Source organism: Lissotriton vulgaris, chromosome 4_1, assembly GCF_964263255.1.
Source record: "Lissotriton vulgaris chromosome 4_1, aLisVul1.2, whole genome shotgun sequence".
NCBI lineage: Eukaryota > Metazoa > Chordata > Amphibia > Caudata > Salamandridae > Lissotriton > Lissotriton vulgaris.
The window spans coordinates 544,913,008-544,985,096 of record NC_141691.1 but is presented as its reverse complement, the minus strand read 5'-3'; positions in this window follow the sequence as shown (position 1 = coordinate 544,985,096).

Sequence of the window (72,089 nt, the reverse complement as noted above, 5' to 3'; positions counted from 1 at the left end):
TGAGTGTCTGAGTGGGGCTATTAGTGGGTGCCTGTGTCTCTGATTGGGTCTGTGAGTGGGTGCATTCATTCTCAAGTAAGTATCTGGGTGGATCTGTCAGTGGGTGCAAGAGTCTCTGAGTGGGTCTGTGAGTGGGTGCATGAGTGTCTGAGTGTGCCACTGAGTGGGTGCTTGAGACTTTGAGTGGGTCTGTGAGTGTATAAGTGTCTGAGTGCATCTCAGGGTGGGTATGTGAATATCTGAGTAGGTCTGTGAGTAGGGGCATGAGTCTCTAAATGGATATATGAGTGGGTACGTGTGTTTGAATGGGTCTGTGAGGAGGTGTGATGCATTTTTTAAATTCATTCAGTGAGATTTGTGACTTTGTCATGACTTTACATGGGGCCATGCTGACCATCACAATTAATTTATGAATATCGCACTTGGGGAAATTAAAAACGTTTTCTATATATTTCCCACATAGGAGGTCTCTAAAGCACCCGATATTGCAGCCATGCACTCAGGTTACCTCTACCCAACCCCTTATACCAATATTTCAAGTTTAGATTCAGCCCCGGGAACCTTGTATATTTAATTAAAATTGCAGCCACTACTTTGTACACAGGTTGCAGCCAGCCAATCATGGAACTCATATTGACGCGTGCATTCATCACAACATAATCCTGAATTATGTGGTACCGTATATACAAATCTGGATTATTTTAATATCTCCAAAACTACTGAACAGATTTACAACAAATAACAACAAGGGAGCTTTTTGGACCAAGAGCTACAGTTCTACCAAATTTGATTTAATTCCTTCCAGTGGTTCAGGCTCTTGTCATGTCTAACATTTCTCTGGTAATTAACATGGTAAACACACTATTTTAGACTTTCTAATGGCTCTTGCTTGACAGATAACCCATAAACTTTCCATGCCCAACTAGAATCAGCAACACACTTTTGTTTGGAAAATGTAATGAAGATTCATCAAATGACGCCAAAGTGATAGGCAAGCCAAAAAATGCTTTTCCTACGGAAACAAAGTCTTAACTATAACTACCTACTGGTGACTGCTGTAATATATATAAATAATGTATTAATAATATACATAATATATGTATTTCCTACTGTCGATTGCCGATAGATAATATAGTTCAGGCCTAGTTTCCATAAGAAAAGTGTTTTTGACTTTCCATGCCCTACTAGAATCAGCAACACACTTTTATTTGGAAAATGTAATGAAGATTCATCAAATGACGCCAAAGTGATAGGCAAGCCAAAAAATGCTTTTCCTACGGAAACAAAGTCTTAACTATAACTACCTACTGGTGACTGCTGTAATATATATAAATAATGTATAAATAATACACATAATATATGTATTTCCTACTGTCGATCGCCGATAGATAATATAGTTCAGGCCTAGTTTCCATAAGAAAAGTGTTTTTGACTTGCCAATAACTTTTGCGCGGTTTGACGAATCTTCAGGAAATTTTCTCCAAAAGGTGTGCCTTTGTTTCTAGATGTCCATGGTAAGAGCTGTCAATCTGGGCCGACAAAAGGGGGGGGGGGTCAAAAAGTGCATTTTTTCTAATGGTAATTCTCATCAAGATTTTAGACACAATTACATTTCGAACCACTCTAGCTCTTGGTTCAGAAAGCACCCTTTCTGTTACATGGTGTAAATCTGTTTGAACGTTTTGGAGATGTTGAAGAATATCCAAAGTTGTATATCTACAGCTGCAAATACTTTAGTGGTATAAGGGGTCCAGATACAGGTACCCTGACCAAATGTCTTCAATATAAGTGTGCTTCAGAGACCACTTATGCGTAAAATATATTAAAACATAGATTATTTTCTCCACAAACAATATTTGTGAATTTGTCACAATGTTTAGTGCAGCCCCCCTGTGTAATGTTGCAAAACATTAATGAGTATCACCACACAAATTAAAAATTATATCACACCCACTCACAGACCCACTCAGATATTCATGTACCCACTCAGAGACCCACCCAGAGACCCATACACCCACTCACAGACCCACTCTGATACTCTTGCACCCACTCACAGACCCACTCAGAGACTTGTGTACCCACTCAAAGACCCACTCAGATACTCACATACCCACTCAGACCCATTGAGACATAAAAACCCACTCACGGACCCAATCAGAGACCCATGCACCCACTCACAGACCTGACACTCACACACCTATCCCTTAGACTTTCATGTACCCAATCAGAGATCTAGTGAGACATTCAGGTACCCACTCATATGCCCAATCATAAAGTTATACACCACTCGCAGACCCACTCATAAATGTATGCACCCACTCACAGACCCACTCAGAGAGTCATGGACCCACTCATAGACCAACTTATAGATGCAAGCACTGATCCACAGTGCTTCTCAGCCACTCATGCACCTACTCACAGACCCACTCGGACATTCATGTATCCACTCACAGACCTACTCAGACATTCATGCACCCACTCACAGACCTACTCAGACAGCCATATACCCACTCACAGACTGACTCAGAAACCCACGCACCCACTGACATACCAACTCAGAGACTCATGTACCCACTCACAGAACCTCTCAAACACACATGCACCCACTCACATCTCCACTCAGACACTCACATGCCCACTGACAGACCCACTCTGAGACTCATGTACCCACTCACTGATCCATTCATACTCATGCTCCCACTCACAGACCCACTAAGACTGGCATGCACCCATTCAGAGGCTTAATTAGACACGTATTCACCCACTCACAGACCCACTCAGACACTCACAGATACGTTCAGAGACACATGCATCCACTCACAGGCTCATTCAGACTCTAGTGCACCAAGTCAGATATACAGAATCGCGTATATTGCTGTGAATTTCAAATATCTGTTTTTTTTGCTTCTTTGCAAAGAAAAAAGGAATTTAAATGAACCAGTGTTTGGGAAATAGGGTGGGTCTGAGAAAATCCTTTGTGTTTATTGTGTGTAGATGATAACTACATATAAAACAGGATGCAGTGTTTCAAGTTGTTGAGGAACAGCATTTAGCCTGTCTTTGTGAAGTGAATTCAGTCCCTTCTATGTATACCCTCTATATCAAAGTGCACATTGTAGTTGAAGCTAGAGCCCATGTTATAGTCTAAAAAGGAATTTTTAGAAACAATTTTATTAACATGTTTCTTAACTTTATCTATCTGTGGACAGAACTCGATTGACTACCTCCATTTCTGTCTTTAGCATATGTTGGAGAATGCCAAGGCAATCTGAGGGAAAAGTGCCAATAATTGAGCCAAGGTATCCTGCATTTGGATTACCAGTCCTACCCCAGAAAGTGTGTGTGGGTCATTTTCACTGCCGAGCCTATTCACGAGGTCAGGGTGTTGACAATCTATGAGAATCTCAACCAAAGACAGCAAATGCCAATATAACACTCTGTGGCCGATCCAAGTAATGTCCACTTTAGGCAAATCCAAGTCCCTATCAATGCCATTATTTGTAGCACACATGCTAGCCCAAAACACAAAGCTATGGCCCACAATTTAGACTAACTATTTTGAAGGCAAGGGGAGTAGAACACAGGAGAAAGCTCGAGCAGAATGAGAACGTTTTCTAAATAAAAAGCAGTTAAAATGGAGGTCAGGTCCTGGTTTAAGAAAAACACATATTTTATTAGATGGTGCAAATTTATAGGTAGCTAAATTTAGGTAGTGACTTTAAGGAAACGTGAACAGGTCTGTGATTGGCTCTGTTAAAACTTAAGTAAAATGTAATGCAATCTTGAATATGCTTTTAATTGCAAACAGTCTACCACACCTGCTGCAGTTGAGTTTGACGGTAATGTGCTGCTTCTAGAATGTCTTATAAACTTGTGACCTGCTGGCTCAGGAGGGTGTGCTAAAGGGAGTTGCTATGGAAACTCTGCTAAGAGAGTGGGGGTAAAGGGCATTAAACAGACTGTAGACTGTGTTTTAAAATGACGGTGGGTAACACTCATTATTTATTATCAAAAGATTTATTTTCTAGTCACATGTACGGAAGAAACACCAGAGGAGTTGCAAAGTATGAAGAGTAGACAGTTAAATATTTTTTGTGATTCCCGTACATATTGGCAAATTTGTGTCAAAGTTGCACAGGGCTGCACTAGGGGTTGTGACAAATTTAGAAATATACCCAAAACCTCTACCAGATTGGGCTTCTTTAAGAAAGTGCAAAAAAACATTAATAAATAGTGACCATTGAGCAGTAAAAAATCAAAGTAAAATATGAAAGGGATGTTTTGATTTGCTACCTTTAACAGAATCGCTGAATGAAAAGTTGAAAAGGTTGCATTTAATGGTTGCTTTGTGTGAGAGTAGCATACCATCCTTAAGCTTAGATTTTACATTTTCTCTGTGACTTAAGCCTGACAACATAAAAAAATATCTAATCAACCAACTCAATTTACTGGTATGTGAATTGCAATGTGGTTTCAAAAAATATGATACTAAAGGTATGCGTATACAAGAGGTTGGTAAAAGTGTATGTCGTCTTTGTGGACCTTCGTGCCGCCTTCGATTTAGTCCCGCGAGCTAAACTGTGGGAGGTGCTGGCTTAGTTGGGTGTCCCAGGAGATATTCTCCATATCTTAATCAGATTGCACACTGACAACTATGCCCGAGTTAGATATGGAAAGGGGGGCAGGCTGACGGACAGGTTCCCCGTTCGCAGAGGGGTAAGGCAGGGTTGCGTATTGGCGCCGACCCTGCTTTGCCTATTCGTGAACGGGGTGATAGAGTACTTGAACAGGATCCCTAACATTGATGCGCCACAATTGAACAGCAGCAGGGTGCCAGCAATCATGTTCGCGGACGACACCCTGCTGCTGTTAAAAACGCCAATGGGGCTTCAGAGGGTCCTGAACGGGTTTTTGGGGTTCTGTAACGAAAGAGGCCTGGAAATAAACCCCTCAAAGACAAAATTCATGATTCTCAACCCCAAACCCAAAAACTGCCCAAATCCCCGCCTAGGAACTACAACCCTGGAAAGGGTTCATGTAATAGAATACCTTGGCATAATCCTTAACCAGAACCTGACATGGCTGCCACATAAAACAAAAGCAACCACAAAATTAGTCCAGAGGACAGGCGCCATTACAAGAATCGCTAAAAAATCTCCTCTTCGCCCATTGGTACCTGCCATCCACATCTACAAAGCTCAAGCCCAGGGGGGGGTATCACTTATGGGGGTGAGCTGTGGGGACACATTCCGTTATATACTATACAGGTTGCAGAAAATAACTTCATAAGACAATTAGCTGCACTTCCCCCGAGCACTCCGCTTCTCCCCCTAAGAATGGATTTGGCATTACGACCAATCACCGAGGAATTGGGCCTTAAATCCCTGACCTATTGGAGGCGTCTGTGGAGTAGTCAGGATCTGATAAACTACAGAAATGAACTGCAGGAACTTCTTAGATCAACCTACGCCACCAAAATCCCCTGGATAAAGTACATCAGGGACATGTGTACGACCCTCGGAGTCCCAGAGCTATGGTCTGAGCCGGAAATTGTGTCTGCAAGGCTTTCTAGAAAAGCACTATCTAATCTATTCTATAGCGTTATGCTCCAGAAATCTTTGAATTCCACCCGGGAAGGATCCCTAACTGACACATTCATTAAGGTAAAAGACTCATATAGCCATGAACACGTACTAGATGGCATGACACCTGCGTTCGTACGGACGATCTACATGCAATGGAGGTATGGATCTCTCCCCTTGAGGTCCCTTACTAAATCCTAGGTCGGATATCTGGATTCAGGGGTGTGTCCAGCCTGCAACTACAAACTGGAAAGTGATCTTCACGTGGTCCCGTTCTGTAGAGCCTATAGCAGAATTAGGAGTTATTGGTTGGTCCCTGATTTAAAGAACTTGGGCATCCGAGCATATGCTCCGGCCTACAGAGTCCTTAAGACAGACCTATCGGCACCAACAGTGTTCGTAATGGCAAAATTTCTGACGGCAATGTGGCGATTACGCACAAAAATAATTAAGGACACCATAGTTGCGTGAATACTTTTTTCTAATTGTCTTGCATATTAGTCCTGATATCGTTTCGTCCTCTTCTTAAGTAAAGTGTTATTTTAGTAAGCAGACTGCAACCATGAGTTTGGGGAATTGTTTTTAAAATGTACAGCACATTCTATAATGTTTTTAACTGCTTAATGATGAAAACTAATTTGTACATCTTTTATGATCTTTTATGATCGAAATAAAGATTATTTGAATTTGAATTTGAATTTGTATGTGATATATACAAGAAGTATTATGAGTGCTTGTGGGGTCTGTGAGTTGATGTTTGAGTGTTTTTGTTGGTTGAATAATGTATGTGTGTGTCTCTGTTAGTGTGTGAGTGAGTTTGTGTGTGTCTGTCTGAGTCTCAGTGTAAGTGCGTGTGTAATCCTCTCATCAAACACTGTCCTGGAATTGTATAGTGTGCGTATGTTGCTTTACTGCATGGTTGAGTTGGCATTAGAAACTCCTTGCTGAGTTCAAAACTTCTGTTTTAATATGTACTATTTACCCCTTAGGTAGGGAGTAGGTCACTCATAGGACAGAGTGCTATGTGCTTACAAGATATGGCATTTATTTTAATGTCTCAGTGAGTCACGTGCAATTTAATTCAATTCAAATCCTTTATTCGATATTACACATAAGATCATAAAAGTACTTACAATCACAATTTATGAAAAGAGATACATAAAATTAGCATAAATCCTAATAATTAAAAAGGTGCTAGTAACTAATTGATCATAAAATCCATTTAATCTCTATATATAAGCTGGATACAATAAAATGTGTAAAAGACAGTCCTGATTTGTCTTATGGGCTAACCTGCTTCCTCACATACATACTTTAAGACCACTAGCCAGAGTTTAATGTGCAGTCTTCCACCCATTCTGCAAGTTATATGCATATTTAGATACGCTAATTTACTCTGCCAGCCTGTGAGAAAGAGACAGAGGCACATAGAAAGTCAGAGACATGCTCACACAGCACTTACATATACAGCAGTAACAGAGGGACTTCATAAGAGCCAACACTAAGTAATAAAGGCAGTAAGTAATATATACAGCCACTTACATAGACATAAAGACATTGTGTCAAAGCTACTTTCACATCTAGTGACACACCCAGGGGGCTATGTACAAGGAAGTGGCACAGTGAAGCGTTAGTTGTCATGGCTTAACGTCTCACTCCACCACTTCAGAAACACAAGGCTGCACCGTGTTTACATGGATTCCCCCTACGATGTCTCTACACTTGGCAGTGTGGTGTCAACACAGGCACCCTTGCACCATTGTGCAAGGGTGTCTGCATGCAGGGGAAAGATTGTTTATGTACAGGAAGGTCCTCCTTCCTGTACATAAACAATCTTTAAATGCTATTTTTTTCACCTGTATGTGGGCTGCTTAATGCAGCAAACATGGACGTCACTAAATGGTATTTTATTAAGATTGCTTATGTGCAGGAAGGGGGACCTTCCTGTACATAAACAATCCAAGGTTTTTTGCTTTTCCATGTGTGCTGCACAAGGTAGCACACATGGAAAAAGCAACAACGAGGAAGAATAATGCATTTCTCCTCGTTTTGCCATCTTGAGACTGGGTTTTCCCTGGTTCTTGGTTTTCTCCTAGTTACGCTGCCCTTGTAAATAGGGGTCAGCTTCAAAATCAATGAGTATTGCGATGGAATGCCCACTGCAACACGCACTGCTCATTGCTTTCACGCTAAGCACTGCATGAAAGGGGGCCTTATTTACAAGGTAGTGTTAAGCCATGTAAAGTTGCTTAATGCTGCCTTGTAAATAAGGCGAAGCCCCTATCACCACAGGAACATCATTAAAAGTGATGTTCCCGTGGTGATAGGGGCTTGTACATATCCCCCCCGCCCCAGGAAGGGATTGATACACTTTTTTAGATATGCACTGAAATAGTGATACTCCTAATCACACATGAAGACAGGTAGTGCTAAACGTATGTGTTGGGCCTGCTACTGCAGAGCTTGTGTATGCAGTGTTACTGCTAAATAGAGTGGGCATTTTAAAATTCCTTGCCAAGCTTTAACTTTCCCTTCTATTACATATGTGTCACTCCTAAGGTAGGTTGGTAGGGTGTACATAGGCATTAAGGTAGGGTGCTATGTGCTTAAAAGGTAAGACATATACTTTGAAGTTAGTTGCATTCTCACTTCCAGATACAAATGTCCGGCTAAACATCCAGTGTCCGACTCATATGGCATCTCACATATTTATTTACAAAAGAATACATGCACTCACCCACCCAGTGAGACGGACAGAGGCACGCACACATTCAATCATTTGTCTATACAGCATTATGTATGCAGCAGTTACAGAGCCAGTTGAACACAGTTATATATCTCAGTGCAAACTAATACAGCCAGTAAGCAATCCATACAGCTAGTTGCATATACCTATAGAGACCCACAAAGGTGGTAATACAGCTAGTAATATAGTGACATAGTCACTTACACATCCAGTGACATACCTAGAGAGGGAGCAATATATAATCATTTAGGTATATATTGAAGTAGTTATACTTCTCATTACCCATGCAGACAAGTAGCCCTAAAAACAGGTGCTGGGCCTGCAATAGCAGAGCTTGTGTGTGCAGCTTTACTGCTGGATCGAGTTGGTATTTAAAACCCCTTTCAAGCTTTAAGCTTCCTTTATACTACATATAATGTACACCTATGGCAGGGTGTATGTAGGCCATAGGGCAGAGTGCTATGAACTTTAGAAGGTAAGACTTGCACTTAAAAGTCTCAGTCAGCCACATTTGCATTCTGAGAACAGTGTCTCAGCCATACTCCAATCTACATACATATTACAAAACTAGTCACTCACCTAGCCAGTCAGAGAGAGAGACAGAGGCACTTACACATTCAGTCAAAAGCCCAAACAACATTTACATATGCAGCCATAACAGAGTCAGTTGCACACACAGTGACATACCCCAATGCTCACTAATATCAATCAATCAATGCATTTATAGAGCGCGCTACTCACCCGTAAGAGTCTCAAGGCGCTGAAGGGAGGGGGGGGGGGGGTGCCGCTACTGCTCAAATAGCCAGGTCTTGAGGTGTTTCCTGAAGGTGAGGTGGTCCTGGGTCAGACGTAGGTGGGCGGGGAGTGAGTTCCATGTCTTGGCGGCCAGGTAGGAGAACAATCTTCCTCCGGTGGTCGAGGCTGGTGGAGCGGAGCTGGGGGTCGGAGTGTAGAAGGTGAGGCGGTTGTTGAGGTATTCGGGGCCCATGTCGTGGAGCGTGGTTGAGGAGCCTGAACGTGATCCTTTTGCTGACGGGGAGCCAGTGCATGTTTCTCAGGTGGGCAGATCTGTTGCTGTGGCGAGGGATGTCGAGGATGAGTCGTGCGGAGGCGTTCTGCATGCGCTGAAGTCGTTTTTGAAGTACAGTCAGTAGGCAATCCATGTAGCCAGGCAATTCATGTAGCCAGGTACATACACTTTTAAAGAGCCTTAGACATACTTAGACAGCTAGTTATGTAGCGATATAGTCAACTTACACGGCAGCTTATTGCACCATTTCAAGCTAAAGGGGCTCATGCTCTCTTACTTAATCCAGCCAAGTTGAAAATTATATCCAAAGAGAGTACTAGATTTTTCACGTCTGATATTTTAGCGAAATCTTTTTTGCAGTCTCTGTCAAGAGGTAAAATCGATAGTCTGGTCTTTGAGATACTAGTGTAATGGGGATTCCAGAGGGCTATTACAGTATGGATTATTTTTTTGTTTTTAATGAAGAGTTATCCTCTCTCTTTCTTGTTTGTTTTCTACCGCAGTAGTCACTGTATTAAGAGTCTATATGGATGGTGGAGATCTGAATGGGTGTTGACGTCTTAAGTCCTTCTCTGGCTTATAATGTTTTATACCCCATGAGCATTATTATCTTATATATACATAGGGATACAAGAATAAGTAAGGTACTTAGAAATGTTTTGAGCTTGCTACGTTTTTTCTCTATGCTCAATTGGAGGTGTTGCGGGTTGTCTGATGCACATGGGGTATCATATATGTGTTGGAGACACTTATGGGTTGTGGGCACTTGTCATCGCTAGGACTAATAGTCCTAAAGCCTCATTGTAGTGGCAGGGTGGGGGGTCGCAGGGGGGATCTTGGGGGGAAGGGTGGCGGTGGGGTGAAGGGGAATGGTGGGGTTTAAAAAAAGGGAAATAATCCACAGCAGCAAAGAAAGATGCAGAGTTCTGAAAATATGTATGTATGGATCTGGGCAAGCAATAGTACTTAGGAGGACCATATGGCTAAGATAGGCCTTCGAATATGTATATTGATTGTTTGTGGGCTAAATAATCATAACAAAAGGCAGAGGGTGGCTAGAGAGCTATGTTTGATCCAGCCTGATGTCTGCAGTAGACACACATTCCTTGGGGGAAACAGGAGATTTTGTCAGAACTGGATTATAAAGTATTAGCAGCCTCCTGGCAATCAAATATGATCAGGGGGTGGCGATATTAGTGAGACCCTCTATACAAACAATGGGATGTACATTGGTTGATACTGAGGGATGGTGAGCTGTTTTGGAATGCAGGGTGGTGGAAGTAATATTTACCCTCAGTATAGTATACGGTTTTAATTTTCATGAGGCCCTGATACTGGAATACCTAAATAGTGAGCTTGCTACATGGCCGACTCCGCTATTGCTCTGTGGTGATTTTAATATAAACATGACTTATGGGGATATCCAATTTTGTGGCCAAAATTATATTGGCAGAAAGCCCAGGGTCTGTAAGGCCCTATGCCAACTGTTATTTGACCACAGGTTGACGGATGCTTGGAGTAATCTACCCAGGCAAGACCCAGAATATACGTTTTATTCATATCCACATAATATGCTTGTACGCCTCAATTAGTTTTAATTTTTTATATCCCGTTATTATTTACAGGGGTAAAAATCCAAGGGTTACATCAGATGACGTGCTAGTAGTATTCGAAATTCCGGCACTTGGTGGAAGTACATCCCCGAGAGCTTTCACTTTTGATAGAAAGCATTTGCTGGATGACGCCTTTATTGAGAATATGAAGGTTTGGATAAAGGAGTTTTTCCAGATGAATTGGCACTCTGCGCAATGGTGGTTTATTTGGGACACATTCAAAGCTGGTTTTAGAGGAGAAATTCCGAGTTATGGGTTTTATAAACAAAAACTAGCTAAGTTGCCAATGCAGGAACTGTATGATGAACTTAAGACTGCTGAAGAGGAATGGGCAAGTGGGCTAGCTGCAGGTCATAATACTGCAGCACTACAAACTAATTTAGGTAGATGTAAGGCTGAAATAAATCTTGAGTAGAGCAAAGAAATTGCTATAAAAATATCAAACTTATAAAAAAGAGTGATATGAATATGTAGAGGCTACTGGACGTTGTTTAGCCCAGAAGCTACATATAAAGGAGGCGGAAGAAAGAATAACTGGGATGAAATACGTGGCAGGGGTTACGGTGTATGACCCTCAGGAAATTCTCGAAGGTTTTTTTTGGCTTCTATACAGAATTGTATGCAGGGTAAGATAATGGGCGATATGCAATGGATTTGGGGCTCAAATCCTCACTGTGGAAAAAACTGGAACAGGAGGATGCTGAGATGGTGGATGAGCCTATCAAGTTAGATGAATTAGAAAAAGCCATTATTAACCTTGCAGTAGGAAAACCTGCAGTACCAGATAAACTCCCGTTGGAAATCTATAAGATTTTCAAGATGTTGAATCTGATATGCTTATAGTTTTTCAAACAGCACAAAAAAGGGGGGTTCCGCGATCCTGGGCTGAGGCTACTATCTGCATTTTTAAGAAAAAGGGGAAGCCGTCTGTGGTACCTGGGTCCTACCGTCCAATCTCTCTTGTCAACTGTGATGGTAAAATGTATGCAAAAATTTGGGGTACACGGTTGGCAAAAGTTATAGCACCCTTAGTATCTTTAAAACAACACTGCTTTATACCAGCCAGAGGGATGGTAGACAATGTGAGCAGAGTAGTGACCCTCTTTGATATAGCACAGGCAGAATCTAGAGTATTAGTGTTGGTCCTACTCGATGCTGAATAAGCATTTGACCGTGTGTCATGGCATTTTTTATGGGGGTCCTACACCAAATGGTGTTTGGGCAGGGATATATTCAAGCTTTGCAGGCCTTATATAATTCCCCCACAGCTTAAACTTGTTCAATGGGGCGCTCTTCTAAAGCAATTCATATTTCTAGAGGCACACTACAAGGCTGTCGATGTTCACCCCTTCTGTTTGCTCTTTATATTAATCCTTTTATTATTATGTTAGAACAGAGAAAAGATATTATACCCTTTAGTGTACGACAAGAAAAATTTTGTGTATTGGCGTACGCTGATGATATTGCGATTGTAACCGCAAATCTAGACCTTGCAGTACTTGAAATAAAATATCTGGCGCAGAAGTTTGGGATAGTATCAGGGTATAAACTCAATTTGTCTAAAACACAAATTCTATGTACAAGTCAAATACTGGGCAACGATCCTAGAGTTGTTAGCAAAGCCATATATCTGGGCATTAAGATTCAAGCCTTGGTTAAAGAAATCTAAGGGGTCAATTGGGGTGATATTATTGGGGGAGGTAAGCACTCACTCGAGAGGTGGGAAAATCTGCGCCTCTTATTAGTTGGTAGAGCTAATGTACTTAAGATTAATGTTTTGCCTAGGGTATGTATTTCTTCAGGGCAGTACCCTTGGAGGTATCAAGTAAACAAATTCAACATTTACAATCATTGTGTGCCAGATATATGTGGGCTCCAGGGAAACCATGAAAATCTGCCTGATTTATGACCCTTCCTCTAGAAAGAGGAGGCTGGTCGGTACCTGGTTTCTCTTTTTATTATTATTACGCTTGTATTTTGACTATCGCACGTATCTTGCTGACTGGGGAAAAAATTAGTAGTGCAGCTGAAGCCCCCTCAATTTATCAGATGATTCTGGGTCCTGAGGTGAAGCACTTTCTGTTTAAGAGGTTGGATGGCAGCTATTTCAAAAGAACCTGCTTTAAAGTGCTGAATGCTGTGTTTAATCTGGAACACAGTTGGGAGAAGTTTTCAGACTCTCGTACTCTCTGTTAATACACCTACTGATGCCATTGGAGTGCTCCCATCAATCTTCTGGGATCATATGGTTACCATTTGGAGACTGAAGGGCTTTATTCGACTTGGTGATATGATCAGGCTGATGGGAATTTTTTGTCGTTTCCAGAGTTGGTGAATAAATATCATTTATGTACAACTCAATTTTCTAAGTTTCTGCATTTAAGGGACTTTTTAGGTAAATATCCAATTAATACTATGACATATAAAATTGTAGAAGCTATTAGACGGCAGGAAAAGATTGGCTCACTATACAAAATATTATTAGAGGTAAGAGTAGATGACTTAGAGAAGTATAATTCTAAATGAGGAAACTTGCTGGGAAATTCCTCAATTTCATTAGAAAATTTGATTGATCTGTCAGGGAGGATACTAATGGCAGCTAATTTAAAACCCAACATCATGAAAATCTATTTAATCTGTATCATACTCCTGCCAAGATGATGAAGTTGGGGGGGGGGGCATAATGATGGAAAATGCTTTCGTTGTGAAACGGATAATGTAGATATTCTTCTTGTTTTTTATGTATGTACTGCTTTGAATTCCCTGAAAAGGTCTATAGAAAGATTTTTATCAGAGATCATGGGAGTCCCCCTTAAAATCTACAAATCTATTATGTTGTTAGGAATCAGGGAGGAACTGAGCCAAGGGAAACTAATGTATACATTTTGGTATTACATTTGTATGGCCTCAACAGTGGCATGGATATCAATAGCTTCCTTCTGGCTATGGCAAGAGGCTCCATATTTTGAAATGTGGCGGGCCATGTTATTAAATATTTTTAATATGGAATATAGTCTCTATTCTGTTAAAGGACCAGGAAAAAGAAAGTTGGTCTTACAGGTATGGGGGCGATGGATTATATGGCAGGATAATGTTTTTGGGTTATCTGAAATCTGTTATTTTGAATTATGTAGATTGAGAGCAATATAAGTGTAGGATTATGAATGGAATGTTTTTTTGTTATTGCTTGGAATAATCAATGATGGATTTTTATACGTACCTTGCTGCTTTGGATTTCAATAGAAGAAAGGAGATGTCTACTATTTGGTTTATAGTATGAAATTATGCACTGCAGAAACTAAAGGATGATTGTGGAATTTTGAAAAATGTAATATCAAATTATATTTATGTTTTTAAACAGATGACTGACACCATCAATTGGAATAAAGTAATCTCCTACTTACTTATTTCTATGTAGTTCTACAAACTAACATTGTCAAGGTATACACCAAGGTACAGTGTCATAGAGCCACTGAGACATCAAGACTCGTATTGATAGAGCCACTCATATGCCCAGTCACTCACATATTCAGGCACTCACACACCAACTAACTCTCTGATAGCCAATAACGCACCAAGTCACTTATCAATAAATGTACTACCACAGGCACTCACTTACCTATACAGATACACACCCATTCATTCACTCATACAGGTAGTAACTCATGCGCTCACTCACCCATACAGTCACTAACACACCAAGTTACTCTCCTATATAAGTACTTATTCACCCTATTAATCACCCATACAGCTAGAAACACATCCACTCACTTAGCCAAACAGTCAATCATACACCCACTAAGTTACCTATGTAGATACTAACCCAGCCAGTCACTCAGCCATTCATCTAGTGACACATGCACACTCAGTCTCTCATTCAGGCACTGGCACACTCATTCACACACCAAATACAGGTACTCACAATCCACTCATGTACCCATAAAGCTGCTAATATATGTACTACTCAGACACACATTCGCTTACCAATACACTCACTGACACACCCACACATGCACTCACTCACCCATATACATATTCAGATACCCACTCACCCACCCAAACAGGAACTTACACAACAACTCATAGCTCTATCCACCCATTGACACACCCACTCACTAACCCATATAGTTACTGATGCACCCACTCACTCATACAGTCACTGACACACATACTCACTCACAGACCCATACAGATAACTCACACACGCCCTCTCCAACTTATACAACCACTCACATACACACTGTGAAAGGTTACAGGTTACAGTTAGTAAAACAAAGTTAATAAGCCTTAGAAATTCACAGAAAAAAAACAAAGGTTACAGGTTCCAGTTAGGAAATAAAGTTAATAAAGCCTTAGAAATTCACTGCAAAAACAAAGGTTACAGGTATGTTTTAGTCATGCTCACATTCCATTCATACAAAACCATAGAAATTCAGCAGTTATAGTTACCAGAGCTAATTATACCTTATGTCTCCACTATGCACTGCTTATGACTTCACATATTTCATCAGTCATGACATGGTCAGTGACATTACTAATAACATCTCAAATGACATCACTGATGACATTGTCTACATAATCACTCATATATCTACTCACTCCCTAATACAGTCTCTCTTACACCCACCTACATACCTACACCAGCACTTGCATACCTATTCACAGACCCATACAATACTCACACATCCAGACACTCATACATAGAGCTACTCACACATCTACTCACTCACTCATACAGCCGCTCACACAACCATTCACTCACCCATGCAGCTAAGCATACAACCAGTCACTCACCCAAACAGCCACTCACACGGCCACACACTCACCCCTACAGCCACTCAAACACCTCATTATTTACCAATACAGCAACTCACATACCCACGCATTCACCCATACAGCTATGCATAACCTACTTTTTCACCTCTACAGCCAATCACACACTCACTCACTCATCTATACAGCCTGTAAACACAGCCACTCAATAATGCATGCAACCACTCACACACTCACTCACATAGCCACATAACCACTTACATACCCACTCACACATCTATTCTAATACTGACAGATACACTCACTCACCTATACAGCCACTCACTCTTCAATGCAGCCATTTGTTATGTTGTGTTAATTAAATTTATAAAAGCGCACAATTACCCTAGGGTGTCCTGGAGCTGAGCTCTGCTTAAGCGATAGTCAGAGGGGGTTCAATGAGTAAAGAGCCAGGTTTTCAGACCTTTTTTAAAGGACAGAAGGTCCCAGGTATTTCTCAGAAAGAACAGAAGCTCATTCCAAGCTTTGGACGCGCAGGTAATAAACCTCCTGGCCCCCAGCTGGATTTCCTAACAATGGGGATATGGACATTTTTTAATCCTTTAGACCGCAGGGTCCTGGTCGGGGCATACAATTTGATTTTTTGCCTCAAATGGTCAGGTCCAATACCATTGAGAGCCTTAAATGCTAAATGCTACACATAAGGCCTTAAAACAAACCCTTTGCTTCACCGGGATCGAATGTGCCTGAGTTAACTCTCTTTTTACCGAAACAAATTTCAGTATGCCTGTCATATTAAGATGTTAATTTTAAGCATTCAGATAAATGCCATTACAGTAGTCTAGGTGTGACAAGGACTGTGACTACTGTCCTAAAGTACGTTTGAGAAAGAAAGGGTTTAATTTTCCTCAAAATTCGCAAAATCAAAAAGCAGGAGGAAACTACTGAGCTTATGTGATCATTGAAAATCAATCTATTGCCCACAATGACCCCAACGTTCATTACTTTCAGAGTTGGAGTAGGCTGATTTCCCAACACTGAGGGCTACCAATCCGGGGTCCAAATACAATCACTTCAGTCTTGCTTGAATTCAGCTACAAACAATGTAAAGCCAGCCAACCTACTATGGCTTGCATACAGTCATGGAAGCGAGCTCCAGCCTCCTTTTCATGACTTTTTTTGATGGATAAAACGATCTGTGTATCATCAGCATATGAGGTTAACTGGAAACCCAAAGATCTAATCAGTGTAGCTAACAGTATCAGATACATGTTGAAAAGGGTGGGGCTCAGCGAGGACCCTTGAGGGACCCCACACAGGAGGCTAAACGGCCTAGAATTATGGTTATCCAGGTCAACAGTTTGGTTTATATCAGCTAGGAAGGATTGAAGGAGTTTCCAAGCAACCCCACAAACCCCAACCCCAGACAACCGATCCATCAATACCCTATGATGGACCGTGTCGAAAGCTGCTGACAAATCCAGCATCATCAAAACAGCCTTCCCACCACAATCAAGAGCCTCCCTTATCAATTCACATGATTTAATTAGAGCAAGTTCCATACTGTGATTCGCTCTAAAGCCATATTGAGTCTTGTCAAAAACATTGTTGTTATTACAATGGGAGCTAAGTTGAATATTCATGGCTATCTCTATAATTTTTGCAGCCATTCACATACCTTCTCATTTGACCAAACACTCGTTCAGATACCCACTCACTCATGTATACAATCACCCAGACACCTGCTAACCCATGCATTCAGATATTCACTTAGCCACTTACTCACCAATACAGCAACTGAGACAGCTACTCACTCACTAGTACAGCCGCTCATACAGCAACTCAATCATCCACACATCTACTCAAATTCCTACTTATACACCTGTACAGTCATTTGCATATCCACATGAATCCGCACAGACACCCACTCACACACAGATACACACAGTCACTAACATACTATGTTAGAAGTAGTATCACTTATTACTAGTACACGTAGTATACTCATCTGACTGTTTGTAATAGCTTAGTATATACGTTTAACGCCTTAACCGCGGCGGTTTGTCTGCCGCGGTGCGGGCGTTCTATTGAGTGGGCCGGGCTCTGTCTACTGTTGGCCGATGGCAGCACCCTCGAGGTAGTGCTCCTGTCGGCCATTTGCCGACGGGAGAACAGAACGGGTTAATACTCATAAAGTATACACTTATACTCACTGAATGATGTTATAAGTGATGTAATTTGAGATATCATCAGTGATGTCATCAGTGATGTCACTGACCATGTTATGAGTGAAAATATATGTGAGGTCATAAGCAGTGCATTGTGGGGGCGTATGATATATTAGCTCCGGTAACTACAACTGCTAGATTTCTATGGTTTTGTATGAGTGAAATGTGAGCCTAACTATTAGTTCCTGTAACCTTTGTTTTTTTCAGTGAATATAGATAATATTTAAAAAATGTTTGGAAATGACAAGTAACCCAAAAAGACAGGCACTCCATGGTAGCGAATTTTCAAAGCTCTTTATTTGCAACTGAGAAAATGCAACTTGTTTCAGCTCCAACAAGCCTTTCTCAAGGTGACAAGCCCCAACACCATTCCAAATAAATAGGCATACACACACACGCTGAAAGATCCTCCATTAAGCTTCAGATTAGTGTATCACACATATTAAAATTTTCATATAGTACTAGATTTCTGTTTATATGCCACCTATCAATCTCAAATCAATTTGGATGACATGATTTTTAAAGAGCTCAAAATAAATGTGTTTGAAAAAGAAACATGAGCATGTAAAAAAAGAAATATTCACAAATAAAATGGACCGATTAATGTGTCTGAATAAATTCTCTAAAATTCAGGACTCAATGTCAGTACGTAGTAGCATTTTTTCATAAATACAACATTATTAGCAATCGGAGCACAAAAATATATATTTTAAACACTAATCAAGATATGCTTTAATTCATCTGATAACATAACTGTAAATATGCCCTAGTGGGTAATTCAACTAAATTTCTCCGCACAAAACAGGCTGAGTAATCAATGTGCAAATACAAAAGTACATATGTGTACATACATTTCAAGAATGTGCATGTATGCATAATAAGGATAATGCCCAAGTGGACAAATGTTCATAATCAAAATGTCTTCATATTCACATTACCTGCCAAACATCATGCGATAACAAATTAAAATAAATGTGTATTTAAATAATCTATTGCTAAGATAGCCAAGTATGCAACCCATAGGACAAATGGCCCATAATATAGAATCATAAACAATGGAAAAAATGAAGAGAGGACACAAAAAGAGCAATTATAGAAAAATGTGACAGCGGAGTCTCTGCAGATAATCAGAATACATGCAGTTGGAGCAAGGCAATACTGCCATATGATGATTAGACAGCAAATAGAGTAAGCAGTAGATAGTAATCAACTGTCAAGTTCCTTCTCAAAGCTCATTAAACACTATTTTATTGTACATAATAGGCAGTCTGACATGCATCTCTAGTGCGATTTACAAAAGGGGGTGGTGATGAACAGAGTGTCTGAGTTAAACAGACCACTCTTACCCAGTCCAAAGATCAGGGCTTGATCCATCACCGTTATTTATCTCACTGCCCCATCCCAGCTCAGAACCTGGCTATATGCAAATCAGTCTGTCCCTGGCCCAGTGCATCATGGGAACAGGGCAGACTAAACTACCAAGCCAATTCTTCACCAGAAAGGAGACAAGCTACCGGGGACCGGTTTCTGGCATTTCAGCCTTCTTCGGCCCGGCTTGCTTGAATCCTGATGGAGCAGTGAGAAAGGGACTCATGTCTGAGTATACCCTGCCACACCTATAGTAGCCAAAAACGATTTACACCCCTTGTTGTAAATATTTTTGTCCACCCTAAGCGTGGAAGGGTATTCTCAGATGTGAGACCCTTGCTCATTGCACCATCAGGATTCAAGCAAACCGGGCCGAAGACGGCTGTAATGCCAGAAACCGGTCCCCGGGAGCTTGTTTCCTTCCCAGTGTAAGAATTGGCTTTTGTAGTTTGGTTTGCCCTGTTCCCATCATGCACTGGGACAGGAACAGACTAATTTGCATACAGCCAGGTTCTGAAACTGGGATGGTGCAGTGAGCTAAAAAACGGTGTTGGATCTAGCCCTGATCTCTTGACTGGGTGAGAGCTTTCTGCTTAATTCAGAGACTCTGTCCCTCACCACCCCTTGTTGTAAATATTTTTGTCCACCCTAAGCGTGGAAGGGTATTCTCAGATGTGAGACCCTTGCTCATTGCACCATCAGGATTCAAGCAAACCGGGCCGAAGACGGCTGTAATGCCAGAAACCGGTCCCCGGGAGCTTGTTTCCTTCCCAGTGTAAGAATTGGCTATTGTAGTTTGGTTTGCCCTGTTCCCATCATGCACTGGGACAGGAACAGACTAATTTGCATACAGCCAGGTTCTGAAACTGGGATGGTGCAGTGAGCTAAAAAACGGTGTTGGATCTAGCCCTGATCTCTTGACTGGGTGAGAGCTTTCTGCTTAATTCAGAGACTCTGTCCCTCGCCACCCCTTGTTGTAAATATTTTTGTCCACCCTAAGCGTGGAAGGGTATTCTCAGATGTGAGACCCTTGCTCATTGCACCATCAGGATTCAAGCAAACCGGGCCGAAGACGGCTGTAATGCCAGAAATCGGTCCCCGGGAGCTTGTTTCCTTCCCAGTGTAAGAATTGGCTTTTGTAGTTTGGTTTGCCCTGTTCCCATCATGCACTGGGACAGGAACAGACTAATTTGCATACAGCCAGGTTCTGAAACTGGGATGGTGCAGTGAGCTAAAAAACGGTGTTGGATCTAGCCCTGATCTCTTGACTGGGTGAGAGCTTTCTGCTTAATTCAGAGACTCTGTCCCTCACCACCCCTTGTTGTAAATATTTTTGTCCACCCTAAGCGTGGAAGGGTATTCTCAGATGTGAGACCCTTGCTCATTGCACCATCAGGATTCAAGCAAACCGGGCCGAAGACGGCTGTAATGCCAGAAACCGGTCCCCGGGAGCTTGTTTCCTTCCCAGTGTAAGAATTGGCTTTTGTAGTTTGGTTTGCCCTGTTCCCATCATGCACTGGGACAGGAACAGACTAATTTGCATACAGCCAGGTTCTGAAACTGGGATGGTGCAGTGAGCTAAAAAACGGTGTTGGATCTAGCCCTGATCTCTTGACTGGGTGAGAGCTTTCTGCTTAATTCAGAGACTCTGTCCCTCACCACCCCTTGTTGTAAATATTTTTGTCCACCCTAAGCGTGGAAGGGTATTCTCAGATGTGAGACCCTTGCTCATTGCACCATCAGGATTCAAGCAAACCGGGCCGAAGACGGCTGTAATGCCAGAAACCGGTCCCCGGGAGCTTGTTTCCTTCCCAGTGTAAGAATTGGCTTTTGTAGTTTGGTTTGCCCTGTTCCCATCATGCACTGGGACAGGAACAGACTAATTTGCATACAGCCAGGTTCTGAAACTGGGATGGTGCAGTGAGCTAAAAAACGGTGTTGGATCTAGCCCTGATCTCTTGACTGGGTGAGAGCTTTCTGCTTAATTCAGAGACTCTGTCCCTCACCACCCCTTGTTGTAAATATTTTTGTCCACCCTAAGCGTGGAAGGGTATTCTCAGATGTGAGACCCTTGCTCATTGCACCATCAGGATTCAAGCAAACCGGGCCGAAGACGGCTGTAATGCCAGAAACCGGTCCCCGGGAGCTTGTTTCCTTCCCAGTGTAAGAATTGGCTTTTGTAGTTTGGTTTGCCCTGTTCCCATCATGCACTGGGACAGGAACAGACTCATTTGCATACAGCCAGGTTCTGAAACTGGGATGGTGCAGTGAGCTAAAAAACGGTGTTGGATCTAGCCCTGATCTCTTGACTGGGTGAGAGCTTTCTGCTTAATTCAGAGACTCTGTCCCTCACCACCCCTTGTTGTAAATATTTTTGTCCACCCTAAGCGTGCAAGGGTATTCTCAGATGTGAGACCCTTGCTCATTGCACCATCAGGATTCAAGCAAACCGGGCCGAAGACGGCTGTAATGCCAGAAACCGTTCCCCGGGAGCTTGTTTCCTTCCCAGTGTAAGAATTGGCTTTTGTAGTTTGGTTTGCCCTGTTCCCATCATGCACTGGGACAGGAACAGACTAATTTGCATACAGCCAGGTTCTGAAACTGGGATGGTGCAGTGAGCTAAAAAACGGTGTTGGATCTAGCCCTGATCTCTTGACTGGGTGAGAGCTTTCTGCTTAATTCAGAGACTCTGTCCCTCACCACCCCTTGTTGTAAATATTTTTGTCCACCCTAAGCGTGGAAGGGTATTCTCAGATGTGAGACCCTTGCTCATTGCACCATCAGGATTCAAGCAAACCGGGCCGAAGACGGCTGTAATGCCAGAAACCGGTCCCCGGGAGCTTGTTTCCTTCCCAGTGTAAGAATTGGCTTTTGTAGTTTGGTTTGCCCTGTTCCCATCATGCACTGGGACAGGAACAGACTAATTTGCATACAGCCAGGTTCTGAAACTGGGATGGTGCAGTGAGCTAAAAAACGGTGTTGGATCTAGCCCTGATCTCTTGACTGGGTGAGAGCTTTCTGCTTAATTCAGAGACTCTGTCCCTCACCACCCCTTGTTGTAAATATTTTTGTCCACCCTAAGCGTGGAAGGGTATTCTCAGATGTGAGACCCTTGCTCATTGCACCATCAGGATTCAAGCAAACCGGGCCGAAGACGGCTGTAATGCCAGAAACCGGTCCCCAGGAGCTTGTTTTCTTCCCATTGTAAGAATTGGCTTTTGTAGTTTGGTTTGCCCTGTTCCCATCATGCACTGGGACAGGAACAGACTATTTTGCATACAGCCAGGTTCTGAAACTGGGATGGTGCAGTGAGCTAAAAAACGGTGTTGGATCTAGCCCTGATCTCTTGACTGGGTGAGAGCTTTCTGCTTAATTCAGAGACTCTGTCCCTCATCACCCCTTGTTGTAAATATTTTTGTCCACCCTAAGCGTGGAAGGGTATTCTCAGATGTGAGACCCTTGCTCATTGCACCATCAGGATTCAAGCAAACCGGGCCGAAGACGGCTGTAATGCCAGAAACCGGTCCCCGGGAGCTTGTTTCCTTCCCAGTGTAAGAATTGGCTTTTGTAGTTTGGTTTGCCCTGTTCCCATCATGCACTGGGACAGGAACAGACTAATTTGCATACAGCCAGGTTCTGAAACTGGGATGGTGCAGTGAGCTAAAAAACGGTGTTGGATCTAGCCCTGATCTCTTGACTGGGTGAGAGCTTTCTGCTTAATTCAGAGACTCTGTCCCTCACCACCCCTTGTTGTAAATATTTTTGTCCACCCTAAGCGTGGAAGGGTATTCTCAGATGTGAGACCCTTGCTCATTGCACCATCAGGATTCAAGCAAACCGGGCCGAAGACGGCTGTAATGCCAGAAACCGTTCCCCGGGAGCTTGTTTCCTTCCCAGTGTAAGAATTGGCTTTTGTAGTTTGGTTTGCCCTGTTCCCATCATGCACTGGGACAGGAACAGACTAATTTGCATACAGCCAGGTTCTGAAACTGGGATGGTGCAGTGAGCTAAAAAACGGTGTTGGATCTAGCCCTGATCTCTTGACTGGGTGAGAGCTTTCTGCTTAATTCAGAGACTCTGTCCCTCACCACCCCTTGTTGTAAATATTTTTGTCCACCCTAAGCGTGGAAGGGTATTCTCAGATGTGAGACCCTTGCTCATTGCACCATCAGGATTCAAGCAAACCGGGCCGAAGACGGCTGTAATGCCAGAAACCGGTCCCCGGGAGCTTGTTTCCTTCCCAGTGTAAGAATTGGCTTTTGTAGTTTGGTTTGCCCTGTTCCCATCATGCACTGGGACAGGAACAGACTAATTTGCATACAGCCAGGTTCTGAAACTGGGATGGTGCAGTGAGCTAAAAAACGGTGTTGGATCTAGCCCTGATCTCTTGACTGGGTGAGAGCTTTCTGCTTAATTCAGAGACTCTGTCCCTCACCACCCCTTGTTGTAAATATTTTTGTCCACCCTAAGCGTGGAAGGGTATTCTCAGATGTGAGACCCTTGCTCATTGCACCATCAGGATTCAAGCAAACCGGGCTGAAGACGGCTGTAATGCCAGAAACCGGTCCCCGGGAGCTTGTTTCCTTCCCAGTGTAAGAATTGGCTTTTGTAGTTTGGTTTGCCCTGTTCCCATCATGCACTGGGACAGGAACAGACTAATTTGCATACAGCCAGGTTCTGAAACTGGGATGGTGCAGTGAGCTAAAAAACGGTGTTGGATCTAGCCCTGATCTCTTGACTGGGTGAGAGCTTTCTGCTTAATTCAGAGACTCTGTCCCTCACCACCCCTTGTTGTAAATATTTTTGTCCACCCTAAGCGTGGAAGGGTATTCTCAGATGTGAGACCCTTGCTCATTGCACCATCAGGATTCAAGCAAACCGGGCCGAAGACGGCTGTAATGCCAGAAACCGGTCCCCGGGAGCTTGTTTCCTTCCCAGTGTAAGAATTGGCTTTTGTAGTTTGGTTTGCCCTGTTCCCATCATGCACTGGGACAGGAACAGACTAATTTGCATACAGCCAGGTTCTGAAACTGGGATGGTGCAGTGAGCTAAAAAACGGTGTTGGATCTAGCCCTGATCTCTTGACTGGGTGAGAGCTTTCTGCTTAATTCAGAGACTCTGTCCCTCACCACCCCTTGTTGTAAATATTTTTGTCCACCCTAAGCGTGGAAGGGTATTCTCAGATGTGAGACCCTTGCTCATTGCACCATCAGGATTCAAGCAAACCGGGCCGAAGACGGCTGTAATGCCAGAAACCGGTCCCCGGGAGCTTGTTTCCTTCCCAGTGTAAGAATTGGCTTTTGTAGTTTGGTTTGCCCTGTTCCCATCATGCACTGGGACAGGAACAGACTCATTTGCATACAGCCAGGTTCTGAAACTGGGATGGTGCAGTGAGCTAAAAAACGGTGTTGGATCTAGACCTGATCTCTTGACTGGGTGAGAGCTTTCTGCTTAATTCAGAGACTCTGTCCCTCACCACCCCTTGTTGTAAATATTTTTGTCCACCCTAAGCGTGGAAGGGTATTCTCAGATGTGAGACCCTTGCTCATTGCACCATCAGGATTCAAGCAAACCGGGCCGAAGACGGCTGTAATGCCAGAAACCGGTCCCCGGGAGCTTGTTTCCTTCCCAGTGTAAGAATTGGCTTTTGTAGTTTGGTTTGTCCTGTTCCCATCATGCACTGGGACAGGAACAGACTAATTTGCATACAGCCAGGTTCTGAAACTGGGATGGTGCAGTGAGCTAAAAAACGGTGTTGGATCTAGCCCTGATCTCTTGACTGGGTGAGAGCTTTCTGCTTAATTCAGAGACTCTGTCCCTCACCACCCCTTGTTGTAAATATTTTTGTCCACCCTAAGCGTGGAAGGGTATTCTCAGATGTGAGACCCTTGCTCATTGCACCATCAGGATTCAAGCAAACCGGGCCGAAGACGGCTGTAATGCCAGAAACCGGTCCCCGGGAGCTTGTTTCCTTCCCAGTGTAAGAATTGGCTTTTGTAGTTTGGTTTGCCCTGTTCCCATCATGCACTGGGACAGGAACAGACTAATTTGCATACAGCCAGGTTCTGAAACTGGGATGGTGCAGTGAGCTAAAAAACGGTGTTGGATCTAGCCCTGATCTATTGACTGGGTGAGAGCTTTCTGCTTAATTCAGAGACTCTGTCCCTCACCACCCCTTGTTGTAAATATTTTTGTCCACCCTAAGCGTGGAAGGGTATTCTCAGATGTGAGACCCTTGCTCATTGCACCATCAGGATTCAAGCAAACCGGGCCGCAGACGGCTGTAATGCCAGAAACCGGTCCCCAGGAGCTTGTTTCCTTCCCAGTGTAAGAATTGGCTTTTGTAGTTTGGTTTGCCCTGTTCCCATCATGCACTGGGACAGGAACAGACTAATTTGCATACAGCCAGGTTCTGAAACTGGGATGGTGCAGTGAGCTAAAAAACGGTGTTGGATCTAGCCCTGATCTCTTGACTGGGTGAGAGCTTTCTGCTTAATTCAGAGACTCTGTCCCTCACCACCCCTTGTTGTAAATATTTTTGTCCACCCTAAGCGTGGAAGGGTATTCTCAGATGTGAGACCCTTGCTCATTGCACCATCAGGATTCAAGCAAACCGGGCCGAAGACGGCTGTGATGCCAGAAACCGGTCCCCAGGAGCTTGTTTCCTTCCCAGTGTAAGAATTGGCTTTTGTAGTTTGGTTTGCCCTGTTCCCATCATGCACTGGGACAGGAACAGACTATTTTGCATACAGCCAGGTTCTGAAACTGGGATGGTTCAGTGAGCTAAAAAACGGTGTTGGATCTAGCCCTGATCTCTTGACTGGGTGAGAGCTTTCTGCTTAATTCAGAGACTCTGTCCCTCACCACCCCTTGTTGTAAATATTTTTGTCCACCCTAAGCGTGGAAGGGTATTCTCAGATGTGAGACCCTTGCTCATTGCACCATCAGGATTCAAGCAAACCGGGCCGAAGACGGGCTGTAATGCCAGAAACCGGTCCCCGGGAGCTTGTTTCCTTCCCAGTGTAAGAATTGGCTTTTGTAGTTTGGTTTGCCCTGTTCCCATCATGCACTGGGACAGGAACAGACTAATTTGCATACAGCCAGGTTCTGAAACTGGGATGGTGCAGTGAGCTAAAAAACGGTGTTGGATCTAGCCCTGATCTCTTGACTGGGTGAGAGCTTTCTGCTTAATTCAGAGACTCTGTCCCTCACCACCCCTTGTTGTAAATATTTTTGTCCACCCTAAGCGTGGAAGGGTATTCTCAGATGTGAGACCCTTGCTCATTGCACCATCAGGATTCAAGCAAACCGGGCCGAAGACGGCTGTAATGCCAGAAACCGGTCCCCGGGAGCTTGTTTCCTTCCCAGTGTAAGAATTGGCTTTTGTAGTTTGGTTTGCCCTGTTCCCATCATGCACTGGGACAGGAACAGACTAATTTGCATACAGCCAGGTTCTGAAACTGGAATGGTGCAGTGAGCTAAAAAACGGTGTTGGATCTAGCCCTGATCTCTTGACTGGGTGAGAGCTTTCTGCTTAATTCAGAGACTCTGTCCCTCACCACCCCTTGTTGTAAATATTTTTGTCCACCCTAAGCGTGGAAGGGTATTCTCAGATGTGAGACTCTTGCTCATTGCACCATCAGGATTCAAGCAAACCGGGCCGAAGACGGCTGTAATGCCAGAAACCGGTCCCCGGGAGCTTGTTTCCTTCCCAGTGTAAGACTTGGCTTTTGTAGTTTGGTTTGCCCTGTTCCCATCATGCACTGGGACAGGAACAGACTAATTTGCATACAGCCAGGTTCTGAAACTGGGATGGTGCAGTGAGCTAAAAAACGGTGTTGGATCTAGCCCTGATCTCTTGACTGGGTGAGAGCTTTCTGCTTAATTCAGAGACTCTGTCCCTCACCACCCCTTGTTGTAAATATTTTTGTCCACCCTAAGCGTGGAAGGGTATTCTCAGATGTGAGACCCTTGCTCATTGCACCATCAGGATTCAAGCAAACCGGGCCGAAGACGGCTGTAATGCCAGAAACCGGTCCCCGGGAGCTTGTTTCCTTCCCAGTGTAAGAATTGGCTTTTGTAGTTTGGTTTGCCCTGTTCCCATCATGCACTGGGACAGGAACAGACTAATTTGCATACAGCCAGGTTCTGAAACTGGGATGGTGCAGTGAGCTAAAAAATGGTGTTGGATCTAGCCCTGATCTCTTGACTGGGTGAGAGCTTTCTGCTTAATTCAGAGACTCTGTCCCTCACCACCCCTTGTTGTAAATATTTTTGTCCACCCTAAGCGTGGAAGGGTATTCTCAGATGTGAGACCCTTGCTCATTGCACCATCAGGATTCAAGCAAACCGGGCCGAAGACGGCTGTAATGCCAGAAACCGGTCCCCGGGAGCTTGTTTCCTTCCCAGTGTAAGAATTGGCTTTTGTAGTTTGGTTTGCCCTGTTCCCATCATGCACTGGGACAGGAACAGACTAATTTGCATACAGCCAGGTTCTGAAACTGGGATGGTGCAGTGAGCTAAAAAACGGTGTTGGATCTAGCCCTGATCTCTTGACTGGGTGAGAGCTTTCTGCTTAATTCAGAGACTCTGTCCCTCACCACCCCTTGTTGTAAATATTTTTGTCCACCCTAAGCGTGGAAGGGTATTCTCAGATGTGAGACCCTTGCTCATTGCACCATCAGGATTCAAGCAAACCGGGCCGAAGACGGCTGTAATGCCAGAAACCGGTCCCCGGGAGCTTGTTTCCTTCCCAGTGTAAGAATTGGCTTTTGTAGTTTGGTTTGCCCTGTTCCCATCATGCACTGGGACAGGAACAGACTAATTTGCATACAGCCAGGTTCTGAAACTGGGATGGTGCAGTGAGCTAAAAAACGGTGTTGGATCTAGCCCTGATCTCTTGACTGGGTGAGAGCTTTCTGCTTAATTCAGAGACTCTGTCCCTCACCACCCCTTGTTGTAAATATTTTTGTCCACCCTAAGCGTGGAAGGGTATTCTCAGATGTGAGACCCTTGCTCATTGCACCATCAGGATTCAAGCAAACCGGGCCGAAGACGGCTGTAATGCCAGAAACCGGTCCCCGGGAGCTTGTTTCCTTCCCAGTGTAAGAATTGGCTTTTGTAGTTTGGTTTGCCCTGTTCCCATCATGCACTGGGACAGGAACAGACTAATTTGCATACAGCCAGGTTCTGAAACTGGGATGGTGCAGTGAGCTAAAAAACGGTGTTGGATCTAGCCCTGATCTCTTGACTGGGTGAGAGCTTTCTGCTTAATTCAGAGACTCTGTCCCTCACCACCCCTTGTTGTAAATATTTTTGTCCACCCTAAGCGTGGAAGGGTATAAGGGTATTCTCAGATGTGAGACCCTTGCTCATTGCACCATCAGGATTCAAGCAAACCGGGCCGAAGACGGCTGTAATGCCAGAAACCGGTCCCCAGGAGCTTCTTTCCTTCCCAGTGTAAGAATTGGCTTTTGTAGTTTGGTTTGCCCTGTTCCCATCATGCACTGGGACAGGAACAGACTATTTTGCATACAGCCAGGTTCTGAAACTGGGATGGTGCAGTGAGCTAAAAAACGGTGTTGGATCTAGCCCTGATCTCTTGACTGGGTGAGAGCTTTCTGCTTAATTCAGAGACTCTGTCCCCCACCACCCCTTGTTGTAAATATTTTTGTCCACCCTAAGCGTGGAAGGGTATTCTCAGATGTGAGACCCTTGCTCATTGCACCATCAGGATTCAAGCAAACCGGGCCGAAGACGGCTGTAATGCCAGAAACCGGTCCCCGGGAGCTTGTTTCCTTCCCAGTGTAAGAATTGGCTTTTGTAGTTTGGTTTGCCCTGTTCCCATCATGCACTGGGACAGGAACAGACTAATTTGCATACAGCCAGGTTCTGAAACTGGGATGGTGCAGTGAGCTAAAAAACGGTGTTGGATCTAGCCCTGATCTCTTGACTGGGTGAGAGCTTTCTGCTTAATTCAGAGACTCTGTCCCTCACCACCCCTTGTTGTAAATATTTTTGTCCACCCTAAGCGTGGAAGGGTATTCTCAGATGTGAGACCCTTGCTCATTGCACCATCAGGATTCAAGCAAACCGGGCCGAAGACGGCTGTAATGCCAGAAACCGGTCCCCGGGAGCTTGTTTCCTTCCCAGTGTAAGAATTGGCTTTTGTAGTTTGGTTTGCCCTGTTCCCATCATGCACTGGGACAGGAACAGACTAATTTGCATACAGCCAGGTTCTGAAACTGGGATGGTGCAGTGAGCTAAAAAACGGTGTTGGATCTAGCCCTGATCTCTTGACTGGGTGAGAGCTTTCTGCTTAATTCAGAGACTCTGTCCCTCACCACCCCTTGTTGTAAATATTTTTGTCCACCCTAAGCGTGGAAGGGTATTCTCAGATGTGAGACCCTTGCTCATTGCACCATCAGGATTCAAGCAAACCGGGCCGAAGACGGCTGTAATGCCAGAAACCGGTCCCCAGGAGCTTGTTTCCTTCCCAGTGTAAGAATTGGCTTTTGTAGTTTGGTTTGCCCTGTTCCCATCATGCACTGGGACAGGAACAGACTATTTTGCATACAGCCAGGTTCTGAAACTGGGATGGTGCAGTGAGCTAAAAAACGGTGTTGGATCTAGCCCTGATCTCTTGACTGGGTGAGAGCTTTCTGCTTAATTCAGAGACTCTGTCCCTCACCACCCCTTGTTGTAAATATTTTTGTCCACCCTAAGCGTGGAAGGGTATTCTCAGATGTGAGACCCTTGCTCATTGCACCATCAGGATTCAAGCAAACCGGGCCGAAGACGGGCTGTAATGCCAGAAACCGGTCCCCGGGAGCTTGTTTCCTTCCCAGTGTAAGAATTGGCTTTTGTAGTTTGGTTTGCCCTGTTCCCATCATGCACTGGGACAGGAACAGACTAATTTGCATACAGCCAGGTTCTGAAACTGGGATGGTGCAGTGAGCTAAAAAACGGTGTTGGATCTAGCCCTGATCTCTTGACTGGGTGAGAGCTTTCTGCTTAATTCAGAGACTCTGTCCCTCACCACCCCTTGTTGTAAATATTTTTGTCCACCCTAAGCGTGGAAGGGTATTCTCAGATGTGAGACCCTTGCTCATTGCACCATCAGGATTCAAGCAAACCGGGCCGAAGACGGCTGTAATGCCAGAAACCGGTCGCCGGGAGCTTGTTTCCTTCCCAGTGTAAGAATTGGCTTTTGTAGTTTGGTTTGCCCTGTTCCCATCATGCACTGGGACAGGAACAGACTAATTTGCATACAGCCAGGTTCTGAAACTGGGATGGTGCAGTGAGCTAAAAAACGGTGTTGGATCTAGCCCTGATCTCTTGACTGGGTGAGAGCTTTCTGCTTAATTCAGAGACTCTGTCCCTCACCACCCCTTGTTGTAAATATTTTTGTCCACCCTAAGCGTGGAAGGGTATTCTCAGATGTGAGACCCTTGCTCATTGCACCATCAGGATTCAAGCAAACCGGGCCGAAGACGGCTGTAATGCCAGAAACCGGTCCCCGGGAGCTTGTTTCCTTCCCAGTGTAAGAATTGGCTTTTGTAGTTTGGTTTGCCCTGTTCCCATCATGCACTGGGACAGGAACAGACTAATTTGCATACAGCCAGGTTCTGAAACTGGGATGGTGCAGTGAGCTAAAAAACGGTGTTGGATCTAGCCCTGATCTCTTGACTGGGTGAGAGCTTTCTGCTTAATTCAGAGACTCTGTCCCTCACCACCCCTTGTTGTAAATATTTTTGTCCACCCTAAGCGTGGAAGGGTATTCTCAGATGTGAGACCCTTGCTCATTGCACCATCAGGATTCAAGCAAACCGGGCCGAAGACGGCTGTAATGCCAGAAACCGGTCCCCAGGAGCTTGTTTCCTTCCCAGTGTAAGAATTGGCTTTTGTAGTTTGGTTTGCCCTGTTCCCATCATGCACTGGGACAGGAACAGACTATTTTGCATACAGCCAGGTTCTGAAACTGGGATGGTGCAGTGAGCTAAAAAACGGTGTTGGATCTAGCCCTGATCTCTTGACTGGGTGAGAGCTTTCTGCTTAATTCAGAGACTCTGTCCCTCACCACCCCTTGTTGTAAATATTTTTGTCCACCCTAAGCGTGAAGGGTATTCTCAGATGTGAGACCCTTGCTCATTGCACCATCAGGATTCAAGCAAACCGGGCCGAAGACGGCTGTAATGCCAGAAACCGGTCCCCGGGAGCTTGTTTCCTTCCCAGTGTAAGAATTGGCTTTTGTAGTTTGGTTTGCCCTGTTCCCATCATGCACTGGGACAGGAACAGACTAATTTGCATACAGCCAGGTTCTGAAACTGGGATGGTGCAGTGAGCTAAAAAACGGTGTTGGATCTAGCCCTGATCTCTTGACTGGGTGAGAGCTTTCTGCTTAATTCAGAGACTCTGTCCCTCACCACCCCTTGTTGTAAATATTTTTGTCCACCCTAAGCGTGGAAGGGTATTCTCAGATGTGAGACCCTTGCTCATTGCACCATCAGGATTCAAGCAAACCGGGCCGAAGACGGCTGTAATGCCAGAAACCGGTCCCCGGGAGCTTGTTTCCTTCCCAGTGTAAGAATTGGCTTTTGTAGTTTGGTTTGCCCTGTTCCCATCATGCACTGGGACAGGAACAGACTAATTTGCATACAGCCAGGTTCTGAAACTGGGATGGTGCAGTGAGCTAAAAAACGGTGTTGGATCTAGCCCTGATCTCTTGACTGGGTGAGAGCTTTCTGCTTAATTCAGAGACTCTGTCCCTCACCACCCCTTGTTGTAAATATTTTTGTCCACCCTAAGCGTGGAAGGGTATTCTCAGATGTGAGACCCTTGCTCATTGCACCATCAGGATTCAAGCAAACCGGGCCGAAGACGGCTGTAATGCCAGAAACCGGTCCCCGGGAGCTTGTTTCCTTCCCAGTGTAAGAATTGGCTTTTGTAGTTTGGTTTGCCCTGTTCCCATCATGCACTGGGACAGGAACAGACTAATTTGCATACAGCCAGGTTCTGAAACTGGGATGGTGCAGTGAGCTAAAAAACGGTGTTGGATCTAGCCCTGATCTCTTGACTGGGTGAGAGCTTTCTGCTTAATTCAGAGACTCTGTCCCTCACCACCCCTTGTTGTAAATATTTTTGTCCACCCTAAGCGTGGAAGGGTATTCTCAGATGTGAGACCCTTGCTCATTGCACCATCAGGATTCAAGCAAACCGGGCTGAAGACGGCTGTAATGCCAGAAACCGGTCCCCGGGAGCTTGTTTCCTTCCCAGTGTAAGAATTGGCTTTTGTAGTTTGGTTTGCCCTGTTCCCATCATGCACTGGGACAGGAACAGACTAATTTGCATACAGCCAGGTTCTGAAACTGGGATGGTGCAGTGAGCTAAAAAACAGTGTTGGATCTAGCCCTGATCTCTTGACTGGGTGAGAGCTTTCTGCTTAATTCAGAGACTCTGTCCCTCACCACCCCTTGTTGTAAATATTTTTGTCCACCCTAAGCGTGGAAGGGTATTCTCAGATGTGAGACCCTTGCTCATTGCACCATCAGGATTCAAGCAAACCGGGCCGAAGACGGCTGTAATGCCAGAAACCGGTCCCCGGGAGCTTGTTTCCTTCCCAGTGTAAGAATTGGCTTTTGTAGTTTGGTTTGCCCTGTTCCCATCATGCACTGGGACAGGAACAGACTAATTTGCATACAGCCAGGTTCTGAAACTGGGATGGTGCAGTGAGCTAAAAAATGGTGTTGGATCTAGCCCTGATCTCTTGACTGGGTGAGAGCTTTCTGCTTAATTCAGAGACTCTGTCCCTCACCACCCCTTGTTGTAAATATTTTTGTCCACCCTAAGCGTGGAAGGGTATTCTCAGATGTGAGACCCTTGCTCATTGCACCATCAGGATTCAAGCAAACCGGGCCGAAGACGGCTGTAATGCCAGAAACCGGTCCCCGGGAGCTTGTTTCCTTCCCAGTGTAAGAATTGGCTTTTGTAGTTTGGTTTGCCCTGTTCCCATCATGCACTGGGACAGGAACAGACTAATTTGCATACAGACAGGTTCTGAAACTGGGATGGTGCAGTGAGCTAAAAAACGGTGTTGGATCTAGCCCTGATCTCTTGACTGGGTGAGAGCTTTCTGCTTAATTCAGAGACTCTGTCCCTCACCACCCCTTGTTGTAAATATTTTTGTCCACCCTAAGCGTGGAAGGGTATTCTCAGATGTGAGACCCTTGCTCATTGCACCATCAGGATTCAAGCAAACCGGGCCGAAGACGGCTGTAATGCCAGAAACCGGTCCCCGGGAGCTTGTTTCCTTCCCAGTGTAAGAATTGGCTTTTGTAGTTTGGTTTGCCCTGTTCCCATCATGCACTGGGACAGGAACAGACTAATTTGCATACAGCCAGGTTCTGAAACTGGGATGGTGCAGTGAGCTAAAAAACGGTGTTGGATCTAGCCCTGATCTCTTGACTGGGTGAGAGCTTTCTGCTTAATTCAGAGACTCTGTCCCTCACCACCCCTTGTTGTAAATATTTTTGTCCACCCTAAGCGTGGAAGGGTATTCTCAGATGTGGGACCCTTGCTCATTGCACCATCAGGATTCAAGCAAACCGGGCCGAAGACGGCTGTAATGCCAGAAACCGGTCCCCGGGAGCTTGTTTCCTTCCCAGTGTAAGAATTGGCTTTTGCAGTTTGGTTTGCCCTGTTCCCATCATGCACTGCGACAGGAACAGACTAATTTGCATACAGCCAGGTTCTGAAACTGGGATGGTGCAGTGAGCTAAAAAACGGTGTTGGATCTAGCCCTGATCTCTTGACTGGGTGAGAGCTTTCTGCTTAATTCAGAGACTCTGTCCCTCACCACCCCTTGCTGTAAATATTTTTGTCCACCCTAAGCGTGGAAGGGTATTCTCAGATGTGAGACCCTTGCTCATTGCACCATCAGGATTCAAGCAAACCGGGCCGAAGACGGCTGTAATGCCAGAAACCGGTCCCCGGGAGCTTGTTTCCTTCCCAGTGTAAGAATTGGCTTTTGTAGTTTGGTTTGCCCTGTTCCCATCATGCACTGGGACAGGAACAGACTAATTTGCATACAGCCAGGTTCTGAAACTGGGATGGTGCAGTGAGCTAAAAAACGGTGTTGGATCTAGCCCTGATCTCTTGACTGGGTGAGAGCTTTCTGCTTAATTCAGAGACTCTGTCCCTCACCACCCCTTGTTGTAAATATTTTTGTCCACCCTAAGCGTGGAAGGGTATTCTCAGATGTGAGACCCTTGCTCATTGCACCATCAGGATTCAAGCAAACCGGGCCGAAGACGGCTGTAATGCCAGAAACCGGTCCCCGGGAGCTTGTTTCCTTCCCAGTGTAAGAATTGGCTTTTGTAGTTTGGTTTGCCCTGTTCCCATCATGCACTGGGACAGGAACAGACTAATTTGCATACAGCCAGGTTCTGAAACTGGGATGGTGCAGTGAGCTAAAAAACGGTGTTGGATCTAGCCCTGATCTCTTGACTGGGTGAGAGCTTTCTGCTTAATTCAGAGACTCTGTCCCTCACCACCCCTTGTTGTAAATATTTTTGTCCACCCTAAGCGTGGAAGGGTATTCTCAGATGTGAGACCCTTGCTCATTGCACCATCAGGATTCAAGCAAACCGGGCCGAAGACGGCTGTAATGCCAGAAACCGGTCCCCGGGAGCTTGTTTCCTTCCCAGTGTAAGAATTGGCTTTTGTAGTTTGGTTTGCCCTGTTCCCATCATGCACTGGGACAGGAACAGACTAATTTGCATACAGCCAGGTTCTGAAACTGGGATGGTGCAGTGAGCTAAAAAACGGTGTTGGATCTAGCCCTGATCTCTTGACTGGGTGAGAGCTTTCTGCTTAATTCAGAGACTCTGTCCCTCACCACCCCTTGTTGTAAATATTTTTGTCCACCCTAAGCGTGGAAGGGTATTCTCAGATGTGGGACCCCTGCTCATTGCACCATCAGGATTCAAGCAAACCGGGCCGAAGACGGCTGTAATGCCAGAAACCGGTCCCCGGGAGCTTGTTTCCTTCCCAGTGTAAGAATTGGCTTTTGCAGTTTGGTTTGCCCTGTTCCCATCATGCACTGCGACAGGAACAGACTAATTTGCATACAGCCAGGTTCTGAAACTGGGATGGTGCAGTGAGCTAAAAAACGGTGTTGGATCTAGCCCTGATCTCTTGACTGGGTGAGAGCTTTCTGCTTAATTCAGAGACTCTGTCCCTCACCACCCCTTGCTGTAAATATTTTTGTCCACCCTAAGCGTGGAAGGGTATTCTCAGATGTGAGACCCTTGCTTATTGCACCATCAGGATTCAAGCAAACCGGGCCGAAGACGGCTGTAATGCCAGAAACCGGTCCCCGGGAGCTTGTTTCCTTCCCAGTGTAAGAATTGGCTTTTGTAGTTTGGTTTGCCCTGTTCCCATCATGCACTGGGACAGGAACAGACTAATTTGCATACAGCCAGGTTCTGAAACTGGGATGGTGCAGTGAGCTAAAAAACGGTGTTGGATCTAGCCCTGATCTCTTGACTGGGTGAGAGCTTTCTGCTTAATTCAGAGACTCTGTCCCTCACCACCCCTTGTTGTAAATATTTTTGTCCACCCTAAGCGTGGAAGGGTATTCTCAGATGTGAGACCCTTGCTCATTGCACCATCAGGATTCAAGCAAACCGGGCCGAAGACGGCTGTAATGCCAGAAACCGGTCCCCGGGAGCTTGTTTCCTTCCCAGTGTAAGAATTGGCTTTTGTAGTTTGGTTTGCCCTGTTCCCATCATGCACTGGGACAGGAACAGACTAATTTGCATACAGCCAGGTTCTGAAACTGGGATGGTGCAGTGAGCTAAAAAACGGTGTTGGATCTAGCCCTGATCTCTTGACTGGGTGAGAGCTTTCTGCTTAATTCAGAGACTCTGTCCCTCACCACCCCTTGTTGTAAATATTTTTGTCCACCCTAAGCGTGGAAGGGTATTCTCAGATGTGAGACCCTTGCTCATTGCACCATCAGGATTCAAGCAAACCGGGCCGAAGACGGCTGTAATGCCAGAAACCGGTCCCCGGGAGCTTGTTTCCTTCCCAGTGTAAGAATTGGCTTTTGTAGTTTGGTTTGCCCTGTTCCCATCATGCACTGGGACAGGAACAGACTAATTTGCATACAGCCAGGTTCTGAAACTGGGTTGGTGCAGTGAGCTAAAAAACGGTGTTGGATCTAGCCCTGATCTCTTGACTGGGTGAGAGCTTTCTGCTTAATTCAGAGACTCTGTCCCTCACCACCCCTTGTTGTAAATATTTTTGTCCACCCTAAGCGTGGAAGGGTATTCTCAGATGTGAGACCCTTGCTCATTGCACCATCAGGATTCAAGCAAACCGGGCCGAAAACGGCTGTAATGCCAGAAACCGGTCCCCGGGAGCTTGTTTCCTTCCCAGTGTAAGAATTGGCTTTTGTAGTTTGGTTTGCCCTGTTCCCATCATGCACTGGGACAGGAACAGACTAATTTGCATACAGCCAGGTTCTGAAACTGGGATGGTGCAGTGAGCTAAAAAACGGTGTTGGATCTAGCCCTGATCTCTTGACTGGGTGAGAGCTTTCTGCTTAATTCAGAGACTCTGTCCCTCACCACCCCTTGTTGTAAATATTTTTGTCCACCCTAAGCGTGGAAGGGTATTCTCAGATGTGAGACCCTTGCTCATTGCACCATCAGGATTCAAGCAAACCGGGCCAAAGACGGCTGTAATGCCAGAAACCGGTCCCCGGGAGCTTGTTTCCTTCCCAGTGTAAGAATTGGCTTTTGTAGTTTGGTTTGCCCTGTTCCCATCATGCACTGGGACAGGAACAGACTAATCTGCATACAGCCAGGTTCTGAAACTGGGATGGTGCAGTGAGCTAAAAAACGGTGTTGGATCTAGCCCTGATCTCTTGACTGGGTGAGAGCTTTCTGCTTAATTCAGAGACTCTGTCCCTCACCACCCCTTGTTGTAAATATTTTTGTCCACCCTAAGCGTGGAAGGGTATTCTCAGATGTGAGACCCTTGCTCATTGCACCATCAGGATTCAAGCAAACCGGGCCGAAGACGGCTGTAATGCCAGAAACCGGTCCCCGGGAGCTTGTTTCCTTCCCAGTGTAAGAATTGGCTTTTGTAGTTTGGTTTGCCCTGTTCCCATCATGCACTGGGACAGGAACAGACTAATTTGCAAACAGCCAGGTTCTGAAACTGGGATGGTGCAGTGAGCTAAAAAACGGTGTTGGATCTAGCCCTGATCTCTTGACTGGGTGAGAGCTTTCTGCTTAATTCAGAGACTCTGTCCCTCACCACCCCTTGTTGTAAATATGCATCTCTAGTGCGTCATCCTTTCAGGCCTGAAGAATGTTTTGCCTGTAAGTCAAGGATGTATCTAGAAACCAGTTGTCAAAGCTATCTCATCCTATTGCCCCACATATATGTTTCTAATTTTAATTTATTCTGTCAATGGCAAAGAACATATCTGAGACACATCACATTGATAGACCAGGTCAAATTGCCTTCCTACGGGGTAAAATATATCCGCATTCCTGATAGCTTACCAATGCTCAAGAATGGGTTTTCAATGGAAAGGTAGAGCTTCGCACATGCATGAGACTGCAGCAGCACCTCAATACGTAGACAGAGAAATCTAATGAGCATGTAAAAAACTTATGTGTCTCTTTTGACAGTTAAATAAAATATAGTCATAAGTGTTGGAGACATGTTTGCATGACAACATTAAAATAAGTCTATTGATTTTGACAACCAAGTTTCCCATTTGAAATTTTTAGCATGATAATTATGTGTCAAAATACCAGCCAATGATTTCCCTCTCATATATGGAAGAGGTGTGGCGCCACGGCCAGGGCGACTGACTCTGGAATCTGGGGGTCACTGTTCGACCACAGGTGGCAGATTAGCCCAGCAGCATGTGACTCTGGGCAATAGCTTTCTTTATCCTCCCGATGGTCCCCAACCCCTAGGGACCCTTACGGGTGATTGTGCACTTTACAAATGTGGATTTATATATGTAATGGAGGGTCTAACTGTTAACTCTGGGCCTATGATCACATAATTTTTAAGGACCTTTCCAGTGTTTACTCATGGCATTCCATATCTCTGGAGAAGATCTATTAAGGGAGTAAACAAACATTAGCACTCTTCTTTCTGAAATTTGTCAAAATTGTGAAAGTGGAGTCGGTCCCTGCTTTGAGGTTCTGCTTTTTTCTCAGAAGTACTCAAGGTCTATATAGCATCAGATCTCCTATGTGTGTGAGATTTTAGCTTGAGGAATTCAGTTTCAGTGTTTATACTCTTTTAATCCTCAACCTTTCCCAATAGTGGATATTATTGACTGGATTTCTCGGATGTTGACTTCTGAAATGTAATACCCTATTTCCTGCTTTTTCTTTGCTATGTATGGTACAATAACGTATTCTTCTTCTATACCCACATGTTGACATCCAAATAGACAATCTCCACCTGACTCATCTTAGTTGTAAATCTTAGACCTTTAAATATTTTTCTCTCAATATTCTGACCTTGATATTCATATACCATAATATTCTGAAGGGTCATTATTGAGTAGTACAATTGTTATGGGATATTGAGGCTGTTTCTTACTTACTAGATTAATCCTTGTTTGAGAACAGCTGCAGATGATTACTGTTTAAGATGTATAGTGTACAGGCAAAATAATGTTGGAATCAAAACTTGTGTTGCAATGAGGCACATAAGGAAGACAGCTGGTTCCTTTCCAAGGCTTTATGTTCATCTTGTAGGGATGCCCTCTATAATGGTTTGGAGTACATATTTTTTATCATTTACTTCTTTCAAAATGTATTGATGCACTAACAATTGCTTAATTATTATTGCAGGATTTAATCCTTAGACTTGGAATGGCAACTTCAGTTGATCTAGGAAAGGGGACACAAGTTAAAAATTAAATCATAAGAGTTTCATCTGCAGCGCTAAGAATTGATCAGAATTTCCATTGAGGTGATCATCTAGAAGCTTCAGGATACTTCAAGATGCATAACAATACCTTGAAAAACAAGTTAGCGAAAGTGTATACTTCAGCTTTTTTTTAAAGAACTAGATTCACTTCATCTAGTAATATTAAACATGAGATGTACTTCTGCCAGAAAAATGGTATTGAGTGCCCATGAGTTGCTCATGGGTAGGCCATTGAGACTTGTAGGTTTCCATCTGGAGCTTTCTTTATTTTCACTGATGATTCGATCTTGGATTACTGTAAGTGAATAATATAGTATGTTTTCTTTCACCAGGTGAAAGTTGCTACACCTCCTGGGTCTACAGAATTGTGTCATGTTCTACATCCAGGAGATTTGGTCCTGATCAAGAAGCATGTAAGAAAATCTTGCTTGCAAAAGAGATAAAAAGGGTCCCTGTCAACTGATCTTTGTTGCAGTGAGTGCTGCTGATGAAGGCATGGGGAGGGAAGCTGCTGAATCTTAAAATCAAAATCAAATTTAACATGTAGATCCAGAGTGGGTTGAAGAAAAATTATCAAATCAAGAAGAAGGACATTGAGAAAATGGAAGCTAGAATCAAGCTTATCTGCCTGAAGTTTATCTACCTAACGTTAATCTATCTAAAAGTGAAAGAGAGAAAAATAAAGCATTTCAAGAAGAATCTGAACAGAGTGTTGCAAAATAAACAGAACGAGTGAATGGAGATATCGACAAAGAGTCTAAAGTGAATACTGTAAAATCATCAGGGAGGTGCACCAACAAGCAATTAAATGAAAAAATCAGCAAGAAATAGACTTTCAAACAAGACGTATACAGATAGTGATTGGGTGCATCTGACAAAGTTTGAACTGGATGAAATAGGCATTGACTTGAAAGGTTTATAATTTTGTTAGGAGATTCCCAAGAACCACTGAGAAATAGCAAATTGATTGAAAAATTATCAATGCTAAAAAAAAATGTGTTGATAAACAAGTGACCAGTTGTCCTGAATGTTCGAGAATTATGTTTTCGTTTAGAAATTACTTTTTGATAGGAGTGAATTTTTAGAATTTAGTTTTTGATAGGATTGAACTTTTAGAGACTGGTTACTAATTACTTGCATTAATGATTACTTTTTACACTTTACTATTTTGCTTTTGAAATTTAATTTTGAATGGTCTGTATAAAACATTTAGAAACAAGAGAATCCATGTGGCTTTCACAAAACTTTTAATAATTCCTATTTTGGATACACTTTTTGGTATATCTGTTTCCTCCTGATATGTTTCTCCCAAACACAACTAATTGCTTAAATTTTTTTATTACTACTTGACATCATGAATTAGAATGTAGAAACTGATATAACCAAGATTTTAGGGAAAACTCTTAAATAATTTGTTAAACATTAGTATGATATGATGAATTTCCCTGATTTTTATGTTTGTATGTGTTTACCAATTTTAGTTTCAGTAGATATGATTTCTATACTATTTTCCTTTTGAAGTTGAATGGCTACACTATTTGGTGTATGCATATCCTCCTGATGGGTTCCTCCCAAACACTACTAATAGCTCAATTTTGTTGAATAATACTAGGCACCAAAATTTAGAATGTAGAAATTGCCATAACCTATAATGATTCTCTGATTGTTATGGTTGTACCCATGTACCAATTTCAATTTAAGTAGAAGTTACTTATATACTATTTTGTTTTTCAAGATGAATTTCGAATGGACTATTCAAAAGAATGTAGAATTTTTCTTCTTGAGGAAACAAGAGGATCCACATGGTTTTTGAGGTGACTTTGCTTTTGGCTACACATTTTTGTGCATGCAAATCCTCCGGATGGGTCATGAATTAGAAGGTATAAATTGTTATAACCAAGATTTTAGGGAAAGCTCTTACATAATTTGGTAAAGAAGTAGTGAGATATAGTTAATTTCTCTGATTGTTATGATTTTACCCATTTACCAATTTCAGTTTCAGCAGATGTGATTTGTTTAGAGTTACCTCTAGTTATAGCTTTCCATGTGCTGTATATTATTCACTAATCATGCACCAGGATTTTCTAGGGGAATTTAGTATAATTTAAATCTATAAATTACTTACCTGCAATTCAAACCTTGAAGCTACTGAACCATTTAAGGGTCCTGTAGAGTTTCACAGAACTAAGGGGTCGATTACGATGGCAGACGGAAGGACGACCGCTGGCCTGGAGTAGGCGGAAAATGACTTTTCACAGTCTGCAAGCCGGGGGGCAAAGTACATCAACAGTCCATGGTACAGAGTCGGTACATCTGAGGCAGCACATGAGAGGGGAAACGTGCATCAACAGCCCATGGTACAAAGCAGGTACATCTGAGGCAGCACATGAGAGGGGCAAAGTGCATCAACAGTCCATGGTACAGAGCAGGTACATCTGAGGCAGCACATGAGAGGGGCAAATTGCATCAACAGTCCATAGTACAGAGAAGGTACATCTGAGGCAACACATGAGAGGGGCAACGTGCATCAACAGTCCATGGTACAGAGCAGATACATCTGAGGCAGCAGGTAAGAGGGGCAAAGAGCATCAACAGTCCATGGTACAGAGCAGGTACATCTGAGGCAGCACATGAGAGGGCACAATGCAGCAACATAACAGCAACAGGGCAGTGTGCACAACAGAGCCGGTACATCTGAGGCAGCACATGAGAGGGGCAAAGAGCATCAACAGTCCATGGTACAGAGCAGGTACATCTGAGGCAGCACATGAGATGGGCAAAGAGCATCAACAGTCCATGGTACAGAGCAGGTACATCTGAGGCAGCACATGAGAGGGGCAAAGAGCATCAACAGTCCATGGTACAGAGCAGGTACATCTGAGGCAGAACATGTGAGGGCACAATGCAGCAACATAACAGCAACAGGACAGTGTGCACAACGGAGCAGGTGTATCTGAGGCAGCACATGAGATGAGCAAAGTGCATCAACAGTCCATGGTACAGAGCAGGTACATCTGAGGCAGCACATGAGAGGGGCAAAGAGCATCAACAGTCCATGGTACAGAGCAGGTACATCTGAGGCAGCACATGAGAGGGACAAAGAACATCAACAGTCCATGGTACAGAGCAGGTACATCTGAGGCAGCACATGAGAGGGCACAATAAATCAATCAATCAATCAAGAGTATTTGTAAAGCACGCTACTCACCCGCTAGGGTCTCAAGGCACTGGGGGGGGGGGGGGCTGCTATTGCTCAAAAAGCCAGATCTTAAGTTGCTTCCTGAAGGAGAGATGGTCCTTGGTGAGTAGGTGGGTGGGGAGGGTGTTCCAGGTCTTGGCCGTGAGATAGGTGAAGGATCTTCCTCCGGTGGTAGTTCTTCAGATCCGTGGGACGGTAGCAAGGGCGAGGCTGGCGGAGCGGAGCTGGCGGGTTGGCCTGTAGAACTTGAGGCGGTTGTTAAGGTATTCGGGGCCTAAGTCGTGGAGAGCCTTGTGTGCATGGGTGAGGAGTCTGAATGTGATCCTTTTGCTGACGGGGAGCCAGTGCAGGTCCCTCAGGTGGGCAGAGATGTGGCTATGTCGGGGGATGTCCAAGACTAGTCGTGCTGAGGCGTTCTGGATGCGCTGGAGTCTTTTCTGTAGTTTGGCGTTGGTCCCAGCGTAGAGGGCGTTCCCGTAGTCCAGACGGCTGGTGACGAGGGCCTGGGTGACCATTTTCCTTGTTCCAGTGGGGATCCAGCGGAAGATCTTATGGAGAGTGTTGAAGCAGGAGGAGGTAACAGCATTAACTTGCTTGGCCATCGTGAGGGAGGAGTCAAGGATGAAGCCCAGGTTGCGTGCGTGGTCCGTGGGCTTGGGTGGGGGCCCAGAGCAAGGGGTCACCAGGAGTTGTCCCAGGCGGAGATGGATGGGCCGAGGATGAGGACTTCCATCTTGTCTGAGTTCAGTTTCAGGCAGCTGACCTTCATCCAGTCTGCGATGTCTTTCATTCTGTCCTGGAAGCTGGTCTGGCGGAGGTGGGGGTCATTGGTGAGGGAGAGGATCTGTTGGGTATCGTCGGCGTAGGAGATGACGTTGAGGTTGTGCTTGCGTGCCATGGCTGCGAGGGGGCTCATGTAGACGTTGAAGAGGGTGGGGCTGAGCGAGGAGCCTTGAGGTACGCCGCAGATGATCTTGGTGGCTTCTGCAAGGAAGGGCGGGAGACGGACTCTTTGGGTTCTGTCGGAGAGGAAGGAGGTGATCCATTCCAGGGCCTTTCCTTGGATCCCTGCGTGGCGGAGGCGGGTTGTCAGGGTGCGGTGGCAGACAGTGTCGAACGCAGCCGAAAGGTCGAGCAGGATGAGGGTGGAGGTTTCTCTCTTGTCCAGCAGGGTCCGGATGTCGTCGGTGGCCGCAATGAGGTCGGTCTCGGTGCTGTGGTTAGCTCGGAATCCGGACTGTGATGGGTCAATGGAGCCGTTCATCTCCAGGAAGGCTGTCATCTGTTTGTTGACGGTTTTCTCGATGACTTTTGCAGGTAAGCAGAGGAGCGAGATGGGGCGGAAGTTCTTGAGGTCTGAGGGGTCTGCGGTGGGTTTCTTGAGGAGGGCGCTGATCTCTGCGTGCTACCAGCTCTCCGGGAAGGTGGCGGATATGAAGGAGTTGTTGATGATGTTCCGAAGTTTGGGTGCGAAGATGGAGTCACCTTTGTTGAAGATGTGGTGTGGGCAGGGATCGGCTGATGAGCCTGAGTGGATGGTGTTCATCGTGTGGGTGGTATCTTCTGTGCTGACCTGAGTCCAGGCGCACATGGTGGTGGTGGGGGATGTAGGTTCGGTGATGGGGTACATGTTCTGAGCGCCGAAGCTGTCGTGTATGTCGACGATCTTACGGTGAAAAAAGGTGGCCAGAGAGTTGCAGAGGTCTTGAGAAGGCGTGATGTCGTTGTTGCTGGCGTTGCGGTTGGAGAGCTCTTTCACGACGTTGAAGAGTTCCTTGCTGTTGTGGGTGTTTTTGTCCAGTCGTTCTCTGAAGGATGTCCTTTTGGTGGTGCAGATCAGCTGGTGGTGTTTACGGGTGGCATTCTTGAGGGCTGTCATGTTGTCCGGTGACTGGTTGTGGCGTCAGGCTTTCTCGAGGTCACAGCAGGATTTCTTGAGGTCTTTGAGATCATTGGTGAACCACGCGGCTTTCTTGCTGTTAAGGTTGCTGGGAGGGTTTTTCTGTGGAGCAAGGGTGTCGGCGCCGTAGGTGATCCACTGTGTGAGGTTGCGGGCTCCTTCGTTGGGGTCCGTGGTGTTGGTGGGAGGGTTTAGGCGCAAGGAGGTGGTGAGTTGGTCGGTGGTGTTCTTGCTCCAGCATCTTCGGGGGGTTTGTTGAGGTCGGTGGTGTGTCGTTGTTTTCCTGAAGTTGAAGTTTACACAGCTGTGGTCGGTCCAGTGGAGCTCGGTGGTATGGCTGAAGGAGATGTGGTTGCTGGAGGAGAAGACAGGGTCGAGCGTGTGGCCGGAGTAATGGGTGGAGGTGTTCACCAGATCCTTGAATCCGAGGTTGGCGAGGTTGTCTAGTAGGGCGGTCGTGTTGTTGTCCTGGTTGTTCTCCAGGTGGAAATTGAGGTCTCCTAGGAGGATGTAGTCGGGGGAGGCGAGGGCGAGTGGGCTAATGAAGTCTGTGATGGCCTCGCTGAAGTGTGAGCTTTGTCCCGGGGGTCTGTAGATGAGGGTTCCTCTGAGGGTGGTCTTGTGGTCGGTGTGAATCTGGAAGTGCAGGTGCTCTGCGGTGGCGAGGGTGTCTTCGGTGTTGGTCGTGATTCGGATAGTGTTTCTGTGGGCAATGGCGAGGCCTCCTCCGGTCTGGTTGACGCGGTCCCTCCGGATGATCTTGTAGCCGTCCGGGATGGCAATGGCGATGTTGGGGGCTGAGGAGGCGTTCATCCAGGTTTCCGTGAAGAAGGCGTCATCTGGTGCCGTTTTGTCCAGGAGGTCCCATAGTTCGACGGCGTGCCTGTGGATGGAGCGGGTGTTGAGCAGGATGCACTTGAGGTGGTTGTTGTTGGCGGCAGTTTTGGCTGGCGCGGTGCAGGTGAAATAGCAGGCGTGTCAGGTGAAGGCTCCGTGGGTGCGATTCGGGGTGGCTTGGTAGTAGGCTGGATGTCGGCCGGTGTTGAGTGCGTGGAGAGTGGCGGCGTCGTAGCTCAGTCGGGTTGGCTGGCTCTGGCGGAGTCCAGGCGTTCTGGCGCTGGCCGCGGTCCAGGTGCAGACGGGCGTAGACGGGCTTGCCTTTAGCTGCTTTTGGCGCACAATCAGAGTGCCCGCTGCGCGTACGCGCAGTCCCCGCCATTTATGTCGAAATGGGAGGGAGGAGCAGCTGGGAGGCTGGAGTGGGGCAGCGAATGGGGAGCAAAGACAGGAGAAGGGGCAGGGCCGCACAAGAGCAGCGGCGGGGAACAGAGGGGTGTTGGAAAGAGCCGGAAAGCAGAGCGGGGAGAGCGAGCGCAAGCCTGGGCAAGCCTGGAGAGCGAGGGCAAGCCTGGGCAAGCCTGGGGAGCGATGGCAAGCCTGGAGAGCAGGGGCCCTAAGGAGAGGCGGCAGCAAGAGGGCCAAGCAGGCAGCGGCAGCAGAATCCAGGCACACGGGGGCCAGGCAGTAGTAGAGTGACCGGGTCAAGGGTCACAGCTCACTGCCGCACGGTCCCTGCCATTTATGGCCAAGTGGGAGGGAGGAGCAGCTGGGAGGCGGGAGCCGGGCGGCGAATGGGGAGCGGGAGATAGGAGAAGGGGGCAGGCTGCAGGAGAGCAGCGATGGGGAGTAGAGGGGGGGTTGGAAAGAGCGGGAAAGCGGAGCGGAGGAGAGCGAGGGCAAGCCTGGGCAAGCCTGGAGAGCGAGGGCAAGCCTGGGCAAGCCTGGAGAGCGAAGGCAAGCCTGGATAGCAGGGGCCCTAAGGAGAGGCAGCAGCAAGAGGGCCAAGCAGGCAGCGGCAGCAGAATCCAGGCACACAGGGCCGTGCAGTAGTAGAGTGACCGGGACAAGGGTCACCCTTTACCCTCACAATGCAGCAATATAACAGCAACAGGGCAGTGTGCACAACAGAGCAGGTACATCTGAGGCAGCCCAAGGACGTGTGTCATATGGACAGTCCCATGGAGAATAATATTGCAAGGGTGGTTACAATGGACAGTCCAGACATCAAGTACAATGACATTTGAGTAATGGGAAATGCACCTCACAGCACAGAACCAGGTGGACTGTGGGACCCCGTAGCTTTGGACACAGTGGCAGGACCTGATACAAGAGTTTGAGAAACAGCCACAGCTCTAGTGACTGACACATGAGCGATAGACCCAGACACACAGGAAGGACCTGAGACAGGAGTGTGAGAAATAGCCACAGCTCTAGTGACTGACACTTGAGCGATAGACCCAGACACACTGGCAGAACCTGAGACAGGAGTGTGAGAAACAGCCACAGCTCTAGTGACTGACACATGAGCGATAGACCCAGACACACTGGCAGGACCTGAGACAGGAGTGTGAGAAACAGCCACAGCTCTAGTGACTGACACATGAGTGATAGACCCAGACACACTGGCAGGACCTGAGACAGGAGTGTGAGAACCAGCCACAGCTCTAGTGACTTACACATGAGTGATAGACCCAGATACACTGGCAGGACCTGTCCCTGGACAGTGACCAACAAACACCATGCCAGCATCTGAGACATGAGAGTGGAGGACACACACAGTGGCAGTACCTGAAACAGGAGAGGGCACAACTGACACAGTGCTACTACATGAGGCATGACAGCGAACAACAGACATAGTGCCACTATCTGACACATGAGAGTGAACTGCAGCTGACCCACTAGGACCACTGAAATGATGAGCCACAGGGCTGTTTGGGCCAGGAGGCAGGGTGGCTCTGGGAGATGGGGACAGCTGTACTGGAGCGACATTGGGGCGGTCAGGTGTCACCGGTGTGTGTTTCCATTTCTTTGGGATTTGCAAGGCCACCCTGGACATGTTTGGACTGGTAAGTGGTGCGGGCTCATCAGAAACATCACCCATCAAAGGCGGATCATGTGCTGGTGGGGGTCTGTTCTCTGGAGACGTGCTGGACCCTGCTTGCCACTTGCTCTTGCCCTGCCTTCTGTCCTCTGTCCTCTGCATCATTTGTAATAAGAGATGCAACAACAGAGTACTCCTTCCTCTGCTTCACCAGGGTGTGGATGGGAGTAGAGGTATGGGGGGCTCCACCTCTGACACATGGGGTTTATGTTCCTTCACCCTCACCAGCTTCAGGGGACGCATGGGTGATGGATGTCTGTCCTTGGTGGATGTCATGTCCATGGGAGACGCCTTGGCCCTGGGAGGTGCCTTGGCCGTGTGAGACGCCTTGGCCTTAGGAGGTGTGCCTTATCCATGAGCGGTGCTCTGTCCCTGGGAGGTGCCCTGTCCATTGAAGGTGCCCTGTCCCTTGTAGGGGACCTGTCCTTGGGAGTGTCCCTGTCCTTTGTAGGGGCCCGGTCCTTGGGAGGTGCCCTGTCCCTTGTAGGGGCCCTGTCCTTGGGAGTGTCCCTGTCCTTTGTAGGGGGCCGGTCCTTTGGAGGTGCCCTGTCCTTTGTAGTGGCCCGGTCCTTGGGAGGTGCCCTGTCCTTTGTAGTGGCCCTGTCCTTGGGAGTGTCCCTGTCCTTTGTAGTGACCTAGTCTTTGGGAGGTGCCCTGTCCTTTGTAGTGGCCTGGTCCTTGGGAGGTGCCCTGTCCTTTGTAGTGGCCCGGTCCTTGGGAGGTGCCCTGTCCTTTGTAGTGGCCCCGTCCTTGGGAGTGTCCCTGTCCTTGGGAGGTGGCTGCTCCTTGTGAGGAGCCGTGTCCGTGGGTGGTGTCCTGTCCCTTGCAGATGCCCTGTCCTTGGTCTGTGCCTTGTCCATTGAGATGTTCCTTGCCCTTGGGAGTACCTTTTGAGGGGGATGGCTGTGTGCCCTGTGAATCCGTGTCCCCCATCCCCCCTTGAGGGTCCTGTGTGTCATCTCCAGGGTAGGTTTTGTCGTGTTCTGTGAGAGATTTCCCTTTCCTAGGGGATGGTATATGTGGCCTCTATTGCCTGCCTTGCTGCCTGTGCCTGCTTGTAGTGCAATACCCAGAAAATGAGACAGGTTCAGATATGTCACACTCCCCTGAGATAGTAAGTGGTGTGGATGGGGGAACTGAAGTAGAACCATGTACATGTGACTGTTGAATGGCTGCAGACACTGTGTTGGATAAGGACTGTACTGTCCTATGGAGACCAGCAACATCACCATGCATCCCCTCCATGAATACTACCACCTGCCCCAACTTCCTATCGTGTCCAGGAATGCATTTATCATGTTTGTCTGCCCTATACACAGCTGTCGCAGTAGATGAACCGCCTCAGCACTAAGAGCAGTTTGTGTCACAGGGGCAGGGGCAGCGGTGCCTACACCAAAGGCCACTCTGCTCCCCTACTCTGGCGAGCATGCTGAAGTTGGTGGCAGTGTGGGCCCAGTGTGTTGTGTATCCATTGAAGGTGTAGATTGTCCACTCCATGTGTCTACCAACACGGAATGACTCGCCACTGCTGTCTGAAGATGAGGACGATGGTGTCTCCACATGTGAGTCCTCAGGGATAGTTCTCTCCCCTTCTCCGGGGCTGCTCTCTTCAGTCTCAGTCTGCGTTTGTGTGATCTTTAATCCGGATGCATTGCCACCACTTAGCTCCGTCGTTTGTCTGTCAGTGCCCTCGTCCAAAGCTGAAAGTGAGAGATAAGAGGTACACATAAGTGCCACACTCACGTCTTGCAAATTACAAAATCCAAACTTCCTTGACTGCTGAACAACATGTCGCACCCATCCTGCACATGAACCACCTCTACCAGACATCCTCATGTCAAAGAATCAGTGGGCCCTGTGACACATGTACATGAAACAAACAGGGCAAGTACATGCAGACCACCACACATGTGATGCCATGGGACCACAGACCTGAATGGCATGTCCTGGGCCCCTGCACTACAATGCAACTGGTATGTCCAGCTGGCTGACATGGATGCTAACTCTCACTCCGCTAATGCCACCAACAAGCAATAGCAGCACAACATATACACCACGGATATCACTACTGTGTCTGACCAGCAATACATGCATGCACTCCCAAGTCACAAACACATTCAGTGTGCTTACCACTAGTTTGCTGTGCTCCCCTCTCAACCGTACAGACAGGACAGGCTGTGTCACAGCTATGATACATAGCATTAGAGGGGTCATGGTACGTCGTGCAAGCCGGCCTGATATGGGAATCAGCCCCAGTGTCATCTCCGCCACATTCTTGCTGAGCCTGTAGATGTCGTCCCACCGCTTGTGGCAGTGTGTGTGTTGCCTGTTGCACACCCCCACTACCCATACATCACATGCTATGGCCCTCCACACGGCCTTGCGATGGTGCAGCTTGACCTACCATAACGGGAGACAAGAAGGGGCAAGTCAGTGAACAGTATAGAAGGTATAGGTATCTGTCAGGAGCCATGCACAGTACAACATATGTGAGTGACAGGTCAATATGGCATTAGTCCATCATAGAAATCAGGTAAGGTACACACCCACAGGATAGATGTGATCGGTCGTAACTCAGCACAGCCACAAGACTACACATGTCATGTTTGTGACGCCTCAAAGATAACACTTTGCAGCATAGAGGTCAATCAGTCAGTGACAGAACCTGGAACACATCACAGCGTGCCTGGCCTGCTGGGGCAAACCCACACTGCCTCCCACAGAACAACGCCCAGATTGCAGAGGCCAGGAGTCAGAGACCACCTCATGCACACCAACATGTCCCCCACTGCACTTACCACCTGTCTTGGGGCACCGTAGAGCCGTTCATAGTGGCAGAGCACACCGTCCACAAGGACCTCCAGCTCCTTTGCACTGAAGGGATGGGACCGGATCTCTCCAACTCTCGCCATGGAAAGATCCAGGACACTGGCACAACAGCAGCAGTTGGTGGAGTGGGCAGCAGCAGCAGGTAGAGGTGATGGGTACAGGCAGAAGTGGCTGGAAGCAGTGGATGTGTGGTGCTCAAATTCACACATTTATAGGGCCCTGAGCTGATATCAGTGGCACACGTCTGCAGCAATTGGTGTTCCCGGGCCTGCCTCATTCAAAATGAGCCAATGAATGGCCCGCTTTGGTGGTGCACGGCTTCCGCTTTTTTGGAAATCGCTTACGCATCCCGCGTTACCTTTTTCCTTTGGCTGCATGTGCGAATGTCTGACATAATATCGACAGACAGAATATCGATATGCAAAAATATCGGAGCAAAAATATCGACAGCAAAAATATCGGAATCCTATCTTCATTAAGGTAAGTACAAAAATATCGAAAAAATAATATCGAAGTACAAAAATATCGGAATCAAAAATATCGTTTTTTTTAATGTATTAATAATAATGTAAAAATAAATTTAAAATACATATAATTTTACAACTATTAAATAAAAATATTAAAACAAAATTAAAACTAATACATATACATTTAAAATAAATAAAACACCTAATAATTTAAAGTAATTTTAATTTTTTTCATGTAATTTATTTGATTTAATGTAATTTTGTTTTGTTTTTACCCTGTACGCCTGTACCCCAAAAACCCAAAACTGGCCCAGAACCCTAAAAATATCCCTGTACCCCAAAAACCCAAAACTGACCCTGAAACCTAAAAATACCCCTTTACCCAAAAACTGAAAACTGACCCTTCTCCCTTAAAATACCCCTTTACCCAAAAACTGAAAACTGACCCTGAACCCTAAAAATACCCCTTTACCCAAAAACTGAAAACTGACCCTAAACCCTAAAAATACCCCTTTACCCAAAAACTGAAAACTGACCCTGAACCCTAAAAATACCCCTTTACCCATGAACTGAAAACTGACCCAGAACCCTAAAAATACCCCTTTACCCAAAAACTGAAAACTGACCCAGAACCCTAAAAATACCCCTTTACCCAAAAACTGAAAACTGACCCTGAACCCTAAAAATACCCCTTTACCCAAAAACTGAAAACTGACCCTGAACCCTAAAAATACCCCTTTACCCATGAACTGAAAACTGACCCTGAACCCTAAAAATACCCATTGACCCAAAAACTGAAAACTGACCCAGAACCCTAAAAATACCCCTTTACCCAAAAACTGAAAACTGACCCTGAACCCTAAAAATACTCCTTTACCCAAAATTAATTAATATTATTTAATTACCAATTAATTATTAATTAACAATAACAATAAAGTAAATATATTAGCACATTTGCTGTAATTAATTTAATTTAATAATTAATATTATTTTTCCCAATTAATTAATTAATAATAATAATAAATTATATATAAAAAACATTACTATAATAAATGTAATTAAATAATTAATATTAATTAATTACCAACTAATTAATAATTATAAATATGTCAAAAATTATATTAATTAATTAACTAATTAATAGAAATTAATTACCAATTAATTATTAATTAAAATATTGTGGTAAATAAAATTACCTGGTACTTAATTTCTATGCAGTAAAGTTCAATAAAATAGCTTAATCGAAATAAGAGACACAGAGTCCGTGGCATCTGAGTTTTAAGGGGTTTTATTCCATAAAATGGAATTGTATGGTCCGGACCAGGATATCATGTTCCTTTCACCACTGGGGTTCAGGAAGGGACAGAGCAATGCTTTATTAACAAGGTACAATATTTATAGTTCATTCATGCAGAAGGCGTAACAGCTGAGAGAAGCGAGATAGGAAACATGTGCGTAGCAATACGTAATCAGAAGGCGTGCACTAGGGCGTACACGGGGTGGGTACTAGAAACGTCACATAAAAGTGTCACAAGTGGGTGGATACATAATGAAATCTTGCAGTGTCAGCAGGAATCTGTAGCAAGGATGCGTGCGCAGCAGCATGACGTGTGACTGACGTAAACAGGAGGGTGCAGGGGACTTGACATTTAGCCTTAGAGGGGAGAGACAGAAGTCTGGTGGGTCAGATCAACTTGTTCCTAAATCATATCTGGTATCTTGTGTTTGGAGTACATGTTGCTGGAAACTAAAGGCTATCGGGACAGATGTTACTTGTCACTAAGGCTAGGAGATGCATATATTTCTTTAAGTAACTGGAGTTTTCTATGGAAATTGGTACAGTAATACACTTGCATGGAGACGGAAAGACTGGACTGTATCTATTGCAGGCAGGATATGTTTATCCTACTCGTTAGCTAGGAATGTGGATTCACGGAGCAGAACTGATAACATAAAGGCAAAATACCATCTTGGCAGGCAGGCCGGACTGAGCCAGGCCCCGCGCTGCTTGGCAGGAAGGAAGGCAGAGTTCAGAGATGCAGGTGGGGGCTGCCGTTTTCAGAGGCAGAAAACAGAAATGAGCTTGATGGCAGAAATCAGGAAAAGGCTCGATGGCAGGCCTTCGCCAGAGCCATGAAAACATGAAAGTGCACCATGTAAAGACGGTGGCACGGCATACTTAGGAACTGAATTATTGATCCATTCATGGCGGATCTGAAAGAGGACATGTTAACGTTGGACGCAAATGTATTTGCGTCTTCATAGCTGGCACAGGAGGGAAGTTACATGCACTTTAACTCGTACATGGAGACGTTGGGGTCTACGATAGGGAACATAACTTGACCATAAAATTTATATTTCCTCATTCCCTCCTTGTTCCCTACGGGACCCTTCATGATATATCAATGTTCATTAATCCATCTATTTGTTCATATAACATCATTTGCTCTTCCTTTTTCTGACGGGAATTTGAACTTGAACTTGAATGGGGAATACATGATGTGGCGCACAAGCCGCATATCGCCGGCCCACATTGTAGACATAGGCAACAACTGAATACTTTGAGCAATATGATACCTAGAAATGACAGTACTTTCCATCCCCATGCAGAGATTACATTCCAGAACCACCCGGACCATGTCCAGGAGCCTGGATTCTGATGTATCAGATGAGCTATTTCGTGAAGCCTAGTGACGGCTTTGTAAACCGATGGTGCGTTGTCTGGAATGAAAACGCAACAGCTCGAGTGGATGACGGCACAAGCCCCGCCCCTATCGGCCAGGATGACGTCAAGGACAAGACGATTTTGAAGAACTACGAGTCTCATAGCAGACTGTTCCTCTGTTAGGTTACCTAGGGCAGAGGTAGTTTCATTCACTACAGCTTCAAGAGTTCTGGTCAATCTACGTATCAGTTTACTATTCGAGACAGTACCTAAGTAGGGAAAGAAACCTTTATTGAAATCTGTATATTGCTCCCATGCCGTTTCAGTATAATCGGGAGTTCTCTCTTGGGTCCAGTATATACTAGGTGGGAGTTCCTATGATAATCAGGTGGGGCTAGAAAAACAGGTGGCAGAAGGAATGCAATGTAACAGGTGCCATCCCAATCTAGAGGTAAGCGTATATATGCAGTATGACCACAAATGAAGTAGGAATGACGTGAAGCTTTAAAGGTAGACTATGACCCAGGTGTACTGAACCATTCTTTCTGACACATAATTCACCCTTAACTGGTAATACTGACATAAAGGGCAGGACTGATTCGGCTTCGGACTGAACATTCAGAATCATGAGGTTAAGTGTAAAGTTACCTAATCCTTATACTTCGTTTTCTAGATCGGTCCCTGTCCTTTTGGGAAGACCCTCCTTGTCAGGGAAACATACTTTGTGCAGAACAGTGTTCAGATTTCCCCATACCCAATTGCCTTGGTAAACTATGGAATCAGAATCTACGGAATTAATTAGACTAAACCATGCACCACAGGAGCCATTGTGTGTGAACGGGTACGGAAAGAGGGGCAGAACTCCCTTGTACTTCTGATAGGGAGGGAGTCGGCCACATATCCAACAATTGGTAGCATTGCTGGTCTGATGGGAATGGTGTAACATACTAATGAATGTATTGTTGCGCAGCGCAAGTCTGTATGAGAGTTCATGTGGAGGTAACTCGCTAAAAGTGTGTTCAGCAGAAACATTGTAAGCAGATTGTTCACGCTTGAAAATAGGGTAATATATAGGGAGAAGTACACTTGCAACTATTATCAGAAGACTTAGGAAAAACATTATTAACAATGTCACTATACAGTGACTACGCAGTGATTTGCAGTATGTACGTTTCTTGAACTCTTTCTTTCTATCTCTCTCTCTATTGGGGTCTAACGGGTACATGTCAGAATCAGGTTTAACCGATTCACCTAGGGGAGGACTTAAACAATTAAACTGTCTGACTTGCTAGACCGTAATTTGGATTAATACTCCTGATGCAGAGTTTTTCTCGAAAAGGGGGTTTTGAGTCACTAGTTTCAAGGCAGTCTTTTGGGTGTTATCAAAGATTTGGGCAAAGAGAAAGTTCCAAATTGTCCATAGAATTTCCTTTTCGTCCTTCGAGCCGGATAGCAGTCCTTGTGGTGTGTAGCACAGGCTTCGGCGTCCTCCAATGCGGCTTAAGGGGGCTTGATCGGTCAAAAGTTCCGCTCATAGATAACATCTCCAGGGACTATGGCAGGCTCCTGGACTTGGGTGTTGTCAGGGAAGGCGGTGGCAACCTGTGAATGAAGAGAGAGTAGTGCAGATATCAAGGAAGCTAGGTAATCTGTCAGCATGTTATTGTCAACATCAGATATTTTATTTTAGGCATAGGCGTACCCCTAATTTCGTTTTAAGTGTCTGATTATGGCTTTCTACAAGGCTTGCTGTAGTATAATCTGGGACTGGGTACGCTTCTGTCCATCTGGTTAGTGCACACACTACTAAAACATACTTATAACCTTTACATCTGTCCATTTGGATATAATCCATCTGGAGGACTTCAAAATGATGGTCAGGAGGATGAAATCCACCTTGCTCTACGGGAATGCCTTTACCTGGGTTGAACTGACAACAGATCAGGCAAGTACGCACTTTCTGTTTTGCTGCTGCTCGTAAATGTTTATTGAACCAAAGGTTTTGAATACTGTCTATCATGGGTTTTTCTCCTAAATGTGCAGGACTATGTGCTGTGTTAATGATAACTTGAACCATAGAGTCGGGGAGAAACCATGTGGCTTTTCCCTTCGTCATCCATCCCTGTTCTGTCTGGATCCCTCCTAGTTCAGTCCATTTCTTGATTTCGTCTGGGGTAGCATGTGTCTGTATGTCAATTACATCTAGGGCGGGATCCTTAACTGTCATGCAATGAGTTGGCGTCGGGACTATTGTCTTTGTCAAGTCAGGTGTGTGAGTCTGTGCTGTAAGCTTGGCTGTTCGGTCTGCCAGGTCGTTGCCCTGGGTAATGTTGTCAGTGACTTTAATATGTGCTTTACACTTCATGATGGCTATTGCTGTAGGCAAATGTATTGCTTCTAACAGAGCTAAAATACAGGCTTGGGTCAGAGCAATGAGCTCTGCTGCTTGGGCTGACAGGGTGTCAATATGATGTGTTTCTATGACATCAGTTTCTGTTGTTACTGCATATGCAGCCACTAACTCTCCTGTACTTGTTCTCATACATGAACCATCCACATAAAGTGTCAGGTCTGGATCTGGTAATGCGGTGTCTGTCAAGTCTTGTCTGAGTTTCGTCGTGATGGTAACAACTTCAACACAATCATGTGCCAAAGGGTCTATCATATTTAATGGCAAAAGTGTAGCTGGATTTAATGTGTTACAGCGTCTGATTTCTATGTGTGGCTGAAATAATGTCAATTCATAACCTGTCAATCGTGCTATAGTCAAGTGTTGTGTCTGGGTTCTGTTTAAAAGAACTTCCACTGAGTGTGGAACTTGTACTGCATGAGGGTGTCCTAACACTATGGAATCACTCTGTCTGATTGCTAAAGCTGTAGCTGCCACTGATTTTAAACACGCAGGCAAGGCCTGTGCTACTGGATCCAATGTACTTGAAAAATAGGCACACGGTTTGTGTGACCCTGCTTGGTCTTGAGTGAGGACTGATAATGCAGTTCCCTCACGTTCTGTGACAAAAAGTGTAAAAGGTTTGCTGTAACATGGTGTCGCTAAAACTGGTCCTTGACATAAAGCTTTCCTTAATTCGTCAAAAGCCTGTGTATATTCCTGAGTCCAAGGGAGGACAGTCGATGACGCTGCCTCCTGTGTTGTCAACTGTATAAGTGGCTTAGCTAGAAATGCATACTGACGGATCCATTGTCTGCAATAAGAAGTGACTCACTAAGACATTGTGTTCTGGGCTGTGACATATTTACAATTAACTGGATACGGTCGGGTGTTAGCTGTCTCCCGTGTTAGCTGTATACCCTCCTTGGAAAGCAAGTGTTGTACACCACTTGCTTTACACAGAAAGTGCAAGACTGTCAGAGATGCAATGTCACAGTCTGGTTCCGATCCTGCTGTAGTTAGAATGACGTTTATGTTGGTAGGCATGTAAACACCGTCTAGCTGTCTGTAGTGTCTGACTGTAAATGCTAGGGATCACTGTCATAAATCCAGCAAAAATAATTATGTTAACATAAATAAATAAATAAAAATGACTTCTCAATTCAAAAGCACTATTTTATATTGGGGAACCTCATTCCAAAACCTCTGCAAATTTACAATAAATCCTACTCTAGATCTTGTATGACCATACTACCTACAATACGCTCTCTAAATGTATTTGAATAAACCCAAACTAAACTTGTCATAGACAGAAGGCTGGAGCCTCGATACTCCTTTGAGAAACAGCCCCTCCCTCTAGAATTATGTTCGCGCTCGGAGCTTGAATCTGATCCAAGCATAATCAAGTAGCAGCCGAGCTTCATTGCGATCTAAAATTGAATGACTGCCAAATGTTGATCTCATGGCAGGAGCAAAGCTTCCTGCCAATCCTGTTTACACTACTGAGGGAAAATCTATTCATTTGCAAGCATGCTCTTATCTGGAGTCAATGAAGCTTTTAGTACTGACTGTGAGGAAGAGCAACTTGACCCCTCCCTTACATAAACATAGAGAAAAAATGCTGCCTGGCTCAGCTGGAGAACAGCCAATAATTGTCCGCGGAAGAGAATTGGAGGATGGCCAAGACAGGCACTGGGAACCAGGCCATCTCGGTCTCGGTCTCGGACGGACTGTCTCAAGGTTAAAAAACACATTCCTTGTACGTCATAACATATCTCTTCCCAGGCCAGAGCTTTTCTAACTTTAACTGAAGCAAACCTTTAAAACGTGTTAAAAAGTAAATTAATAAAGACATATATTTTTCTGTAACTGAGTGACATGCTAGCATTTTAAAAATAATTCTGTACTGCTACTAGCTGCAAGGGAAACAAAACATTCATGGCATGGAAACACACCATATTTTACTCTCTTTTTTTTTTTGAAAATAACATGTTGAACTCCTTAATTCTGCATTGCGTAACCAATATTTTCATAAGTAAGTGTGCAAACTTTTCTATTCTAACTATTAAGAGGGCCAGGATTCATACTTTTTCAAAAGGCAATGTTTTCTAATTTAGTGGGGACTGTTCTCTGCACACATCAATTGAAGCAGCCTGTCAAAGTACATAGGTCAGTCTTAAAACTAAATGCAAATTAAACTAATGTAGGGGAGACATTGGGAAAAAATATTCTGTAGAAACATTCCTATTTAAAAAACACACTGTTCATTTACACTAATAAAAACGCATTCTATGAAGGGTCTGATTTATATTATCCTGTAAACCCTGAAAACATCTAAGCACCCTCTGTGCAAAACCCTTATCTCAATTCGACTGGTCTATTTACAACTTTACCGTCTTCTGAGCTAAACACATTATATCAAGTATTCCAAGACAAAACCCTTCACAAAAACACTCCTTTACCCTCCATGCAACATTTTACCATTCAATCTGCAAACTGAATACGCCCATTGGATAACATGGCAAATCGCACCCCCGCACAAAACATGCTTTTTCCACCACTTCCACAGCTCGGATCCTTTTCAAACTTTGCATCACAGTAGTTCAAGCTATTCCCTAAATCCTCACCAAAAAGCAACCAAATCCCTCCACTGGAACGGGTACGAATTTCCGCTCAAAAACACGCCCCCCCCCCGCAAACACAAAAAAACGCCATAATTCCTCAACACCTTGTCAAAACAAATACTGCCTTCTCAATCCAAGAAATTAACCTTTCTTCAAAACATTTTTTCCAAGCACTTGAAAGAGATCCAGCTCTCTCCTGACTGCCGTAATGATAACATGCTCTGTACAAGCCATATCCACATGGCGCTATTCACAAGCCATATTTACAAGAAAGTCAACAAGTCCAAAAATGACATGCTCTTCACAAGGCATATTTACAAGGCGAAATGCACAAGGAACACAACAAGTCTAAATGAGAATATGCTCCTCACAAGCCATATTTACAAGGAGCTATTTACAAGAAACTACACAAATCTTCCTAGTCTTAGTGAAATCACGAGCATTGAGCCCTTTCCTGGTTCTGGATCGTATATACAGTGGGGAATTGCTTCTTTCTACATACTCTAAAGGGTACAGGTGGTGGCGCTCGTGACCTACGGGGTGTTTCTGAGGGGGTCACTTTAGCTAGTTCTTCTGAGAGGACCAGTAACAACGGCATTTTTCTCTATCAGCCTGTTCTGCCTTGACCTTGTCTAGTTCTCTCTGTTTGATGAATTTCTTTCTCTGTTCTCCTATGTGACTCTTTGCGCCATAACTCAATGGCATCTTTCTGTGAGGGTCTTGATTTCTTTTTCCATAGAGCTTCTTCTACTCTCATGATGCACTCGGCATCCCATGTTCCTGAAACAGGCCATCTATATTTCTCTTCTAACTCCTTGGTGTAGTCCACCCACAAGTCTAAGTACAGTATGGCATCTAAGCCATGTTTGTGGTACATAAAGTGCCCTGGAGTGTCCCTAGGTGGAACAGGCACTGCTTCTTCTAGAAACCCTTTTCTAGTTCCTATCTGTCTTAATTTACTGAACAGTGGCATCGTAACATTTTTGACTAGACTTTTACTTGAATTTTGAACACAATTATTACATAAAAGAACACAGTAACATATATCAAACAGTCTCTCATACCACGACATTAATCACAAAAAATCCTATACATATATTGACTATACTTGATTTCTATAACGAAAATACTCACTAAAATACTTCTTGATACACCGCTAAACAGTGCAGATACACTGCTAAAACAGTGCAGACTGGAATTCTTGATGCACTGCTAAACAGTACAGATACACTGCTAAACAGTGCAGACTGGATCTGTGTACCCAAACCCATCTTTACCGGATGCATAGTAACACACCCGTCTAGATACTCCCTCAGCAACGGTACTCACCGGGAAGCACAGAAAACGGAAGGCCTCAGAAACTGGACTGGACTGGGCTGAACCCTGGACTGGACTGGACTCGCGACGTAGATACTTCGGAACTTCGGAACTGGTGGGCCTCAAGACACCTCGGACCTTGCACTCTCGGCTGGACTCGGGTTGGGATCCTCCGCACTCCTCACCGCCTCGTCTGGGTGTCGATCGCAGTCTCAGTCACCTCCGTTGGCCTGAGGGAGATACAGGAAATCCTGCAGATGCGCATGAGTGTCCGTCCGGCTGTGGCAGGGGACTAGGCCTGCAACGCACCGCCGGCGCGTAAGGTGGGGGAGGGTCCCATCTGGGGTGCCAATTTATGTGGTAAATAAAATTACCTGGTACTTAATTTCTATGCAGTAAAGTTCAATAAAATAGCTTAATCGAAATAAGAGACACAGAGTCCGTGGCATCTGAGTTTTAAGGGGTTTTATTCCATAAAATGGAATTGTATGGTCCGGACCAGGATATCATGTTCCTTTCACCACTGGGGTTCAGGAAGGGACAGAGCAATGCTTTATTAACAAGGTACAATATTTATAGTTCATTCATGCAGAAGGCGTAACAGCTGAGAGAAGCGAGATAGGAAACATGTGCGTAGCAATACGTAATCAGAAGGCGTGCACTAGGGCGTACACGGGGTGGGTACTAGAAACGTCACATAAAAGTGTCACAAGTGGGTGGATACATAATGAAATCTTGCAGTGTCAGCAGGAATCTGTAGCAAGGATGCGTGCGCAGCAGCATGACGTGTGACTGACGTAAACAGGAGGGTGCAGGGGACTTGACATTTAGCCTTAGAGGGGAGAGACAGAAGTCTGGTGGGTCAGATCAACTTGTTCCTAAATCATATCTGGTATCTTGTGTTTGGAGTACATGTTGCTGGAAACTAAAGGCTATCGGGACAGAGGTTACTTGTCACTAAGGCTAGGAGATGCATATATTTCTTTAAGTAACTGGAGTTTTCTATGGAAATTGGTACAGTAATACACTTGCATGGAGACGGAAAGACTGGACTGTATCTATTGCAGGCAGGATATGTTTATCCTACTCGTTAGCTAGGAATGTGGATTCACGGAGCAGAACTGATAACATAAAGGCAAAATACCATCTTGGCAGGCAGGCCGGACTGAGCCAGGCCCCGCGCTGCTTGGCAGGAAGGAAGGCAGAGTTCAGAGATGCAGGTGGGGGCTGCCGTTTTCAGAGGCAGAAAACAGAAATGAGCTTGATGGCAGAAATCAGGAAAAGGCTCGATGGCAGGCCTTCGCCAGAGCCATGAAAACATGAAAGTGCACCATGTAAAGACGGTGGCACGGCATACTTAGGAACTGAATTATTGATCCATTCATGGCGGATCTGAAAGAGGACATGTTAACGTTGGACGCAAATGTATTTGCGTCTTCATAGCTGGCACAGGAGGGAAGTTACATGCACTTTAACTCGTGCATGGAGACGTTGGGGTCTACGATAGGGAACATAACTTGACCATAAAATTTATATTTCCTCAATATGTACAAACATAAAACAATTAATTAATTATTATTAAATTACTTCCCACCCTATTCCCCTATAAACCCATAACCCGCTACAGAACATATTTATCAATTAATCAATTAATTAAAAATAATTAAAAATTATTTCTCAATTAATTAATTAATAATTCCTACTAATTAATAATTAATTTAACATAATTAAATTACTTCCCACCCTATTCCCCTATAAACCCACAACCCGCTACAGTAGTAAAAGACAATATTTAATTAAATTACATTAAAAATAAATAATAAAACATAATAAATACAATATAATATACACAAAATTTATTTAAAAATTGATATTAGTAACATCAAAGTTATTAATTTCGATATTATTGACATCGATATTTACAACTTCGATATTACTGATATCATACCAATATCGATATTAAGACTGTCGATATTACTTACCTTCGATATTTTGTCCCATCGATATTTAAACTTCGATATTTTTGTATATCGATATTTAAAAATCGATATTTTGTCTGTGTACCGCATGTGCAAGGACCATCACGGTCACACACCGCCAACCACATGTGCGTGCTACCGCGATGGTGCATCATTTGAAAATCATCACTCGATGGCCTGGCAATGGCGGAATACGCAATCCATGGGGGCGGGGCAGGACAACAGATACATTTGAATGTGCAAGTGGAAATGGCAGTTGGTATCTCCCCTTTCAGTCACATAGCGGGACCCACTGCTGGGTGTGGGTGGTTACCCACCGCTGGGTGCCGCTATGTGCATTGATGTTACTGTGGCATGGATGGTCATGGCCGGTCACCCATCGCTGAGTCCGGGCGCTGGGTGCCACTATGTGTATTGATGTTACCGGTGCATGGATGGCCATGCCGGTCACCCACCACCTGCACCCGGCGGTGGGTGCCGCTATGTGTATTGATGTTACCGTGGCATGGATGGCCATGGCCAGTCACCCACTGCTGGGTCCGGGCGGTGGGTGGCGTTTTGTGTATTGATGTTACTGTGGCATGGATGGCCATGGCCAGCCACCCACCACCCGCACCCGGCGGTGGGTGCCGCTATGTGTATTGATGTTACTGTGGCATGGATGGCCAAGGCCGGTCACCCACCGCCGGGTCCGGGCAGTGGGTGCCGCTATGTGTATTGATGTTACCGTGGCATGGATGGCCTTGGGCGGCCATCCACCGCTGGGTCCGGGCGGTGGTTGCCGTTATGTGTATTGATGTTACAGTGGCATGGATGGCCATGGCCGGTCACCCACCGCTGGCACCCAGCGGTGGGTAACCGCCCGGAGCCGGCAGTGGGTAACCGGCCATGGCCATTTATGCCACGGTAACAAAAAAACACATAGCGGCACCCACCACCTGCAACCACTCCGCCATTGCCAGGCCATCGAGTGATGATTTTCAAATGATGCACCATCGCGGTAGCGCGCACATGCGGTTGGCGGTGTGTGACCGTGATGGACCTTGACCATGCAGCCAATGGTACGCACAATTGCAGTAACAAGGATCATTTTCTGTGATGGCGGACGGCTTGCCCTGACACGGTTTTCAGACACACTGCATGTCTCCGCACACATGCAATGATGATAGGTGTACATGTGTGTCAGGGCATGTCCGGAATGCCTCAAAACACATCATGTTCTGTCAATGGCCCGTGTCCACGTGTCTCATCAATGTCCTTTTGTTGCATGTGTGATCATACTATTGACATTGCCAGTCGTTGTCAAAGGACAGTGATGTGAGCTCAAGTTGCGTCAGATGTGCATGGCAATGTGGTGACATCTTGGTTTTGAGGTCGCACGTTTCAAATTGTACACATCTACACAGTCCATTAAGGCTGTGTACCCACAGTTTGATCCAGTCGTGAGTGTGGGTTTTGTGTGTGCAAGTAGCAATGATGTGGGGATACATGCATTCTGTGAATGCGTCTGTGTGTCGTCTGTTGTATGTCAATGCCTGTCATGTGAGCATGCACAGCATTGTTGGTGGTATCATGGGTGCATGAAGACAAGGAGGGTGTATTCCAGGTTCGTGTTGTGAGTGCACATCCATGTGTGTCTGTGGGGATGCTTGTCCACACATGGGCCCTCCGTCATGTGATGTTAGCTGTTCTTTCAACATGTGTGCACGTACCATTGTACATGTTTGCACACAGGATGTTGTTTGTGGGTGAACGTTGTGTGTGCAGTTAGCTGTAGTGCCGTATATTTCTGTCACGTCACACATACAATCACTGTTTGCAACATGGATTATTTGTGGTGTGTTGGTCAAGATGTGATAGCAGGGTTCAGCTGTGCTGCGTTGTACAATTGACTTCTGTTCCCATCTACTCACACACAGAAGGGCTCCAAATGTGCATCGACCATACACTGTGCTGGAGGACATGGTTGAAGAGGAGGTGATCCGCAAATTCCGGCTTGACCGACCGACATTGCAGGACCTTGTAGCACAATTGGCACCGCACCTGCAGCCACGCAGGCCATATCCTGGAGCAATTACACCCACAGCAAAGGTGATGGTGGCACTTTACTTCTTCGCGACGGGTACATTCCAGTACACAGTTGGTCATGTTGGGGGAATGTCCCAATCCATGTTCAGCATGGTACTGCGGGATGTGCTGGAAGCCATGATGCGTTACAAGGATGATTACATCCATTTTCCACGTCCGGCAGAGTTGGCAGCAGTGACAGGGGACTTCTATGCCCTAGCCCAGATTCCACACGTAGTGGGTGCCATTGATGGCACACATATTGGTCTAGTTCCACCCCAGGCACGTGAACCCATCTATCGCAGTCGGAAGCACTACCATTCAATCAATGTGAAAGCCGTGTGCCTGGCTGACAACATCATCTCCCATGTGTGTGCCAGATTTCCGGGATCCGCACATGACTCCCACATTCTGCTGAGCAGCATTGTCCCCCAACTGATGGCTAATCTGTGTCAAGAATGTGCGTGGCTTGTAGGTAAGTGTGCTGTGATGACTACTGTGTTGTATGTGTGCCATGCTGTTCCCACCAGTCCTGGTGATGATGTATGTGTCTGTCATCCCCCCACCTAGGTGACTCTGCATACCCAAACTGCCCGTGGCTGCTGAGCCCCCTACGGAATCCTACTACCCCAGGTGAAATGCGCTATAAAGAGGCCCATGGAAAGACACTTTGGGTGGTTGAACGTACATTTGGACTGCTGAAGTCTAGATTTCGCTGCCTGGATCAAACCGGAGGGGCCCTGTCATACTCACCCGGCAAAGTATGCAAAATCGTGGTTGCCTACTGCATGCTCCACAACATGGCCTTGTGCAAGGATATTGAACTGATCATGGACGCTGCAGACCAACAGGTTGCTCCGCCTCCCATCCCACCCATGTCCAGTGATGAGGGTAGTGGGGAGGAAGAAGGTGTGGACCAGAGGCGTCAGCTCATTGACCGCTACTTTCTTTGAATGTGAGTAACTACATATTGTGCTGCTGTTCAATGCGTGATGTTTGTTTGCTGGTGATGGGTGGATGTGGTGTGTGAATGCTGCCTGTTCTGGTATGTTCTGTTTGAACATGGGTGTGGGACATGGTGTATATGGAATGCTCCCTGATGTGTGTCCTGTGATCCGCTTAATTTGTGATGATTGTGGTTTGTTGTATGTTACAGTACGGTGTGGTGTGATGGGTATGGTTCAGTTTCCTGACCTGTGGTTGTTGTTCTCTCATTATCCCTAGGTCACTGACACAGAGCCATGATTCCGAACAACATTGATCCCTGTACCTGGTAAGGGCAACAACTAAGACAAACCTGTGTTTAAACATGGAGGTCACACAGCCTTGAGTGTTTCCGTGGTTTTTATTTACAGCGTGTTGATTTGTGTTAGTACATATTTACTAAATGGTGGTGGAGGGGAAGAATGAGTTGAAGGTTATGTTAGATGATACCACCGTGTAGACACCACATTGTGTGGTGTACACCTAGTACAACAGATGTGTGCCAATGCCTGGCAATGTGGGGCAAGATAGTTCACAGAGTGAATGCCAGGATCAAGAAAGGGTGAAGTCAGTGTCGTCCCCTCTTCTGGCGGGTGGCTGTTGCATTGCCACTGCTCTGTCCTGGATCCAGCCTCGGACAGCCCCTCCGTCTCCGAGCCAGAGTGGACCCAGCTGTGGGGGCAGTTTGTTCGGGGGAGAACTCCCTGTCAGTGGCCTCAGGTGATGGTGGTGGTGGTGGTGTCCTGTCTGGCTGGCCACTTGGGGGAGGGGGAGGTGGTTTGTTGCGGGATAACCACTCCCTCCAAACAGATAATTGCTGCCCCATGAGGACCACCATTTGTCCCATATGGTTGTCCATGGACCTCAACAGCTGGCGGGTCTCAAGTGAGTCTTGGCGCGCCAGATCCGCCTGTGCCTGCGACCGCTCGTACGACACATGCACTCTTGAAATGGCATCCAGGGTCTCGGTCCCAGGATACGGTGGGTCTTATCCCCCACCTCACCTTGCACCTGCCCTCCTGTTCGGAAGCTGTGGCCTCACCTGTGTCCTCACCCATCCATTCTCCCTGCTAGCCTATGATGTTGATGTTCCACCATCGTCCAATGGGTCAGGGAGGGTGGCACAGGCAGGAGTGGTGGTGGTGGTAGCTGCACAGGTCACAATGGCAGTAGTTGCTGTGGTTCCACTGGCCAAAGTGGTAGGGGCAGGGATGTCCAGAGAGCCTGATGGCCCTGGGAGTATAGGCGGAACGGCACCGCCCTCTGCACCCAAGGTGTCCCGGGAATCATCACCAGAGAGTCCATGCTGTGAGGGGGGCGAATGGTGGTGGCGGTTGCTGCTTTCTCCTGTCAGTTCTTGGTCACCTGAGGGACAAGAATTTAAGAATCAATGCAGTGGACATGACAGGTTTGTTGTTGTTACATTTTAATTTTCTAGGGATTCAGGACATGGTTGATGATGTCATCACATTGGTGTTGTACACAGTACTGGGCCTTATGGTGGTGTGGAGGTGGGGAGACAATGCTTGCATATATGTGGTGCTGTTCTGCTAATGGATGGTACCCCTGGACTCTGTGTAGTTTGGTAGGCATTTTAACATTGTTGATGTGGCTCTGCAATGTGGACTAGGTCATGTTCACCAGTACCTTGCTACTGAACCTGGTCTAATCATTGTCAAAAGAGGCATATGTTGGTCTTTCATGTGGATGGTCTACCTTGTGTTAGGGACAGGGTTTGGACATTGCATCCATGTGCCTTGTGTCAGGATACACATTGTACTTGCTGTTGTGGGTATGTCAAGTCTCACATAATGCACTTTCTGCCTACTACATGGATTGTATGGGCTGCTACCATGTCCAAGTTTCCCCTTGCTGGTTCTTTGATGCGTGCAGATGTGACGCTTCTCTTACATGTGTGAAAGGGTCTGTTATTTGTGGGTCCTTCTGAGGACAAATGGTACTTGTTTGTCGTTTGGCAAATGCAGTATGCAGGCACGGCGTATTCACCTGTCCCATGTTAAATTTCACATTTTAACCATGGAGTTACTACAGAGTCATGTGTTGTGTTGCTCCTTGCTGCAATCATGAGGGTGGAGAGTGCACTTTAGAATTTGGAATACAGACTTCCCCCTCACACCCACCTCTCCCTGTGAAGATGGCTACCTACCTGTAAGTTTGAAAAGGGAGATGCACTGGTCAGCACATGGTGGGTGGACTCCATCTTGCTCTTGGATGGGACAAGGGGGACTTTTGGGAGTTGTAGTGCTGGCCTCTCACCCACCCCCCTCCCAGTAGTCATAGGGGCCTGTTGGGAGTTGTAGTGCTGTCCTCTCACCCAGCCCCACCCTCCCTGTAGACATGGGGGCCTGTTGGGAGTTGTAGTGCTTGCCTCTCACACACCCCCACCCCCACCCTCCCTGTAGACATGGGGGCCTATTGGGAGGTGTAGTGCTGGCCTCCCATGCACCCCCACCCTCCCTGTAGTCATGGGGGCCTGTTGGGAGTAGTAGTTCTGGCCTCTCACCCTCACCCTCCCCCACCCTCCCTGTAGACATGGGGGCCTGTTGGGAGTTGTAGTGCTGGCCTCTCACACACCCCACCCTCCCTGTAGACATGGGGGCCTGTTGGGAGTTGTAGTGCTGGCCTCTCACCCACCCCCACCGTCCCTGTAGACATGGGGGCCTGTTGGGAGTTGTACTGCTGGCCTCTCACCCACCCCTACCCTCCCTGTAGACATGGGAACCTGTTGGGAGTTGTAGTGCTGGTCTCTCACACAACCCCACCGTCCCTGTAGTCATGGGGGCCTGTTGGGAGTTGTAGTGCTGGCCTCTCACCCACCCCCACCCTCCCTGTAGACATGGGGGACTGTTGGGAGTTGTAGTGCTGGCCTCTCACCCACCCCCACCCTCCCTGTAGACATGGAGGCCTGTTGGGAGTTGTAGTGCTGGCCTCTCACCCACCCCCACCCTCCCTGTAGACATGGGGGCCTGATGGGAGTTGTGGTGTTAGCTGCTTGACCACATGCAAGCCTGGGAACGTAGGAGGCTACATTTGTGGTTGATCATGGTGGGTGCATTTGAGCCCTGGGCTTCACACTTGGGTGACTGTGTGGTCTACATGCATGGATTGTAGCCTGAGAGATGTGTCTTAGCAGTTGTGCAAGGCAGGACATAACAGTGTGATAGTGGTCATTGGTTTGTACTTAGCAGCCTCCACTCCCTCATCTATTCCTTCCAGGCTCTCAGGGTGCAGTGTGCCTTGCACCTTCTCCTCCCATTCGGTGTATGGTATTTGATCCATGGGAGTGCCATCGCCAGTGTTGTGTGCCCGCAGGTGGTTCTTTGACCTGATGCCTTTCACCCTTGCCTTGAGGTTGTGCCACTGCCTCTGGATATCGTGTTTGGTGATTGGCACGGTCCCTGAAGCATTCACTTTGGTCACTATCCTGTCCCACATAGTGGTTTTAGTTGCCAAGGTGGTCTGCTGCACTAGGGTACCGAACAGATGTGGTTCAACACGGATGATTTCATCCACCATGACCTTCATCTCAGTCTCTGTGAACTTTTTTTTTTTCTTGGGGGGCATGGTGTGTGATGTGCAAGGTGTTGGATGTGCAGGTGTGTGGTATGTGGAGATGGTGTTGTGGGGGTTGGTGTGGTGGGTGTGTTGGTGTGCAGGTTGTATGTGTGTTTGTGTGTGTCTGTTGTGTGTGATGTGTGCCTATTTCTTGCAGCTGTACTGTGATGCAAAGGATTGTGGTAATGGGAGGGATTTATTTTTTACTCTGTGTGCTGGTTGTGTCCCAATGGTTTTTTGCAGTCAGGTGTTCTGTGGGTGAGGAGACTTGGATGCTCTTGTTTGTGCTGGGGGGCGTGGCATTGGGGTGTGTAGTTGTTGTGGGTGGGTGTTCCAGGTGGGTGTGTGTCCTGTTTTTTTGGTTTACTATTTACTTCCTTCCGCCATTTTTGTTTCGGTTTCCCGGCAGGGGTGATGTTCGTTTGGTCCTTCCGCAGCCAAGCTTCGTTTGTCGTTGTTTTTTGTCTGCAGCGGTCGTGGACGGTGGTAAGTTCCGTTGGGATGGCGAGGTTATTCTAATCGAGCGGGTGGTCCCTCCGCATGTCTGAAGGAGGTTAGGCCTGTTTCTGCGGGTGCTGCGTCCGCAGCGGAAGGTGTTTCTGTGCTACGGTCCACGTGAGGCGGTCTTTGGTGTGATCCGTCCACCGAGGTCGGTGTGTGATGGCGGAAATATCCTAATCGCACCTGCGGTTTATCCGCGGTGCAGTCGGGAGTATATTTGCCGTGACCATGGCGGTCAGACCTGTGTCCGTCCGTCATCGTAATCGGCCTCTAAATTTGGAGGTGCTGATATATAGAACGTATGCAGATAGACAGATGTAGAGCATAACATTATTAAGAAATATCACAAGAAAATATATTATGAAGGGTTAAGGTATTCGAAGAAATGAGATTGGACTCAGGAGACAAAGTACCTGACTCCCACATTTTAATAGAAAGTTTATGAGTGTGGAGACTCCATAGTCGGGGCTGGGAACTCTTCATACAAAAAGATTAGACTGACCTATTATTTTATGTGCGGAGTTCTCGGTCCCAACTGCAAAGTCTCCACACTAATAAACTTTCTATTAAAATGCAGTTTTGGCAACAGTGAAAAAGCATAAACTTACAGAAACATGTAATTTTATCTTTGTGAATCCGGCTCTTCATTATAAATGCTTGAATATGTCCTTGCATAAGACTTGGGAAAGAAAAGGAAGGAAGTATATGTATGATGCAAATAAATCATAATGAGTATTATAGAAAAATTATTATTGGGAGTCGTATATGTGCATATAATTATATTTGCTAGGTAGTGTTGATTTTATGTTTAGAGGTGTTTACCATACTTGCAAAATACTGTCTCTTTTAGTCTTCTACAAAGTTGAGGGTATTCCTGTTATTTAGCTGTATTTTTCTAAAATTTATCATGTGAATAGCTTGTGTCAAGTGCATCATGGGTGGTGAAAAGAGAGTGTTTATGTAAACAAGTATTTTGTGTGCTTGGTGTTTTGATCCCTGAGATGATGATTACAGTGGTGTTTCCATCAGGAGAATATGCAGCAGGTAACACATCACATGCTTTAACCTAGATTACTGAGATGATGTTTGCATTTAGATCAATGGTTATGCACAACAGCATGGCTTTAGATATACTTGAAGCAAAAGATGGAGAAATAATTTAATGAAGAGAAAGTGTTATACTTATATTCTATATATTTGCTATACCATTACTAACATTGTTAATGAGATTCATACACCTGGAGCTCCTAGGATGTGGGCAAAGCTGGCTTCATCTATTAGTGGGATTTATAAGTAATTATTGCTGCTTCAATACAAGAATATTTATTGTCATAATGAGCGTTTTTTTAATGTTTGTTCTCTTGTGGATCAGTTTATGTAAAAGTGTAATTGCAGGAAAAAGAAGACCTTGCAATGAATGCTGAAGGAAGAAGTTGCTCTTGGTGGTATGACATTTTTCAGTTATCAGTGGAAGGATTGTAAGAAATACATTTTAGAAAAATAATGCTTAACATAGGTTTGGTTCCGTGAGCATAACTATGCCAGTAGGCAGAACTTGTAAAAGTGTACAAGCATTTGGTTTGGTTAGCAATTTAAAAAATCTGTACATTTAAAGAAACATTTTACTACCTTACTCAGCGAGATCAAGGTAATGTGCTGACATCTCCATTGCTATGTTGTAGTTATGAATGTGCAGAAAAAAGTACATAATTTAAATTTTCAGGTATTATTTATTTTCTAAGTGCACAATGTTAATGTTCAAAGAAAATCCTTTTTTAGCAGCTTTATTGTTGTTAAATGTACAAGTAAAATGTTAGCGCTACCTATGTATGTAAAGTATGTATGTAAATATGCCATGAAGCTTTGTTGTGTCTTTGTCTGGAACATTATTACAAAGTGCATTTGAAAGGAATTAGATATTTTTTTAGAGGTCACTCTGCTGCTGTGCTCGAGAGGGCTAGCAAGCACGTGGAAAACATTTGAATGTAAGTTCTTGCACTTGTTTTCTGAATCTTGATGGATATCTCCACCTGTGTCTGAAGGAAACATCCTTTTTCAAAGATACAAGTCCTTAACTGACGTGCACAGGACACCTTTACCTTTATTGTCAGTGATGATTGCACTGAAGTGGCATCCTGTACTACCTGGAGGGTCATTATTTAAGACCAAGGACAAAACTGCCATTGGGCTGTTCCTTTTCTTTGGTGAGACTTTAATTTAGGAGTGTTTTGGGTTTTTTTCTCCTTGGAAATTCATTTAGACAAGCCAGATAATTGAAGGTAAGATTATTATATACAACTGTGAATGTATTGCCTTTTGTGACAATTTTTTCACTGTATCTAGAAATGGAATTTCAAATAATTTTTAATTTTATTTTTCACCAGAAATATTCTTTTTTTTTGTTTTCCTTACTGAATTACATGCATGTTAATAACCCTTTCCTTAAAGCCTATTTTATAAATAAATTCAAACCCTGATGAGCTGTTGTTTTGCCTTTTCGGAATGCCACCCATGTATGTCATTGAACTTTGCCCTCCTAATGCAGAACTTGCTTGAGTTATAGTGTTTCAAGGGGTCTAAAAATAAAATGAGAAATTCTTGATTGCACAAACTACTTCCTTTGACCTTGATTTTTCAACGTAGAACACACATATTTAGAGGCTGTATCAGTTCGGGACACATTTGTATAAATGCTCTGGCGGTTAATTGTTATAATATCTGTATTGATGTTTTTGTATTTCATTGAACACATGATACACAAAGACCTTCTACTTCAATCCACAGATTTTGTAGCACCTTATTCATGTTGATACGTGGTTAAAACAATTTGTATTTGGCCTTGTTGTTCTTGGTGTTATCTCATTCAGGGATATTTTTTCAATTGTTAAAAGTCAAATGTATTAAATTCTGCTGAGACAATTATTAGTGAACAATGCACTTAAGATTTTTCAATTTTAGCTACCTGGAGTTCCAGTCAAGATATTCTCCATTGATACAAAATTGATTACTCAGTTGCTAGCTTTGTAGAATTTGCCAAAGATCTTTCTCTCAAACACTTGAGCAAGACAGTGTTGCCTTGTTGCCTTTTCATGTTTAACAGGAGATTACCAAGACATGGTTTGAGTTTACCATTGTGTTTTCTATTCACAACCTCCGAGTTAATGGTAACTTTATGAGGACAGAGACTATGCAATTGAGGACAGGCCTATTTTTTGAATGTATGGATTTCTACACCCTACAGTCATACTTTTACTATTAACTCAGATTTTAAAAGTAGTAAGAAATAGCAAACTTACACAATAGTGTAAGTTTACCTTTGTGAATCATGCACTAAAGAACT